The 72,089-nt window shown below is 42.7% G+C and overlaps 1 protein-coding gene across 1 annotated transcript; it reads right to left on the bottom strand.

Annotated features, from left to right (window-relative positions):
• Positions 1-30,330: 30,330 nt before the first annotated feature.
• On the bottom strand, positions 30,331-69,952 carry LOC139155158 (vomeronasal type-2 receptor 26-like). Its single transcript, XM_070730241.1, has 6 exons — positions 69,707-69,952; positions 68,764-69,040; positions 56,768-57,562; positions 41,670-41,882; positions 40,955-41,081; positions 30,331-31,241 (listed from the first exon to the last, which is right to left on the bottom strand). The coding sequence occupies exons 1-6, from the start codon at positions 69,934-69,936 to the stop codon at positions 30,331-30,333; spliced, it is 2,553 nt and encodes an 850-aa protein (XP_070586342.1). The 5' UTR covers positions 69,937-69,952.
• Positions 69,953-72,089: the final 2,137 nt, after the last annotated feature.

The following is a 72,089-nucleotide window of genomic DNA, read 5'->3' as shown; positions in this document are numbered from 1 at the left end:
GCCACAGGAGGGGAGTCGCTGGAGCTGCCCCCGGACTTTCCACCAAGCCCAATGCTGCCAGCCCACATGCCCGCCTCTCCCCGCGGCGGTGGCAGGCGAGCAGCGGGCGGGCAGCAGCGAGGAAGAAGATCTAGGTTTCCCCTTTGCGTGGACGGCGGGGAAGCCCCAAGGAAGGTTTCTTCAGCTCCTCGCAGCTGATCTGCTCGGCAGCGCGGCAGCAGCGAGGAGCCGAAGATCGGGGTTTCCCCGCCGCCCACGCAAAGGGGAAACCCCGATCTTCGGCTCCTCGCTGCTGCCGCGCTGCCGAGCAGATCAGCTACTGGGCGGCCGAAGAAACCTTCCTTGGGTCTTCCCCGCCGCCCACGCAAACTCCACCATCTGCACATGCACGGCCATGGAAGAAGGGCGCGCATGCGCAGATGGTGTTTTTACTTCCGCACCACTACATCGCGAAAAATCGATTATCGCGAGGGGTCTTGGAACGGAACCCTCACGATAATCGAGGGATCACTGTACAGTATTTTGGGGGGTATAAGGTGCTCTGGACTATCAAACACACCTACCTTTTGGGGGGGATGAAAACAAGGGGAAAAAATCTGCCTCTGCCTCCCAGAAATTTGCCTCCTTTCATCAAGCAGCCCGTTTCAGCTTCAGCACAGCGTGATTAGTATGAGCAGATAATTGTTGGTTGGATCGGCCTCATCAGCTGTTTCAGGCTGCAAGGATTGCCACAGTCTCTGCCTCTGCACCAGATGTGGGCTGCTGCCCGGATGAGGGGGAACACAGCGGGGTAGCGAAAATGGAATTCCACCCCAGAACACCCAATTTGCACTGAAAGATGTTGAAAGAAAATGCAGGGCATCCTGCATAAGCCATGCTCACAGTGTGGTAGTAAAAATTTTGTAGCCCTTCACTGCTCTGCACACACCATTTTCTGGGTGGTGGGGATCAGAATGGGTGGAAAATGGGGCATGTGGAGGCAGCAATGAGAATCTCTAAGCATGAAACAGCTGAGGGTCGTGTGGATGCTTGTGTTAATCAGGCTGTGCTGAAGCTGAAACTGAAACAGGCTGTTTACTGTTTGCTCCAAGGAGGCATATTGCTGGGAGGCAGAGGCCAAAGTGTGGGGGCCAGTGGGTGGGTGGGGCTACATTCGATGTGACAAATGGGCCCAAATGTTCACCCTCTTTTTGGATGGAGCAATATTGGGTTCTACCAGTATGGGAAATGACGGTGCACTGGTAGCGATAGTTGAGCTGCAAGCTCAGCATTGGGTGTCCTGCAGGTTTGTATGCATATCCCAGCAAGATTTTGCTTCTCGACTACAGAATGGGAACCTGCCCCTTGGGTGGGTGGAGTGCATCTTAAATTCCGAAAAACATGGTAAGGCAAGAAAGAGATGAAAGGAGCTGCTCTTAGCCTCGAGGAAAGACAAGAAGGAGGAGAGCTGAAGATCGGGAGGAGTCTGGGAGCCCCTTTTCCAACTGATACCATCTCTCGATTGAGGAGGGGAGGGTGCAGCCCTCTTCCAATCACTGACACACGTCCCACACCAGCCTAAGATCTGCTCACTGTTATTCCAGACTATCAGACATGGAAAAATGAACTTAGTTCCAAGAGAGGAGATTATAGCTGAATGAGAGAGAAAAATGTCATAAATATCATCTCCTCTTCGTGGATTCTCTGAATGCAAAGACGGAGCAGCCATCAGTCAGAGAAGATTTAACTGGGATTCCTGCAGAGAGGAGGGGTTGGGCTAGATGGTCTCAGGGTCTCCTCCAAATTTATAAAGGTAAAATTCCACAACACTGAGCACCAACTTCTGCATACAGGATTTTATTTTAAAAAAGAATACAGCATCTTCCAAGTAACTGTATTAAATATCAAAATGTCATGGTATCTAGTCTTTGGAACAGGGATGGGTTCCTACTGGTCTGGTCCAGTCAGGGCGCACCGGTACCAGTCCCTGGGGGGACCATCATTTTTTCCCCAATTTTTTTTGAGAATTTTTTGGGGGATTTATTTAATTTTTCTTCTTCTGAGCATGCACAGCAGCCAGGGCTTTTTTTTTAAAAAAAAAAATTAATTTTCCCCTTCTGAGCATGTGCAGAAGCTGAGTTCCGGCACTGTACATACAGCTGCCATCTATTTTTCGGCTTTTTTTTTTTTGCCACACTGTGCAGGAGGAAGCAAACTGGTAGTAAGCTAAGTCACAATCCACCCCTGCTTACAGAGTTCCCGACACCTCTTTTGGCACTTGGGGGCATGTAGGAAGGCTTGCTAGGCCCAAAAGGAGTTGCGGGGGGGGGGGGCGCTTGCCTCTGCTGGCCTAGAAGATGCTTTGGGAGATGCTGGCTTGCAGGGAGAGAGGGAGCTGGTTCAGACGGGCTACAAGAATGGTGGAAGGTCTTAAGCATAAAACCTATCAGGAAAGACTTAATGAACTCAATCTGTATAGTCTGTAGAACAGAAGAAAAAAGGGTGACATGGTCGAAACATTTAAATATGTTGAAGGATTTTAAATACGGTTCAGGAGGGAAGGGTTTTTAATAGGAAAATGAACACAAGAACAAGGGGACACAATCTGAAGTTAGTTGGGGGGAAGATCAAAAGCAATGTGAGAAAATATTATTTTACTGAAGGAGTAGTAGATCCTTGGAACAAACTTCCAGCAGACATGGTTGATAAATCCACAGTAACTGAATTTAAACATGCTTGGGATAAACATATATCCATCCTAAGATAAAATACAGGAAATAGTATAAGGGCTATATCCATATCGCATCTCAGACATTAACATCCTTGAAAATGTCCAAAGATACTTCACCAGAAGAGCCCTTCACTCCTCCACTCGAAATAGAATACCCTACGAGACTAGACTTTCAATCCTGGGCCTAGAAAGTTTAGAACTAAGACGCCTTAAACAAGATCTAAGTATTGCCCACAAGATCATATGCTGTAACATCCTGCCTGTTGGCGACTACTTCAGCTTCAACCACAACAACACGAGCACACAACAGATTTAAACTTAATATTAACCACTCCAAACTTGACTGTAAAAAATATGACTTCAGTAACCGAGTTGTCGAAGCGTGGAACTCATTACCGGACTCCATAGTGTCATCCCCAAACCCCCAACACTTTACCCTTAGATTATCTACGGTTGACCTATCCAGATTCCTAAGAGGTCAGTAAGGGGCGAGTAAAATTGCACTAGAGTGCCTTCCGTCCCCTGTCCTATTGCTCTCCTATATCTCCTATACCTTTCTTCTATTCCTATATCTCTTCTTCTATTCTTTCATTGATATGTTCTATTCCTATATCTTCTTTTCTATTATTTCTTAGATATATTTTACTGTGAGTATCTCCTCTATAGCCTTCATCATGTATTTTACTATGTGAATATAAATATATACCCACTAAAACCGTCAGCCTTCTATGTTTCTATGTTTGCAGTTGCAAAGTTTTCCAGGTTGCCTTCCCTGTCCCTCCCAGTCAGCACCTCCCGATAACAGTTGCAGGCATGGCAGGGAAGGTGGTGAGCAGTTTGGCAAGCTTTGCAGCCACATGGCTACAAAGGTTGTTGGGCTGCCTTCCCCTCTTCCTGCTGGCCAGCACCTCCTGCTGCGCCTTCAGAGCTTCTCAGGCTGGTACACGGTTCTACTGAGGTGGGAGGGAAACAAGAGAGAGCTGCTGCTGCCTGTGGTCCCCCCACACACCCATGCAGAGGCGGAGAAGCTCTGAACACGCAACAGATCTGCTTTTGTAACACATTCCCACCAGCCTCTTCCGTCACTTTTGCAGCTCTCTCTCCCCCTGTGCCCCCCTGTGCTTCCCGTTTGTCAATATCTTTCATATAATGAGCCCCTTTTGAAGAGAAAAGGGGGAGGGAGAGAAAGTAGCCCGGGGGTGGTGGTGCACGTTTGCGAGTGGAAGTGAAGGCTCTGCCTCTTGGGCTGCTTTTGCTGTAATGTATTTAATGTGGACCAGCGATCTCGGCCCTTCCATGTCTCTGTGTGCATAGGCACGGCTTCATTGGCGTCAAGGGAATTGAATCTGGGCTGTTTCGTGTAAGGATCCGCTTGAGGAAGAAGTGGGACCGTCTTGAAAGTGCCCTGAGATGTACAGAGTGCGTTCCCAGGTGACGGATTCGGGAGAGAAAGCTCTTGCACGAGGAGGACTGTAGGAGAGCCTTCCGGATTCTAAGATTGAGGCTGCCAGCCAAAGGCTTTTTTGTTTTGACGCCACATTTTTAGGGATTGCATTCAATTGCAGATTCAGATCAATGTTTCCTCTAATTTTTTTTCAGTGTGGGCAGAAAAGTATAGTGTCTGAGCGCCAGTCCCTTCGGGACTGGGCGACATAAATAGATAGATAGATAAATAAACAAACAAACAAACAAACAAATAAATATAAATAAATATATAAATATATATATAAATAAATAAATAAGGGGGGAAAGGGCTGGGTTTTTTTTTCTCTGTTATTATTTGGGTGCTTTTAACCATATGTTTTAAATCAAGAGTCACTTCTCTCTCTGTTTCTCTGTTTCCTCTCATCCTCTGCCTCAATCATTTTCTCATTTCTCTTTCCCCCCCTTTTTTTCTATCATTTCTCTCTCTCTCTTTTCCTTCGTCTCCTCTCTCTCTCTTGTTTTCTTTCTCTCTCCCCCTCTTGCTCTCTCTTTCTCACTTTCTCTCTCCCTCTCTTTCTATCTCGCTCTGTCTGTTGCTCTCTCTCTCTTTCTCTCTCTCATTTTATTTCTCTCCTTCTCTCTTGCTTTCTCTCTCTCTCTTTCACTCTTTCTCTCTTGTTTTCTTTCCCTCTTTCTCTCTTTTTCTCTCCCCCTTTCCTTGTCTCACTTTCTCTTTCTTTCTATCTCGCTCTGTCTGTTGCTCTCTCTTTCTCTCTCTCCCTTGTTCTCTCTTTCTCTCTCTTCCTTTCTTCCCTGCGGAGGTCAGCGAAGGTTTTTCTTATTTTGAATGTTCCGGGCGGGCTTTCCGGAAGCACTCGGTGAAAGCGAAGCAGCTGCGAGAGCACTTTCTCCGGGAACGCCTGCCTCTCCTGCAGCCCCTTTGCTGACAGCCTGGGACGACAGCGCTCACAGTGAAGTGGCTGCTGGGGGGCCGGGGGGAGAAAACCCTCTCACAGTTCCCTCGCTGGGAGCGCTTTCGCCGAGCGCCTGCCCCACCCTTCTCACAGCCCCGTCGCTGGGAGCGCGGATGAGGAGGAGAAGCTGCAGCCACCACTGCTGCTACAGCCACCATTGCGCAAGGAGCCGCGCCCCAAGACGGGAGGCAGAGGAGGAGAAAGCCGGAAAGAGGGGTGGATTGGGCAGGCGGGAGGCAACAGAGAGAGGCCAGGGGCATGCCGGGGGGCAGGGGGGGCTCCCTTTCCTTCTCCCACCGCCTATGTCTACTGCGGTGGGAGAAGGAAAGGGAGCCGCCCCCACCCCCGCCCGCCGTGGATGGGCCGGTGCCAAGCCTCTCAGTTGTGGCTCCCCCCCGTCCCCACGGGATGGCAAGGGGATGGGGAGTGCGCGCGCATGTGAGCCCAACATTCAAAATAAGAAACAACCTTCATCGGCCTCCGCACTTTCATTGCTTTCCGCCCCCAACTCCATCATTGCGCGCCCTTGGAAAAGGCTGTGTGTGTGTGTGGGTGTAGTTTTGGGGCATGCAGCCATGCGGCCCCTTACCTAAGAGGGAACATTGATTCACATGTAATATTTTGCCAGGGTTAGGCTACTTGATGTGTTGCTTTGGCAGTCCCCTCAATTTCTCAACTCTTTAAATACCCTATTGTAGTAGGAGAAGGAAAGGAATGGAAGGAAAGGAAAGGAAAGGAGGAAAGGAAAGAGAGGGAGGGAAGGAGAGGGGGAGGAAAGCAGGGAGGAAAGAAGAAAGGAGTGGGGAAAAGGGGTGAAAGGGTGGGAGGGAGGGAAAGACAAAAGAAATAATCAGAGAAAGAAAGGAAAAAGGAAGGAAGGAGGAGGATGGGAAGGAGGGAGGGAAAAGGAAGGAAGGAGGCAGGGAGGGAGGGATGCAGGGAAGAAAGCAGACAGGGAGGGATGGTGAGAGGGAGGGAGAAGGGAAGGGAGGAAGGGACGGAGGAGGAGGAAAGTTGGGTGGGAGGGAAAGAAAGAAAAAGGGAGGGGGGAGAGAAAAGAAAGAGAGGGAGGGAGGAGGAGGAAGGTTGGGTGAGTGGAATGCATAGAAAGAAAGAGGAGAGGGAGAGAGAAAGAAAAAGGAAGGAAGGAGATAAAGAAAGAAAGGAAGAAAGAAAAAAGGGAGGGAGGGTAGATAAGAAAGAAAAAGGAAGAGAGAGAGAAAGAGAAAAACTGCTATTATTTTTAATTGTTCCATTATTTATCACGTGTTAATATTTTATATACAATAATACCTCATCTTACGAACCTAATTGGTTCCCGGTGGTGGTTCGTAAGACGAAAAGTTCATAAGACAAAACATTGTTTCCCATAGGAAACAATGTAAGATCAATTAATCCGTGCAACAAAAAAAAAAAACACCACCGCCACCCGGCTGTCACCTTTTGAAACAACCGGGGGGCTTCTCAGCGTCCTCCTGAACCCGAACGCGAAACCTGAACTTCCGGGTTCAGTGTTCGGGAGGCCGCCGAGAAGCCCCCCGGCTGTTTCAAAAGGTGACAGCCGGGTGGCGGGGCTTCTCAGCGGCCTCCCGAACACTGAACCCGGAAGTTCAGGTTTGGCGTTCGGGTTCAGGAGGACGCTGAGAAGCCCCCCGGTTGTTTTAAAAGGTGGCAGTTGGGTGGCGGGGCTTCTCAGCGGCCTCCCGAACCCGAACTTTTTCCGAACCTCCGGGTTTGGCGTTCAGGAGGCCGCTGAGAAGCCCTACCGCCCGGCTGTCACCTTTTAAAACAGCCAGGGGGCTTTTCGGCGGCCTCCCGAACACCGAATCTGGAGGTTCGGGTTTGACGTTCGGGTTCAGGTGGATGCTGAGAAGCCCGCTGGCTGTTTTAAAAAGTGACAGCCGAGCGGCGGGGCTTCTCAGCAGCCTCCCGAACCCGAACTTTTGCTGAACCTCCGGGTTCGGCATTCGGGAGGCCGCTGAGAAGCCCCGCCGCCCGACTGTCACCTTTTAAAACAGCCGGGGGGCTTCTCGACGGCCTCCTGAATGCCGAACCCGGAAGTTCGGGTTTGGCGTTCGGGTTCAGGAGGATGCTGAGAAGCCCCCCGGCTGTTTTAAAAGGTGACAGCCGGGCGGCGGGGCTTCTCAGCGGCCTCCCGAACCTGAACGCCAAACCCGAACCTCCGGGTTCAGAGTTCGGGAGGCCACTGAGAATCCCTGCCGCCCGGCTGTCACCTTTTAAAACAGTCAGGGGGCTTCTCAGCGGCCTCCCGAACACCAAACCCGGAAGTTTGGGTTCAGGAGGACGTTGATAAGCCCCCCGGCTGTTTTAAAAGGTGAGAGCCGGGTGGTGGGGCTTCTCAGCGGCCTCCCGAACCCGAACTTTTGCCGAACATCCGGGTTCGGCATTCAGGAGGCTGCTGAGAAGCCCCGCCGCCCAGCTGTCGTCTTTTGAAACAGCTGGGGGGCTTCTCAGCATCCTCCTGAACCCGAACGCCAAACCTGAACTTCCGGGTTCGGCATTCGGGAGGCCGCCGAGAAGGCCCCCGGCTGTTTTAAAAGGTGACAGCTGGGGGGCTTCTGTCAGAAAATGTTTCCTTAGTTTTAGGTGGTTTCTCTCTTTCTTCAGTTTCCATCCATTGCTTCTTGTTTGGCCTTCTGGTGCTTTGGAAAATACATCCCCCCCTTCTTTCTGGCAGCCCCTTAAGAGCCTGTTGCCTCTCACACTCTGGGACAAAGCATGGGAGCCATTTCCTCCTTTCAGGGGTCCATGAAAAGACATCTCTAGTATGTAAAGTTGGAAAAAAGGTGAACAATATTTTTGCAGAACTGTAGATTCATTTGAGGCCGAGTGTGACAAGGAATGGCTGGGAGGGGAGGGGCCAGGCGAGGCACCCTTGATGTGAGTGACATTGAGTTGGCCACACTGCCAAGTCATATGACCACCAAGCCTCGCCTGCTTTATCACATGACCATGAAGCCACTCCCACACAGTCATGACTACCAAGCCACCCCCACAGTGACATGGCTGGCAAGCCACTCCCATGCAGTCACATGACCAAGCCACATCCACAAAATAAGCCATGCCCACAGTGGTACTAAAAACCACTATTCCCTGAGTAATTAAATTGCGCAGATCTGTTGAGGTGGTTCCCCTCCTTCTCCTCTGGATTCCTCCTCCAAAGGATCTCAGATTCGTCGATCCATATCGGGACCCCCTACCTGCCACGGTTGCAGCCTTGGAGACTCCGACCTCTTTTCTCCTTCCTTCCTTCTCCTCCTCAATCTGGAGGTATAGGCGGCATTCAAGGCCTGGGCCAGAGTCTTCATGAGCCTGTAAAGTTTATAGTGATTTCTGATCCCTCTTCTGTTCCTCTTCCTCTGGGCCTCCAGTGGGGCTTTCTGGGTGCATCTTCTGCGGCCTTTGACAGAAAAGATGTTCTTTGAAAGAGAACAGAGAAAATAAAGATCTTGAAACTTTTCTTCCACAAAGAAACGGGGTTCAAAGGCTTCATCTTTTGGGCTTACTTTGAGCAGATGACCAAACTGCAAAATACTGTGGACGTATTTGAGAAGTCTGCGCTTGTCTATTGTATACCCTGCAAAAGTTGTGAGGATCCAGACTTTCCCTTCAATGACTCCCGGCAAGCGCAGAAATGTTTCATGGAAAGGAAGAATTCTGTCCCAAAGGGAATCAAATTCCATGAAGTGAACATAGACATTAACTTGTCTCCACTTAGAGAGGGCATCCCTGAGGGAGGCTGTATGTTCAGTTGTTGAGAGTTGTTGTGATATAACCACACAAATTCCATTCCTGACAAGCACAGGAGGGAAAGTCCTCAAGAAATTCTCTCCCTTCTCTGTGTCTGAAGCAAAGAGGCCAATCAAACTCCATCTGAAATGGAGGAGCAGTTGGACAATGGCTGGGTACTGGAATCCTTCTTTGAGTTTCATCTGGTGGAAAAAGGGGAATTTGCTTTTATCACTCAGAGCCTCTGAAGCAGATAAACAACTGGTCTGAAAAAGCAATGAAGAGTGCTGTGTTATATGGGGTAAGATTAAATCCAAAATATTAGATTTTAATGAATCCAACCTGATTCTGATGAATGAATTGGAACAATTTGTAGGAAGACATTTGAAATATTAAATATAGAATATCAACTAGATTGTATTATAAAAATGAAAAATAATTAATTTTAAAAACTATAAACAATGTGGATAATATTACTATACCACTTCTACAATTTACCATAATTAGATTACAACATTGAAATGCTTACTGAAGTGTTATATTCCAATAAAGGGCCTATTATAATTTTTGAGGATTGGTGCATATTTTTCTGTTTCTGTATCCCAGATTTGTTTGGAGCAATCTTTTTAGCTTCTTCTCCAGTTATACAAGAAATCATTGTTTTTCACACAATGAGCTAAAATACAATATTTGTTCATAATAATGCTTTGCACACATGGTTACATAATGGTACAAAGGAAAGGTCATTTGAGTATAAAAGACACCTTGATATCACAATATGGCTGCACTTTGGTTCCCTTCTTTACACAAAATAAACCATCTTTACATTTTCCTCTCAGTCACCCCCAGTCCTTATCATTAGACTAAACATACCCAATTCCTGCAACTGTTTTTCATAGTTTTAGTCTGCAGACCTTTAATCATTTTAGTCTCTACATCTTTTTTTATAATATAGCCATCAAAATTGGATGCAGTATTCCAAGTGTGGTCTTGCCAAGGCATTATTAAGCAGTACTAATACTTCAAATGATCTTGATTTTATCTGTTAAGGCAGATATTTTTGGCTGGTGCCACACCTTGCTGGTCCATTTTTAAGTCCACTAAGAGTAAAAGATCCATCTCACAGTTACCGCTATTGAGGCAGATTTCACCTAATCTGTAACTGTACATTTGGTTTTTCTAGCCTAAGTGTAAAAACTTCCATTTCTCTGCACTGAATTTCATTTTGTTAGATAGGCCCAGGGTTCAAGTCTATCTAGATCCCTCTGGATCTTCAGCCTATCTTCTGGGGTGTTGGCTATTCCACCTGTAGTTCCATTTAGGACCACAGGCTGACTCCATCTGGCTGTCATGCTGCCTATCTCACATAGTTTTAGCTTACCAAGAAATAAGCTGTGGTTTACTTTGCAAAGACTTTCTGAAATCCAGGGGCTGTATACTGTGTACACTGCATTTCAGTTGTCCACTAATTTAGTAATTTTTGACAAAAAATGAAATAACATTTATTGAAGATCTGCTTTTTATTCTGCATTAGTCTTATTATTATTATTATTAGTGGTCGGGCGGTAGGAAAGGCAAGTAGGATGCTTGGCTGCATAGCTAGAGGTATAACAAGCAGGAAGAGGGAGATTGTGATCCCCTTACATAGAGCGCTGGTGAGACCACATTTGGAGTACTGTGTTCAGTTCTGGAGACCTCACCTACAAAAAGATATTGACAAAATTGAACGGGTCCAAAGACGGGCTACAAGAATGGTGGAAGATCTTAAGTATAAAACGTATCAGGAAAGACTTAATGAACTCAATCTGTATAGTCTGGAAGACAGAAGGAAAAGGAGGGACATGATCGAAACATTTAAATATGTTAAAGGATTAAATAAGGTTCAGGAGGGAAGTGTTTTTAATAGGAAAGTGAACACAAGAACAAGGGGACACAATCTGAAGTTAGTTGAGGGAAAGATCAAAAGCAACGTGAGAAAATATTATTTCACTGAAAGAGTAGTAGATCCTTGGAACAAACTTCCAGCAGACGTGGTTGGTAAATCCACAGTAACCGAATTTAAACATGCCTGGGATAAACATATATCCATTGTAAGATAAAATACAGGAAATAGTATAAGGGCAGACTAGATGGACCATGAGGTCTTTTTCTGCCGTCAGTCTTCTATGTTTCTATGTTTCTAAGTCATTCATATGTATACTGAATAACAAGCATAGATCCTTCTTGTGGCTCCATTGAGCCCAAACAAGGGCTTGGATCAGGGCCAACAGGCTGAGCTCCATTTTGAGGGCAATCCATTTTCTCCATCATATTTCTCTGTTTATTGAGTCAAATGCTGCACTAATATCTAGAAAGCCAGCAAACCTTGTTTTACCTCACTGACATAGATTAGATATTTGAAGACCAATTTGAGCCAATATATGATTAATAACTTATGGTTTATTTCTTATAAAATCTATATAGCTTTTAACTCTACCTATAGCTGAAATAAATCTCGAAAAGCGGATGCTGTTTAAACAATTTATTTCTGACATACTGTTAACAATACTAAACGCCAGAGAGCGTGTATACCGCGTCTCTATCTATATATACTAACCAGCCCCAGCAACAGGCAACTTTGACAGGGATACAATTTAATTGCCAAAACCAGTAACCAATATGCAAATCTTGAACTTTTGCAATCTCCCAGTAAGTCTGCTCATACTTAACAATAACATTCTGGTTCTTCTGCAATGAATGCATTTTTCTTGTGTTTAACAAAGAGGATCATGGCAGAAATTTTAGCCACAATTTGCTGTGAGCTGCCCTGAGTCCAAAGAGAAGGGCAGCATAGAAATCTAATAAATAAATAAACAACAAACAAACAAACAAACAAACAATATCTGCTAGTCCATTTGATCTATAATTGCTATTATTCCACATTTTAGTTAGATAAAATGCTACCATTGTCATCTTCAATCCAAGTGGATAGGGCGAGTCTTATTCATATGTAAAAATGAAGATGCCAATAGAGGCCCCAACAACCAGGGATATTTTTTGGTGAATTGAATAGTTTGCATAATGCCTTCTCCAGTGACAGTATTGCTTACATTTCAGGCCTTTTATAATTAATCTCAACATGAACGTAATGGGATACAATATTGAGATGTTTGCTAATATGGAGAAAAGCAGCTCTTGAATTCCATGGAGAAGACAGGATTGCATCTATTGCTCACCCACCACTCACTTTCCTAAATGGAGAAAAACACACACAAACCTGAGGGACTTTGTAGGTGCCTACTGATGTTGACAACTGGATGGAGATTTCTGTTCTAGCTGCATCAAGAAGAGCCAGGAGGTTCTCCTTCCTTCCACAGCCGTAGTTGGGAACATTGGCTTCTCCAGTGGAGAGAATGTCCAGCAAGGCATCTGAAGTGTGGAAAGTGCTCATATAGTTGTCATGGATATTGTAGCCAAGTGTGAGGTTGTGCAGGAACTGGGAATTCTTGTTGATCAGTTGAATGTTGAAAATGAATCGTAAACCATGTGAAAAACCATAAGTATCCCTATTGGAAGAAAAAAGTGCTATTATGTTCGATAGCAAATAACAAATACTTCTTTTAATATATAACCCTCCACAAGCCTATTGAGCCTTAAGCCAACATTGAACCAAAAGCAATGATCGGTTACACAAATATGGAAATCAGCCGAGGTACAGCAACTACAACTGATTCCACCACTACTTCAAATAAAATTCATTATTCAAGTGATAAATTAAGGATTGAACAGAGAGAAGAAAATAATCTGCAGCCCTTTCAGCTTTTTCTCAGCTGCCTTTTTGGATTTGAGTCTTTCACAAAATCAGACAAAAGAGACAAGCCATGGAAATCAAAATAATTCAGGAAATTAGACATATCCCCCAATATAGGAATAAATGGGGGGGGACAGAAAAGAAGGCAAATGTTAGAATGGAGGTAGTGCAACTCCATCACCCTGAATGACTTACGGATCACCGAAAGCAAACTGAAGAGAAGGAGCCAGGTTGAAAAGCAACTTTGAATGCAATATTTTCTTTCCAGTGAGCACTATACCAATCAGATGGTCTCCTGGGCTGTAAAAGTTCTGTGGTTGTTTTCCATCCTGGTGATCCAAACTCACTGGGCATTTCCTTCTCAGCTTCCCCGAGACTGGATGGGACAAAAGCAGCATCAGAAGGAGGACATCCATAATTCATGTTCCCAAAGAAGAATTAGAAAAATTCAAAGGATTGTCAGAAGGTGGAATATGATCCAGTTGCTTTCCTGATTAAAATACAGCTTCACCTGCAAAGGAGAGAGACGTACATACAAGAGCACAGACTCTGCCTGTCCCCAAACTCCATATTTCTCTGCCCAAAGTCTCCCCTGGAGGATTCAGCCAAAGAGCAGAGCTGAAACTTTGATCACAATTCTCCCTATCAGGAGAGATTCCTGCATAATTCAACTTTGGGGAATTCCTGGAAAGAAATGAAAGGGAAATAATCCCCATAATGACAGGCTCAGAGATGGAATTAAATTGGTCATCTAGAATTGAGAGGTTTGGGAGGTCCATGCCTGAAACTGACACTGGAGGCAACTGTGGCTGAAGAAACAAATAAATCTGAGATTTGTGGGCATGAAGACAAAATCCCAGGGGCCAGTTAATGCTAGAGCATCTCACAGATCTGAAATAGCTGCCTGCTGAGTTAAAGCCAACATGTATTTAACTTTATTTTGAAAGTTAAGACTCAAAGGTTCCACACAAAGGGGCTGATGCAACTTTAGTGAAAAACTAGTTACCAGAACTTTGCCGTTTTTTAAAAAACCCATTCTCTTTCTTTCACACACACACACACACACACACACACACACACACACAAAACGCCCCCCCCCAAACCCCCCCCAGAGAGCAGTTAGAAAAAAACTGGCTAGCTTCGCAACCTGAAGATGAGTGGACTTCAACTCCCAGAATTCCACACTCAGCCCTCTGGGACCTTCCTCTCCTGGGCCTTTCCATGCTGTAGCTTTCCTTCTCATTGCCTGCAGGGGGCAGTCTGTGCTCTGGCCTTTAAGTTCGGGTCATATGTGACCCGAAGCCAAGTTTGAGTCCCTGTAAAAATTTTTCCCTGCATATCTGAAACTTGAAATTTCATGACTTTTCATCATTTCAGGGGTTCTCTCTATGAGAATTTTTTTGGGGGGGGTGGGGGGCTTAGTTTTTGCTGGGCAAAAAAAGTTCCTAATGTTATGTTCGGGTCACATACGACCCGGACCGAAAACACTTCATTTGAAGTGCTTATGTTTGGTCAATTTGAAAACTTTTTTCACTTGGAAAGTAGTCTGAACATTTCTGCACACAATGATATGAAAATTGAAATGAAAAAATTAATCCTTATTGGTTTATTTTGCACATAAATGTGCCACCCCCCCGTTTTTGTGAATTTTTTTCAATTTATGGATAGTTTTGCTTGCAAAATCCATTCTATTTTACTGGAGTTGGTGTGGGATTGGTAGCTTGAACATTTCTGAATATAAGAAAAATATAAAGGAACTGAAAAAAATGATTCTTACTGGTTTTTTAACATCAGAAATAAGCCCCCCCCCCCCTCGGCTGCTTGCAATCATTTTCACTTTTTATTTTTTTATGCTCCAAATCCGAAAAATTCTTTAAAATCTTAGGCATTCATTTACTCAATTTAACAATGCTGGTCATCAAAAAATATTTTTGGGGTGGTGGCTAATTGTTTTCTGGGCAAAAAAAAATCATAACTTCAAATCTGTTTCTGTTCGTATATGACAGGACCAAAAATATTTTTTTTAGGTACTTGAATTTAATCTTTTTGAAAACTTTTTCAACTGGAAAACTAGTTTGAACATTTATGAACATAATGATATGAAAATTGAACTGGAAAAATTGAGACTTATATTTTTATTTTGATCAAAAGGCCCCTCCCCCCATCCTTTCTGAATTTCGTGTCAATTTATATTTTTTAAGGCTACAAATCCCTGAGGAATTTCCCCCCAAAAGGTTTGATATACTAAATTGAACATTTCTGAACATGAGAAAAATATAAATGAACTGAAAAAAATGGTTCTTATTGGTTTATTTTTGCCACAAAACGGCCACCCCCCCGGCCTTGCTGTGTGCCATTATTGTCACTGTTTATACATATTTGTCTATAAATATTTGGAATATCCTTTTGAAAATCAACCACATTGTAGCCAGATAACTAATTTTATGAAAGAAATCCATTTTACTAAAAAAAAGTATGTAAGTTTGAAATTAACAGCATAATTTTTATATAAATTGAAATAAATTTATATGCAAAATAAACCAATATGCATCAATTTTTCCAGTTCAATTTTCATATCATTATGTTCAGAAATGTTCAAGCTACAAATCCCACACCAACTTTAGCAAAATAGAATGCATTCTGCTAGCAAAACTATCCATAAAGTAAAGACTATTTCACGAAAACGGGGGGGGCACATTTATGTGCAAAATAAACCAATAAGGATTAATTTTTTCAGTTCAATTTTCATATCATTGTGTGCAGTAATGTTCAAGCTACCAATCCCACACCAACTTTAGTAAAATAGAATGGATTTTGCAAGCAAAACTATCCATAAATTGAAAAAAAATCACAAAAACGGGGGGGGGGGCACATTTATGTGCAAAATAAACCAATAAGGATTAATTTTTGAGTCTTTCACAAAATCAGACAAAAGAGACAAGCCATGGAAATCAAAATAATTCAGGAAATTAGACATATCCCCCAATATAGGAATAAATGGGGGGGGGACAGAAAAGAAGGCAAATGTTAGAATGGAGGTAGTGCAACTCCATCACCCTGAATGACTTACGGATCACCGAAAGCAAACTGAAGAGAAGGAGCCAGGTTGAAAAGCAACTTTGAATGCAATATTTTCTTTCCAGTGAGCACTATACCAATCAGATGGTCTCCTGGGCTGTAAAAGTTCTGTGGTTGTTTTCCATCCTGGTGATCCAAACTCACTGGGCATTTCCTTCTCAGCTTCCCCGAGACTGGATGGGACAAAAGCAGCATCAGAAGGAGGACATCCATAATTCATGTTCCCAAAGAAGAATTAGAAAAATTCAAAGGATTGTCAGAAGGTGGAATGTGATCCAGTTGCTTTCCTGATTAAAATACAGCTTCACCTGCAAAGGAGAGAGACGTACATACAAGAGCACAGACTCTGCCTGTCCCCAAACTCCATATTTCTCTGCCCAAAGTCTCCCCTGGAGGATTCAGCCAAAGAGCAGAGCTGAAACTTTGATCACAATTCTCCCTATCAGGAGAGATTCCTGCATAATTCAACTTTGGGGAATTCCTGGAAAGAAATGAAAGGGAAATAATCCCCATAATGACAGGCTCAGAGATGGAATTAAATTGGTCATCTAGAATTGAGAGGTTTGGGAGCTCCATGCCTGAAACTGACACTGGAGGCAACTGTGGCTGAAGAAACAAATAAATCTGAGATTTGTGGGCATGAAGACAAAATCCCAGGGGCCAGTTAATGCTAGAGCATCTCACAGATCTGAAATAGCTGCCTGCTGAGTTAAAGCCAACATGTATTTAACTTTATTTTGAAAGTTAAGACTCAAAGGTTCCACACAAAGGGGCTGATGCAACTTTAGTGAAAAACTAGTTACCAGAACTTTGCCGTTTTTTAAAAAACCCATTCTCTTTCTTTCACACACACACACACACACACACACAAAACGCCCCCCCCAAACCCCCCCCCCAGAGAGCAGTTAGAAAAAAACTGGCTAGCTTCGCAACCTGAAGATGAGTGGACTTCAACTCCCAGAATTCCACACTCAGCCCTCTGGGACCTTCCTCTCCTGGGCCTTTCCACACCAACTTTAGTAAAATAGAATGGATTTTGCAAGCAAAACTATCCATAAATTGAAAAAAAATCACAAAAACGGGGGGGGGGGGCGGCACATTTATGTGCAAAATAAACCAATAAGGATTAATTTTTTCATTTCAATTTTCATATCATTGTGTGCAGAAATGTTCAGACTACTTTCCAAGTGAAAAAAGTTTTCAAATTGACCAAACATAAGCACTTCAAATGAAGTGTTTTCGGTCCGGGTCGTATGTGACCCGAACATATCACTAGGAACTTTTTTCGAACAGAACACAAGGGTTAAGATATAACTGGTCTCTTCAGGCAGTGAGTTGGGCAACTAAAGCTTGGCAAAGACCCATTTGGAGTTTTTTTTAGGCCCATTCACAAGGCCTTTTGAACATGAATCACTTCTGATCTTTTATGCGTTTTCCCCTTTCAGCTCCCTTGGAGAGGAAAACCCGGATTCTCTGGATCTCTAATACCAGATTCCAGATCCAAGGGACCAGGTTTTAATCGACTCCACCCCCAGAGAAGGAAGGGGCAGAATCTGGGGCTCCCCAGCCTCTCCAGATGACTGACGGTTCCCCCTTCAGATGGAGCCGCTCTGGCTGAAGCGAATTCAGGAGTGGAAGCCCCTTCAGAGCATGGTCATCCATGGACAAGCCACGCCCTCAGGGGAAGGCAGCTGATTGGTGGTTATATGAATACTAAAAAAAGCTCTCCACAGCCATAGCTGAACCACTAAGCATAATCTTTGAAAAATCATTCAGGACCAGCTCACTGCCAAAGCTATGGTCACAAGCAACAGTCATTTCCATTTTGAAAAAAGGAGATCCCAGTCTACTTGAAAACTACAGACCAATCTCTCTATCAATCATAAACCAATCAACTACCCTCCACCAAGAAACTAACAATTTACTCTCTAACAAACAATTTGGTTTCTAGAAAAAATTATCTTGCAACCTGCAACCCCTTCACTGCAAAAACATGGACAGCACATCTTCAACTCAGTGGTTCATGGTAAACTACTGTACTGCTAAAACTGAATCCCTACAGCATCTCAGGATCCCTACATGTTTGGATAACTGCTTTCCTATTAAACAGACAACAAGTTGTCAAAATAGGGAACACCATATCTAATCTTGTTCCGGTTAACAGTGGCATACCCCAAAATAGTGTAATAGGACCAACACTCTTCATACTCTATATACTCTATTACAAGCAACTGTGTTCTCTTAGCCGATGATGTAAAACTTTTCAACACTACCAATAATGCAGCTAATCTCCAAAAAGACCTGGACTTTGCATCTGAATGGTCAAACATCTGGCAATTCCAAATCTGAACCAAGAAATGCTCTGTCCTACACATTGGCAAAAAGAATCCAAGCTGAATAAACAAGACCTTACAGACAACCCTCACTCCGTAAAAGACCTTGGAATACTCATATCAAATGACCTAAATGCCAAAGCCCACTGCAACAACATCACAAAAAAGGCTTCAAGAGTTGTTAACTTAATCCTATGTCGCGTCTTCTCCTGTAATCTCACACTACTAACCAAAGCATACAAAACTTTTGCCAGACCAATCCTTGAATACAGCTCATCTGTCTTGAACCTACACCGCATTTCAGACATAAGTACATTAGAAAGCGTCCAGAGATACTTTCTGAGAAGAGCCCTCCACTCCTCTACTCACAACCGAATACAATATGGAACCAGACTTGAAATCCTATGCTTAGAAACCTTAGAATTACATCGCCTTTGACACGACTTAAGCATGGCCCATAAAATCATCTGTTACAATGTCCTTCCTGTCAATGACTACTTCAACTTCAACCACAACAATACACAAGCAATAACAGATACAAACTCAAAGTAAACTACTCCAAACTGGAATGTACAAAATATGATTTCAGCTACCGAGTTGTTAATGCATGGAATTCACTAATGGACTCTGTTGTTTCATTACTTAACCCCCAAAACTTTACTCTTAGACTATGCATTGTTGACCTCACCCGATTCCTAAGAAGTCAGTAAGGGGTGTGCATAAATGCACCAGTATGCCTACCGTCCCTGCCCTACGTTTCCCTGTCATTAATATCAATATCTTGTACAGGTATATAAACAGTGTTATTTCTTTGTGTACTACCAATATGTACTTGACCAATAAATAAATAAATGGATGGATGGATGGATGGATGGATGGATGGATGGATAGATAGATCAATCAATCAAAATATTTTTTCAAATCTTTCACCTTACCCAGACTCCAAGCCCCCCTCCTCTGGATTTTACAAGATTTCCTCTAACAGGTAGTCCTCAACACCAGAGTTGACTGCAAAATTTATGTTGCTAAATGAGACAATTGTTAAGTGAATCACTGAAGTTGTTGTTAGTAACAGAGTTATTATTATTATTATTTATTAGATTTGTATGCCACCCCTCTCTGTAGAGTTGTTAAGTGAATCTGGCTTTCCCATCAACTTTGCTTCTCAGAAGATGATGATGATGATGATAATAATAATAATAATAATAATAATAATTTATTAGATTTGTATGCCACCTCTCTCTGAAGACTCGGAGCGGCTCAGAACAACAATACAATATAATACAAATCTAATATTAAAAAGAACAAGTTGAAAACCATTATTACTAAAAACAATCAATACTACACAATCACACCACACTCAAATGCTACAAGTCAGAAGGGGGGAGGATTAGCCCCCCCCACGCCTGGTGACATAAATGGATCTTCAATATCTTGTAGAAGGTGAGGAGGGTGGGGGAGTTTGAATCTCCGGGGGGGCATTTATTCCAGAGGGCCGGGGCCGCCACAGAGAAGGCTCTTCCCATGGATCCTGCGAGATGACATTGATCCCAAAAGGGGATCATGTGACCCCAGGACACTACGACTGTCCCAAAGAGGAACAAATTGCCCAATTTTGATCATGTGACCATAGGGATGCTGCAGTGGCCGTAAGTGTGAAAAATGGTCATAGGTCACTTTTTTCAGTGGCCTTGTATGTTTGAATGGTCACCAAATGAACCGTCATAAGTTGAGGACCACCTGTACTGTCTCTCTGTCTTGTCTGTCTGAGGCCTTCATTGCCACAGAGGAAGAAGCGGACAAGAGGAGAGATGCCAGGCAAGGCTTCCCCATGAGACCCTCGGGGACTGCTGACCCTCCTTAGGACGGGATCCAGCAGGAGTCCGAAAGTGCCAAAGGCTCAACTTCTGCTCCCAGTGGCCCACTCAGGTTGGATCCTGCGATCAGAAATCATTTAGAGTTGGAAAATAGGACAACTAAAAGGAGAATAATGTGGCTGTAGAAGTATTCAGGCATAGCTCAAGTGATTTCTCACTTTTACTGTTTCTAAAATACCCAATAAATGGTTGAAGGATTGTTTCGCGTAAGGAGAACCTGCTGATGGTTATAGCAGAAAGAGAAAAACTGAAATTTTTATATACAGAGACACATAAAACATACAAAATTATGCTTAATACTTTTTAATTTAAGAAAAAGGTTCATATTTCAAGTTAAGAAAAAGGAAAGAGGCAAATTTCTCTCTTTCTTATTTATTTATTTATTTTATTTATTTATTTATTAGATTTGTATGCCGCCCCTCTCCGTAGACTCAGGGCGGCTCACAACACAATAAAACAGTTCATGACAAATCTAATAAGTTACAATTTAAAGTATTTTTTTAAAAACCCATTATTAAGCACACATACATACAAACATACCATACATAAATTGTATATGCCTGGGGGAGATGTCTCAGTTCCCCCATGCCTGACGACAAAGATGGGTTTTAAGGAGCTTACGAAAGGCAAGGAGGGTAGGGGCAGTTCTAATCTCTGTGGGGAGCTGGTTCCAGAGAGTCGGGGCCGCCACAGGGAAGGCTCTTCCCCTGGGGCCCGCCAACCGACATTGTTTAGTTGACGGGACCCGGAGAAGGCCCACTCTGTGGGACCTTCATAATGTACAGGAAGACCATGGAAATTCCATGGCTGTTGTCAGGAAAAGAGGAGCTCCAACTGAAGAACAAGCAGCTTACAGTGAACAAGATCCAACTCATTGCAGAAAATGAGGAGCTCTGCAAAGATTTGGAGGCGAAACTGAGCAGTGACCAAAGTTTAGATAGCAACCCTGACTTTCACTTCCCCCATTTTCTTTTTTTATTCCACAGACTTTGCCTGAGACCTCCCGGGATCTTTCTCTTGGCTTGCAAAAACCCCTCCCTACTGAAAGGTCCAGAGCTGCCAAAGGGGCACCCCTGGCATCTCTCTACACCTGGATCAAAGATTGGGACACCATAGCCCCTGTCATAGAAGGTGTCCTGGGCTGCCCTGGGTCATCCAAGGGGCTAGTCCTCAGTGCTGAGCGCTGAAGGCACCACTAGAAAGAGCCCAGAAGCAGGGCAGGAAATTCCCCCCAGCCACTGAAAAGGAAGAGGAAATTCTCAAATGGAAGTAGGATAAAATTAAAAAGAAGAGATGTATATAATACTATAAACATTAGCAGTTAGAATAGTAAAGACTCAACCCTGGATAATAAAACAATGGAATAGTAAAGACTCAACCCTGGATAATAAAACAATGGAGAAGTGGATTAATAAGGCCCCTTTGAAGGCTACACCAGAATCCATTGGGGCCTATGCCAACTTTAGCTATTCCTCTCACTGCCTGTAGGAGACAATCTGCGGTCCGGTCTTTAAATCATAACTGGTTTCTGCTGCAGGGAGTGAGTGGGACAGCTAAAGCTTGCAAAGACCCCACAGTGTCCTCCATTTTGTTGCCTATGCGCCTTTTGGGAGAGGATTCTTTTGCCCTCCATAAACAGGGAAGCAGTTAGAATAAGGGGCAAATGGAAGACACTTCAATGGTGATCCTTCTAAAATGTTATCCCTCCAACTGCCCAATGCAGGGGTTACTAGAGCCTGTTTCCCAAACTTAGGAACCTGAAGATGAGTGGACTTCAACTCCCAGAACTCCACAGTCAGCACTCAGGGTCCTTCCTCCCCTGGGCCTTTCCATGCTTTAGCTGTCCTCATTGCCTGCAGGGGGCAGTCTGTGCTCTGGCCTTTAAACCCTAAGTAGCCTCCTCAGGCAGTGAGGAAGACAGCTAAAGCTGGCAAAGCCCCACATGGTTTCTTTAGGCCCATTCCTACAAGGCCTTTTGAACATGAATCATTTCTTATCTTTTATGCGTGTTTTTATCTCCCCTGGAAACTTGTGAAAGTTGAGAGAGGGGCTGGCTCGAGGTCACCCACCTGGCTTTCGTGGCTGAGATGGGACTCGTAAGTACTTGGGGGGGAGGGTCCATCAATTGGTTACCACCTTTTCCTGTTATTAGAAACATCAAAGAAATGCAAAGGTGGCCACAATGAATGAGAGATGATGCTGACTCCTTTGGAGGTTTTTGAGTGATGATATGCCTTGAGTTGGACTCAGAATCAAATGGGAAGTCAGGATAGTTTGAAGTGAGATCAGTACGTGCAAAAGGAAAATGATCTCATGATAAAATGTGTGCTTTTAATAGGCAATGCGTGTTTATAGGTTTGTTAGTCAAATTTTGTTTATTTTATTCTAATTCAAATATTTAATAAAGATTATTTAAAAGAAAAAGAAAATAAAAAATATTTCCTAGGTTTTAGTTGTACAGATAGCTGCTCAATTGCCTCAATCCACTGCAGCCAGGGCTGATGCCATGGCAGTTGCAATTTAGAACACGACTCAATGTTCCAATTCCATGGGAGCAGACTTTCAGTTGCCTTGCGATGATTTGAAACATGGCGTGTAGGCAGATGCTGATTGCCACCTGAATTTGCTTTCTTGGCCAGAGATAGGGGGACAACTGCTGTTTTCCAGCTCTACCCAATTGCTAATAGCTCATAATCTTTCCCTAATAAATCCCCCTTGGGGGCATGTTTGTTTGTTAGGGATTGCTAGTGCTGGATTTTGTCTGCATTTTACACAAATATTTGAATGGAGGTGAAGTACTTAGAGGTGGCGTATGTCTAATGTAAAGGCATAATTTACTGCAAAATCAGTGAGTCTTCTTATCTCAAGTAGGTTATACCTTGTTTTACTCCTCAAGTAAGTCTTCCATTTTAGTTAACTGAAACTTAATTAACAATAGCTAGTAAAAAATGGTGTCGGTTAACTGTTGCTTAACATTGTTAAATCTATGCCTGACTTCTCAAATTATCTCAGTGCTGGTGTTTTCCACCTGATGCGTAGATATTAGGGCTTTCAGGATATGTAAAGCTTGCCTACTGTTAAATGAAGAATTATCTATCCAAATTGTGTACTGTACTGTTCTGGTTTCTGGTAGAAGTTTAATAATTACAAATAACTCTCATTAAATGCATCATTTCATGAATAAAGCAATTCCATTTATTTCTCTGCTCTCTTGTACTTCAACACATTTCCGACATCATTCGGTCCGTTATCTCTCTTCTAGCCGCATTCTTCACATTCCTTTTCCTGCTTAACTTAGACAAGATTTATTTCCTAACTAGATAGCTATAAAAAACAGTCACACTTACTAAATACAATACAAAATACTTTGGCTTACTTTAGCGTGGCGAGAAAAACCCCTCCATATTTCTTTTCGGCAACGTTGAAACTCCACCCTTCTTCTCCACTGGCCCCCTGATGTGCCAATTACCTCACTACAATATTTAACCCATTCCTCTCCTTAATATCTTCTTCCAGACCTTTGCTCTCTACGTTTCTGAATTCTTCTGAATTTAGGATTAACCCAGTGTGCATCTGATTCTCCCTCGTTAGATCCTGAACTCATAGCCCCATCCTGTGGCTGGCCTCCCACCTGTTCTACTACCTGTAAACCCCCCCCCCCACTACTTCATAAACACTATCTGAATTTGAGTCCTCAATATCTTCATCATCCTCCAACTGATCAAGAGTATGTACAACATTGTACTAATTGTGTACCATGACATACACAAATCCTTGTCAAAAAGTAGATCCAAATTGTTACCATGGCATCAACTTGTGGAAAATGATGGATTTGGACTGAGTGGAGACTGGGTGAGTGGTACAGTGGCTTAGAGGTGGAGCTCTCGCCTCCACAATCAGGAGGCTGTGAGTTTGATCCTAGGTAGAGGCAGATATTTCTCCCTCTGAGCACGAGGAGAATATGTCTGCTGAATATAACTCCACATTGGCGACAGGAAATGCATCCGGCCAGTAAACCCTCATCTCAGCCATATACTGCTTAAACCGTTGTCTGGATTCAAAGACTTCCTCCCTAGCCTGGGAGGCCCTAAAGAAGATCTCCCTGCTAAAAATGTCCCATTCATGCAAATAATGATTAGCCTGCTGAGAAGAGATTTACCTCTTTGAAATCTTACCTGTGCTCTGAATTGGAGGTTGAGGGTTTTTCACTGCTTCACAATAATCAAATCTATTCCCTGAGTGCCTTTTCCTTATGTATTGTTTAAAAAGTTTTTTCTTTCTCTCATTCTTCCTGTAGAATTCATCCTTGAGATGCAATGACCCTTGGTGGCCCATTTCTTGGGATTTGGCAGAATATGATGAAGCCTGCATGCTGCTTCATGCAGACACAGTAAGTTGTGTGTGTGTGTGTGTGTGTTCTGTGTTTACTATTTAATTAATTGTGTGTGTGTGTATGTGTGTCTGTATGTGTGCAAGTGATTGGGTGGGTGGGTAAGAAAATTAATAAATTAAGACTTGCAACAATTTCAGTAGTGGGTTCTAAAACCCTTTGCTACCACTTCTGCACAGAAGCATCCCAGGCTTTTAAAAAAGTCCCTATACAGAGTTTAAATCTGTGTTTATTCTTTAATTTAATCTATGTTTCTTGTAATGTTGAATTCCAAAAGCAAAAGGAAGGAATTAAATGAAGAATCTGCCGGTTGTTATACCTCCTACACCTGCTTAAAAGGAGTCAGAGATTTCAGTAATAGCATTATAAAGGGTTGAATGTATGGGTTCAGCTGTACATTCGTTTAGGGTCCAATTTATATGTGGTAGGCTTAGGTCACCAAGAAATATAAGAGGATGTGGGTAGGAGACTGCCCAAGTTAGTAATGAGGTTAGCTTGTTTGCATGTGAGATGCCATAATCAGGGGCTCTATAACATAGAAGGAAGCGAACTGTGGTATCTAAGGTCAATTCACAGGTGATAGTTTCAGGAAGTTGAAGTTCATGTTTAACTTGCTCTTTTTTTAGGTTCAGAGATTTCTTATAGAAGGTTTATTTATTTATTTATTTACTTATTTACTTATTAATTAATTAATTAATTAATTTATTTATTTATTTATTTATTTATTTATTTATATTTCCTTCCTTCCTTCCTTTGGGTTCGGGTTTGGGTAGGGTAAAGGTTAGTGTTAGTGTTAGTCTAAGTGCTATTGCTGTAACTGATCATTTTTGTAATCTCCATGCAAATAGGAGAAGGATGGTAGATGAAGTGCGGTGAAGAGGTCAGTTACTTATTTTGGAAGGTCATTTGGACAAGATCATAAAGACAAAAGAGAGAGCAGATGAAAGATCTGGACCTGCTGCTATCCATGGCTCCAAAGCAGGAAGACTCAGGTATTATCTTGGACCTCCTGGAGAAAATCTGGGAATTTCCAGAATCATGACTTGGAAAACACAGTCTGAGGGATTGAAGAGAGAATTCCTGCCCCTCCCTCAGCCACCTTTAGGCTGATCTTAACCTCTTCATTATCTGGGGGTTGCAAATTCCCAGGCCTTACCTGCCAACCTGATCTGGAGCTGAGTATAAGAGGATTTTAAAATTTGCAATCCCAGGTCACCTGGACATGGAAGCTTCTTTGAGGAGAAACTTGCCCTGAAATTCATGTATTTTTTGTGTTTTTTTCATGCTCTTGTAATGAATATTATTTGCAAGGGGATGTTGCATAACTCATAGATGCCATGAGCTACTTATTTTGAATCACTTTACCAGCAACAACAACCAGGATTCCTCCTTGACCTTAGCAATTTTAGGCAGGTTCATTATACATATTTTTCTTTGCTTTTATTGGGGCAGAGGACATCTAAGTTTACAACAATGAAATCAATGCTACTGATATATAGTATAGCACAGTGATGGTGAGCCTATGGCATGGGTGGCACAGGTGGCATGCAGAGCCATATCTGAGGGCACGCAAGCCATTGCACTAGCTCAGCTCCAGCATGCATGTACACACAGGCCAGCTGATTTCCGGCTCTGGGAGGGCATATTTGGCTTCCAGAAGGCCTCTGGGAGGATGTGGGAGAGCGTTTTTGCCCTCTCCAGGCTCCAGGAACCCTGTGAAGCCTGATGATGGTGAAAAACAGGCCTATCGGGCCCACTGGAAGTGGGGAAACAGGCTGTTTTTGGCCTCCAGGGGGCCTCTGAGGGCCAGGGGAGGCAATTTTCACCCTCCCCAGGCATTGAATTATGGGTGTGGACAATAGCGCAGGCGTGATTGTGTGTGTGCACATGCTTTCAGCACCCGAGGGAACAATGGTTTGCCATCACGGCTATAGCATCTCCAAACTGCAGTCTAACTCTACAATTAATCTGATGTTTTTCTTGAGGCCGGCTTCCCCTGCTACTGGGGTGCTCCGCATCCCGCTCTGTGTCTCCGGAGGGCACACACACTTGCCTGATTAGAGATTTTGCTTCTGTACATTCATAGGGAGCAAAATCTCACGAGGATATGTGTGCACTCACAAAATATCATTGGTTTGCCGATATCGCAAGATAGAATCTCGCTCACGTGAAGTAATTATTCCTCTCTAAAGCACTTTGGTACGACCACACTTGGAATACTGTGTTCAGTTCTGGGGGGCCCAATTTAAAAGGGACATTGATAAACTAGAGCAAGTTCAGAGGAGAGTTACAAGGATGGTGAGTGGTCTGGAAACCATGTCCTATGAGGAGCAGTTAAAGGATCTGGGGATGTTTAGTCTCCAAAGAAGAAGAGCTGGGGTGGCGCAGCAGGTAGAGTGCTGTACTGCAGGCCACTGAAACTGACTGTAGATCTGCAGGTCAGTGGTTCAATCTCATCACCGGCTCAAGGTTGACTCAGCCTTCCATCCTTCCGAGGTGGGTAAAATGAGGACCCAAATTGTGGGGGCAATAGGCTGCTGGCTCTGTTCAAAAGCGCTATTGCTAACATGTTGTAAGCCGCCCTGAGTCTAAGGAAAAGGGCAGCATAAAAATTGAATGAATAAAAATAAATAAATGAGACTGAGAGGAGACTTGATAACTGCCTACAAATATCTGAAGTGCCGTCACAGAGCAGAGGGATCACCATTGTTCTCATTAGCACTTGGAAGGACTAGAAACAATGGAATGAAACTGCAAGGGAGTAGAATTAGATTAGATATAAGAAAAATCTTTCTAACAGTAAGGGTGATAAACCAGTGGAACAGTTTGCCACAGGAGGTGGTGGCCTCGCCTTCACTGGAGGTCTTCAAACAGAGACTGGACAGTCATCTTTCTGGGATGGTTTAATGAATCCTGCATTGAGCAGACGTTGGACCAGATGACCCTAGAGGTCCCTTCCAACTCTATGATTATATGATTCAGATATATTCTTAAAATATGATGTTCAGAGTAGCCCAGTTTTTTGCAGTTCTGCTGGTGTTATTGCAGGAAGCTGCAATTTCTTGATGTGTTTTGTGAAATTCCAAGTGGTACCAAATTCCACTCTGACAATAGGTATCACGTTACATGTTTTATCCATAGCTGTGTAGTTTCGATGGCCAGGTCGCAAAATTTTGTAATTTTTTCCAGTTCTTTTTCTTCGACTCTGGCATCTCCTGCTACAGCGATATCAATAATCTGTACGCTTTGCTCCTTGACAACCGTGATATCTGGTGTATTGTGTCCCAAAGGACAATAAGTCTGTATTCGAAAGTCCCACAAGATCTTCACCATCTCATTTTCAGTAACTTTTTCCACTTTGTGCTTGCATGGCTTTTTAGATATAGGTATGTCATGCTTTTTACATAATGACCAGTGGACTAATTTAGCAACTCAACCATGTCTAGCTTTGCAACCAGTTTGCATGATATTGCTGCACTCACATATTAAGTGTGAAACAGTTTCAACATTGTCATTGCAAACTGGGCAGTTTGGATTGTCAGTGGATTTCTGTATCTTTTCCTTCAATGCAAATTCTTGAACAGCAAATATTAAACCTTCTGTTTCTTTCTTGATGGTTCCCATCTTAAGCCATTCCCATGTAACGTTGTCATCACATTTTCCTTCAATGTTTTTCAAGTGTTGTCCATGCAAAGCTTTGATTTTCCATCTATTTAATCTGGCAACCAGCTGTTTTTCCTTATATTCTGCCTAAGTTTCTGTTGTTTTTATAATGTTCTCTGTTTTCACAGCTTGCAGTAATTTTTCTCTATTTTGGTTCACATAATCATTCAAACTTCATTTTTCTCCTTCTACAGTTTGATGGATTTACAATAGTCCTCTGCTCCCTATTTTTCTTGCCAGGTATAACTTGTTGATGTCACTTCGTGGGTGTAAAGTGTGGTACATATTCAAAGTTTGCGCATTTTCCATTCTGTTTTCCAGTTCAGCCAAAGTCCACTTTCACGTCTCACTTAGGCATGAAAGTCATCTGGTTCAGAGTTCTAATCCTCCCTTAGCATATCAACATCCTGGATGACTTGGGCCAATCACCAGGAGACTCCTGAGTTTCAGTCCCGCCTTACTACTTTTTGATTGTGAGCATTAAACTTGCAAAAAATGTCTCAGATTAATGTGGGATACCAGAATTGGGAATTCGTAGAATCAGTGCTGGTCTCCTACGGGTACGGTCAAGTACACAGAACGAGTAGAAAAATTTTGATTTTTTTTTCTTTTCCCTCTTCTGGGCTCTGTTTTTCCTATTGCAGTAAATGAGGTTCACTATGTATAATTTCAGAAGAGCTGTGCATGTGTGTGTACATGCATATACAGTTTATATAGTAGATAATGTAGATTTTTGTGTGCCTGTGTGCAATATGTATGTACACATATAGCATATATACATAGAATTAAACAGTATATTTTGGATGTTCAGTAATAGTAAATAGATAGGGAAATTGTGTCTCTTTGAGACAAGGAGGCCAGGCACCCTAACCCAAATTCTTGATGTAAGTGACATCACATTGACCAATTTTAAGTCAGTCACATGACCTTTAAGCTACCCCCTGGTCACATGGCTGGCAAGCCACACTCAGAAAAGAAAGGTGAGTGTGTTAATAAAAATTTTTGCAGCCCTTCACAGCCTGGAATATAAGATGGCTGAGTGTCCAATCTTGTGTGGTGAGATGGAGGAAAGTGAAATCGAGGGGAAATGCCTGTTCCATGTTAGGCAAAGTGATAAATCTCCACCTTCTGCTTATTTGTGTGGTCACTGTGCATCTGGGACTGACTTTCATCTGATCCATCAGAGCTTTTCTTATTTCCTTAAGATGGAAATTGCAAAGGAATTTCATTTACTATTAGGAGCCATTTTGAGACCTAAACATTGATTCCCAATTGATCAGCAATCTGTGTGGTTGGAGAGCAGAACAGTTTCCATGGGAGCCTCTTCCAGAAATCTATATGTTCTTACCAGTGGTGAGATTCAACCAGATCACACCACTTCAGGAGAACTGGTTATTAACTTTCTGAGCAGGTTGACAAACTGGTTATCAGAAGAAATCATTAGGGGAGAGAATAGGTTGTTAATGCACTTGAATCCCACCACTGGTTCCCACCCTTATTCACTGCCTTTTTTGGACGTGGATGAATATTATGCTGCATTGAACTTTTGTAACCTGCCTTTAGAGAGGATCCCTTCAACCTCCTCCTGGGAAGAGTCTCAAGATCTTCTCCAGCCGTTCACACACAAGACAAGCTTGGAAGACGAGCAGAGAAAATGCTTTACGCAGAAATAGTACAGTGGAAAATTAAAGGGCCTGAAAGCTGCTATTTCTCTGCTTGAAAGAAAAAAACACAGTGGAAATTTCATTAGAAACTTTATTTTTTTAATTTACTTTATTTTTTTATTTTGGTGCGAAGTACAGAAACAAAAAATAATAATCCCAAATTGAAACCCCAAACAGCTGTTCTGCTGAACACTTTCTGCAAAGGAGGTTTTATCAGGAAATCAAGAAATAATTATATAAAAATAAAAAAATCTTTTTAAAAAGAAAGAATTATATAGGAGGGATCAAGATTTCTCTTCCAAGTCAAGAACCGATCAAACATGACATTTCACATTATTCTGGCATTCTCACAGAGAGGATCAGGGAACCAGGCTGGTACTTGGTCCCAACAACTCATTCTCTCTCACAAACACTTTTAGCTGCTGTCAATAGGAAAGAGTGTTCTCAGTATTTTCTCTAAGCTTTCACTGAACAGCTGAATTCCTCTGAATTTTATAAAGATCTCTTTAGCAAGATTTATTGAAAGAGAACAGAGTTGCAAGAATTCTCATCCTTCAACAATTTCCCATTTTGAAACATATAGATGTGGTTTTCTTGGACTTTTGCATACTATCTAAATGGAAATCAAATAACAGTCACGTTAACATTTTCCCCAATATCACAGTGATGTTATATATCATGTTTTTACATTTGTTCTGGCTGTGAGATGCTCCTTTGTGTTCAGGTCTGGCCTCAGAAGGATAATGTAGCACTTGGGGATGAAGATGCAGCCCAGCAGCCCAGCACTGGAGGCCAGGATGGAGAAGACCTGAACAGCCACCATGTATTTCCCTTTGGTGCTCAGGTAGGTGGGCACAAAAGTCACCCAGACACTGCAGAAGACCAGCATGCTGAAGGTGATCAGCTTGGCTTCGTTGAAGGCCCCAGGCAGATTCCTCGCTAGGAAAGCCACCGTGAAGCAGATGGCAGCCAGGAAGCCCATGTAGCTGAGGGTGACATAGAACATGACAACAGCCCCTTCGTTGCATCGCAGGATGATCTCTCCATGCTGGGAGTGGAGGTCAGAGTCAGGGAAGGGGGGAGAAACTCCCAGCCAGATGGAGCAGATGACAATTTGGACAGCAGAAGAAGAGAGGATGATGGAGTTGGCCAAGCTCTTCCCCAACCATCTCTTCACTCGGTTTCCTGGTTTTGTGGCCAGAAAAGCCAACACCACCATGAGGGTTTTGGCCAAGAGAGAAGAAATGGCAACTGAGAAGATGATGCTGAAAACTGTCTGTCGAAGAAGGCAGGTGGCTTTCCTTGGTTGACCAATGAAGAGAGAAGAAGACAAGAAGCAAAGCAGGAGGGAGACCAGGAAGATGTAGGAGAGGTCCCGGTTGTTGGCTTTGACAATGGGGGTTTCTCGATATTTAATGAAGATGATTAAAACAAGGTCTGTGATTAAGAACAACAGTAGTGCAAAAGAGACCAGAATGATGCCCAGATATTCTTCATAAGACAGAAAGGTTATAACTTTGCGGATACACTGGACTCTGTGCTCATTAGGATATTTATCATCTGGACACTTGGTGCATTTTTCAGTATCTAAAAAATAAAAAGCAATATTTCTTTTATATCTTTTTTACATTACAAGAAAAATCTTTTTTTGGACAGTGCCTAATTCCAGGAATATTTTCCAAAAACTATTTCTGAACTTTTTCATTGCAAAGAGCTAAGAAGGGTATTTTAAAAAATGTAGCTAGGAGGACTTCCGGGGCGGGGCTTGGTCGATGCGGAGCTGGTGAGTGAACCGCTACTCTCCCAGCACGACTTTTATTGCCTTTAAATATAAAATCAGATACCCAACTTGGAGGGAAGGGTGTCGTAAGAGGTGGTTATGCTGTGCCCGATGTGAGAATCGCTAGCTCACACCGGCACAAGCTTTTTTAAAACCGCCAGGACCGGGCAAAAAAGAAGCCAGCATTTGCTGGCCCTAAGACATGGCTGCCCCGTAAACATCGAGGAGGAAGTGAGAAGAGATCGGTGAGCCTCAGCAATTACCCTAAAATAACATACTCTTAATTCGGAAACTTCTGGTGTAACTGAACAATCGTGGGAAAGACGATAAAAGGATAGAAGAGCTCAAAGTCGAAACAAGCGGCGATTAAAAGGGTTGAGTGACAGGAGAAGCAAGAGACAGCGTGCGGTGACAGGAGATTCGGATGTGTGACAGGAGAGCTGGGTCGGAGGGACGGAGACGGAACGGAGACGGATATAACCGGGGTGATACGATCTTAAAGTTTGAAGCCTAAATTTTCACGAATATTTGGAAATACCAGGTGGAATAGGAGTAGCGAAAGCAGGGATTTAAAAAACCTCCGGCGTGAGCTTTCACCACGGACGTCACACCTACGTGATTAAACCTCCCCCACTTCCAGAAACATAGAGCTACGAAGCAGAAAGCAGAAACAGCAAGATAACATCCTGGAGATCTACACCCCTCCATTTTGCTTAGCCGGTCTTTTTCCCCCCCCCGATCTATTTGATTTATCTGGTTTGCGTTTGCCCTTGGACCTTTTAAGGACTTAAAATCCCATAAAACACAAGAAGGTATAATCTTAAAGAGACAAGAACTTGACTTAACAGATAGTAATTTGACTGGATTGGTTTTCAATGTCACTATAGCAGACCTTCCCATAGGAAACTAGGAACTTATGTGAAGTTAAATTACGAGACACTAAACTATAATCTCCTAAATTGTGAACATTAAGTCTGAGACTGATAGACTTACTCATTTTTGGAACAATCTGGACTAAAATAAATATTAGAATCAAGGAACATCTATTGGTTAATATATAAGATTAAAGGAAAATAAAAGACAGAAACTGGACTGGAAAACAATTAGATGAAATCAAAGTAATTGCTGTTATTAACTAATAATATCTCCGATCAACTGTAATTAAAAGTAAACTGTAATTAAATGCAATCAACTAACGAATTAATTAAGTGATTAATGGATGTAAGAACTTGCTAAAGCTATAATATATCATTATTATTTAAACCTCTACCTCTACTCTACCTCTACTCTACTCTTAAAAATTGTTTATCTAGAATACCTACAAGAATTTACTTAACTATTATTCAACTATTTAACTATTGATTTCCTAACCATTAACTAATTAATTGTATACTATATATTGTATATTGAATATTGATTAAGTATTAAGTATTAAATGTTACAGCATTAAGTATTAGATATTAAGATATTAGATATTAAGGATTAAATATCAAGATATAAGTTAGAATATCAAATATAAGTTAGAAAAGGATAAGCTAAGATAGATTAAATATTGTTTAAGTATTGAAACACCGATAATAATTGAAAGCATTAACTCTACCTCTTTTCTCTTTTGAAAAATAAGTTGTATAAATTGATTGGATCGACTGTTACATACTGAACTAACTGTTAAAGAATAATTCGATTGATTGATTAGATATTGAATAGATTGATTAGATATTGAATTAAGCATTAGAAAGCTAAAACTTATTACAAATGGCAACTCAACAAACATTAACTAAATCGTTGAGAAGGGGTAATTTAACCTTACTATCACCAGCTGTGCAGAAATCCTCATCGACTTCCGATATTGTTACAGAAGAGATTAAAGATCAGACACCCTCACTTCAAAGTTTACAAAATTCCCTAGACAAAATTCAAGAATTTATGATAAAACAACAGGAATCCTCTAACCAAACCCAAGAAACTATAATTAAAAACCATCAGGAGACACAAAAAAAATTTGAGGAAGTAAATGAAAATTTTGCCAAATTTAATAATATAATAGAAAGTGTTAAAGAAGCAGTAAACAGACAGGAAATTAAAATACAGCAAGTGGAAGAGACAACCGAAGCAAATAAGTTAAGATTAACTAAAAACGAAGAAGACCTCAGGAGGGTAAATAAAGATTTAGAAGGGGCCATTGCCCAATTAGAGTTTGAGAAATCCTCATTTTATGTTAGGCTACAAAATGTACCAGAAGAAAAAGGGGAGAACCTGTTTGCGACCGTAGTTGAACTCTTCGCTGAAGAGTTAAAAATAAATGAAAACGAACTAATTAACCACGTAGACGAGGTATATCGAGTGCAAACTAATTACGCACATCGCCATCAACTCCCCAGAGAAGTCCACCTTAGATTCACCCAAAAAACCCTGAGAGATGAGATATATAGGAATACCAGAGGGGTCTTATCGTATAAAGGAAAAGACATTATTGTACTGAAACAAATACCCAAAAGAATTAGGGAACGAAGGAGGGATTACCATTACTTTACAAACAAATTAATAAAAAACGAGATACAATTTAGATGGTTAGTGCCAGAGGGGGTAATGGTAACTTGGAAGGGGAAGAAAATAAATATAGAAACACTAGAACAAGCAGACAAATTTATTCTAGAACATCTGAAGAAAGAAGGGGAAAGCAGCACGGAACTGGAGACAACAAGCCAAGAGGAGGGAGAGATAGAGGAAAAGAGAACAGACAAGATAAGCAAGGGGAAAGGGGAGAAAACAGAAAACTACAGAGAGCTTAGAAGCAGTAAAAGGGCAAGATAGTTGACGAAGAATGAATAAAGAAATTAAATTATTTTCGGTGAATATAAATGGAATGAACTTTCCTCAAAAAAGAGGACAAACATTTACAAAACTAATAAAACAAAATTTAGATGTAATATGCCTTCAGGAAGTCCATGTAAAGAAAAAGGATAAGAAAGTATTGGAATACCCGAAATTGGGGAAACTATTTACATCACTTGCAAATGAAAAAAAAAGAGGAATTGCACTATATGTTAAAAGCAGGTTAAATCCAAAAGTAATTGACAGTGATGAAGAGGGTAGAATACTTATAATAGAAATCAAAATTAATTAAAAAAAAACAAATTTAATTGTGATTTATGCTCCCAATAAAGACCAAAATTTTTTTATAAAAAGTTGTACCAAAAAATAATAAAAATTGAAAAAGGAAACATCTGTATGATTGGGGACTTTAATATAATAATAGATTACGACAAAGACTATAAAGGTAAAGAAAAGAGTAAAAAGAAAAAAACAATACCAGAAAAACTCAAAGATATTATAGAGGAATTTAAATTAAAAGATACATGGAGGGAAAGACACAGGGACGAATGTAAATATACTTATTATTCACATCCACACGACTCATGGTCCAGATTGGACATGATATGGACAAACATAGAATTACAACAAGAGATAATATCAGCAGAAATAGAACCCAACTTTTGGGCAGACCACAATCCAGTAAGTATAACAATTAGAGGAAACCAAACTAAAAAAAATAGATGGACAATGAATACAAAAATTATACAAGAAAACAAATACAAAGAATTTTCAAATAAAGAATTAGATATCTTTCTAGAAAAAAATTGGAATGAAGACACAACCATACAGAATATATGGGACACAACCAAAGCATACATAAGGGGGATAACCATTGCATACACTAGTAAAAAAAATAAAGATAAAAATAGGGAGATGAGAGAAAATCAAAAAGAACTAGAACAAATAGAAGCCGAATGGATAAAAGATCCAAAAAAACCTGAACTAAAAGAAAAAAGAGATGTAATTAAACACAAGATAAACTTGATAGCACAGGAAGAAATAGCCCAAAAAATCAAAAGTGTAAAACAAAACTACTTCGAACATGCAAACAAACCGGGAAGGTGGCTTGCCTATAAAATTAAAAAACAGAAAGAGAAGAAATATATCCAACAACTAGAAGATGAAAAGGGAAAAAAACAAATTGACATAGAAGAAAAAAAAAAGATAATACAAAACTACTTTCAACAGCTATATAGGAAAGATGATATAAAAGAGGAAGAAATAGATCAATATTTGAACGAGATCGAACTACCCCAAATATCGGAGACTAACATAGATAGAATGGACAAAACCATAACTATGACAGAATTAGATCTAGCAATTAAAAAACAAAACAATAACAAAACTCCAGGAGTAGACGGAATACCAGCCAAATATTACAAAGAAATATACGAACCAGTCAAAAAATTATTACTACAGATGCTGAATGAGGTGTTAGATAAAGGAGCAATGCCTGAATCCTGGAAGGAAGGGTTAATAACACTAATACCAAAAGATCTGGAACAAAGATATTTAATAAAACAATACAGACCAATTGCATTACTAAACTCAGACTACAAAATCTTCACAACAATATTAGCAGAAAGGTTTAAAGGGATAATTAACAAAATCATACATCCGGACCAGAACGGCTTTTTACCAAACAGAAATATAAAAAATAACTTGAGAAACATTATAAATATTTTAGAATACTATGAGGCAAACCCAGGAAAGAATTTGGCATTAATATTTTTAGACGCGGAAAAAGCATTTGACAATTTGAATTGGAACTTCTTTATTAAACAACTGACCAAAATGAAATTTAAAGAAAAATTTATAAAAGCAATCAAGACGATATACTCTGTACAATCGGCAAAAGTTATAATAAACGACCAATTAACGCAAAATATAAAAATAGAAAAGGGAGTACGGCAAGGATGTCCCCTTTCCCCATTAATATTTATTTTGGCCATAAAAATCTTATTAAATCAGATAAGGTTAAAGGATTAAATTTGAAAGGACAAGAATACAAAATCCAGGCATTTGCCGATGATCTAGTATTTAATATAGAAGATCCAATTGAATCAGGGGAAGTTTTATTAAAGGAGATCACTGAATTCGGAAAAGTAGCAGGACTAAAAATTAATAAACAAAAAACTAAAATACTGACAAACAATTTAACAAATACAGAGAAGAAAATATTAGAAGACAGATTAGGCCTACAAATAGTAAAAACAGTTAAGTATTTGGGAATAAAATTAACAGCAAAAGCAATTACAATAAAGGAAGATAATTATACGGTTTTAATAAAAGAAATAAAAAGGAAATTAGAAAAATGGAACAAATTGCCTATCTCGCTCATAGGTAGAATCTCAACAATAAAAATGTCCATCTTACCTAAGATTCTATATCTATTTAGGACAATTCCAATTATATTAAGAAAAGACTTTTTTCAAAAATTAAACAGAATGATTACAAAATTTGTCTGGGCCGGAAAAAAAACCTAGAATTAGAATACAATATCTACAAGATAATATCAAACAAGGAGGATTTGCACTACCAGATTTCGAATTATATTACAATGCAGCAATTATGGATTGGTTGAAAGATTGGTTTAAATTGGAAAATAAAAGACTATTAATACTGGAAGGACACGATATGAGAACAGGGTGGCATGCTATTCTATGGGAAAATAAAGAACAAATACATAGTTATTTCAAACAACATATAATAAGAAATTCGTTATACACAACTTGGAAAAAAATCAAAAAAATGTACTACCACCAAATTCCCAAATGGTACTCGAGCTTAGAGGCGACGGTATACCCAAACTCAAGAGAACTAAACAAAATGTTAAACTATTATCAAACATTAGAAAAAAACGGGGAATTAAAAACTAGGGAACAACTAGAAGAAATTGGAATCAAAATCGATTGGTGGGCGTATAACGTAATTAAATCAAAATATCAAGAAGGGAAAAGGAAGGAAATACAAATAAAAGAGGTAGAATTAGATAAGATAATTTTAGGCCAAGAAAAGAAAATGATTTCCAAAATATATAGATATATGCTACACTACAAAATGGAGGAACACATCGTTAAAAATAATATACATAGTTGGGGCAAAAATTTTGGTTATAGTATAAATTTAGATAAATGGGAATCAATTTGGACTAAAAACTATAAATTAACAAAATCAACAGCTTATAAGGAAAACATATACAAAATGTATTATAGGTGGCACCTTGCACCGGCAACATTGGCTAAAATGTATAAAGGAACAAACCCAAAATGTTGGAGGTGTAAAAAAATGGGGACCTACTACCACATTTGGTGGACCTGCCCAAAAATGAAAAAAATTCTGGAATAAAATGCAGAATTGGATAGAAGAGATTTTACAAATGAAGATAAATAAAAAACCTGAAGCCTTTCTCCTGGGAATTATAGATCAAAAAATTGAAAAAAACAAACATTACTTATTAATTCATATATTGACAGCAATCAGAATAACGATAGCTCAAAATTGGAAGCAACCCGAACCACCAGACGACGATTTGATAATTAAAAATTTTTTAGATTGTGCTGAATTTGACGCATTAACAATTAAATTAAAAAACAAAGAGGATTCCGAACACGATAAAACCTGGATACATCTTTATAATTGGTTTAAGAAAAGAAATAAAACTCAAAAGAAAAAATCAAATTAACAATACTTTATATCCTTTTTATTACATAGAAAAAAAATACAAAAGACATATATACAAAAAACCTTTTTATAAAGAAAGATCTGTATGATATTGAAGAAATTAAATATGAATGAAAGAAGGCGGATAAGAAAGAATTAAATGATCTAAAGAACAGTGACAACCTACAAGAGAAAATGGTATACACTGAGGATACAACATACTTCACCAGAAAATAATTTAAAATTAAAAATCATTCAAAACTTACCTCCTGAAGGGAATATAAGTACAAATATTATAAAATATGCTAAATGAATAGTTATTGTTATTAATGTACTTAAATAAGCAATTAGATTTTTTTAAAGAATATTTTCTTTTTGTTTGTTTGTTTGTTTGTTTGTCACGTTTGTTTGTCCGTTTATTTGTTACGCGTTGATTTAGCCTTGTATTAATATAAAACATATATTGTATGTAAATGTGTATATATTTGTAATAAAAAAATTTAAAATTCTTAAAAAAAAGAAACAAAAAAAATGTAGCTAGGTATATAAAGTTGAGGGGAGTCGTAGGATGTTAATTATTTTCTGTGTAGTGTGTAGAATCTTCATAGGAACCTACATTATTAGAGGTTAATAATGAATTATATCATCTTTTAGCCAAACATCCTGAGTCCTGCCCCATGGCAGTTAATATAAGGGACTTGGAGAATGCCTAGAGTATCCTATAACATCTGGAAGCAATATGCAATTAAGGAAAAACTTCGTAAGAGTGAGAACAATTAACCAGTGGAAGCTGGCCTCCAGAGGTTTTGTGTCCTTCAATATTGGAGGTTTCTAAGAAGATTTTGGACAGTCACTTGTCTGAAATGATATAGATCCATGATGGCAAACTACGGCATGGGTGTCAGAGGTGGCACACAGATTATTACTACAGATGCTGAATGAGGTGTTAGATAAAGGAGCAATGCCTGAATCCTGGAAGGAAGGGTTAATAACACTAATACCAAAAGATCCGGAACAAAGATATTTAATAAAACAATACAGACCAATTGCATTACTAAACTCAGACTACAAAATCTTCACAACAATATTAGCAGAAAGGTTTAAAGGGATAATTAACAAAATCATACATCCGGACCAGAACGGCTTTTTACCAAACAGAAATATAAAAAATAACTTGAGAAACATTATAAATATTTTAGAATACTATGAGGCAAACCCAGGAAAGAATTTGGCATTAATATTTTTAGACGCGGAAAAAGCATTTGACAATTTGAATTGGAACTTCTTTATTAAACAACTGACCAAAATGAAATTTAAAGAAAAATTTATAAAAGCAATCAAGACGATATACTCTGTACAATCGGCAAAAGTTATAATAAACGACCAATTAACGCAAAATATAAAAATAGAAAAGGGAGTACGGCAAGGATGTCCCCTTTCCCCATTAATATTTATTTTGGCCATAAAAATCTTATTAAATCAGATAAGGTTAAATAAAAATGTTAAAGGATTAAATTTGAAAGGACAAGAATACAAAATCCAGGCATTTGCCGATGATCTAGTATTTAATATAGAAGATCCAATTGAATCAGGGGAAGTTTTATTAAAGGAGATCACTGAATTCGGAAAAGTAGCAGGACTAAAAATTAATAAACAAAAAACTAAAATACTGACAAACAATTTAACAAATACAGAGAAGAAAATATTAGAAGACAGATTAGGCCTACAAATAGTAAAAACAGTTAAGTATTTGGGAATAAAATTAACAGCAAAAGCAATTACAATAAAGGAAGATAATTATACGGTTTTAATAAAAGAAATAAAAAGGAAATTAGAAAAATGGAACAAATTGCCTATCTCGCTCATAGGTAGAATCTCAACAATAAAAATGTCCATCTTACCTAAGATTCTATATCTATTTAGGACAATTCCAATTATATTAAGAAAAGACTTTTTTCAAAAATTAAACAGAATGATTACAAAATTTGTCTGGGCCGGAAAAAAACCTAGAATTAGAATACAATATCTACAAGATAATATCAAACAAGGAGGATTTGCACTACCAGATTTCGAATTATATTACAATGCAGCAATTATGGATTGGTTGAAAGATTGGTTTAAATTGGAAAATAAAAGACTATTAATACTGGAAGGACACGATATGAGAACAGGGTGGCATGCTATTCTATGGGAAAATAAAGAACAAATACATAGTTATTTCAAACAACATATAATAAGAAATTCGTTATACACAACTTGGAAAAAAATCAAAAAAATGTACTACCACCAAATTCCCAAATGGTACTCGAGCTTAGAGGCGACGGTATACCCAAACTCAAGAGAACTAAACAAAATGTTAAACTATTATCAAACATTAGAAAAAAACGGGGAATTAAAAACTAGGGAACAACTAGAAGAAATTGGAATCAAAATCGATTGGTGGGCGTATAACGTAATTAAATCAAAATATCAAGAAGGGAAAAGGAAGGAAATACAAATAAAAGAGGTAGAATTAGATAAGATAATTTTAGGCCAAGAAAAGAAAATGATTTCCAAAATATATAGATATATGCTACACTACAAAATGGAGGAACACATCGTTAAAAATAATATACATAGTTGGGGCAAAAATTTTGGTTATAGTATAAATTTAGATAAATGGGAATCAATTTGGACTAAAAACTATAAATTAACAAAATCAACAGCTTATAAGGAAAACATATACAAAATGTATTATAGGTGGCACCTTGCACTGGCAACATTGGCTAAAATGTATAAAGGAACAAACCCAAAATGTTGGAGGTGTAAAAAAATGAGGACCTACTACCACATTTGGTGGACCTGCCCTTTTAGATAAGAAATTCTGCAGGTTAAAAAAAAACAGGTTTGCTCCAATCTGCCTTTTAACTTGTACTTTCATGAAAATGTTCTGGATGGACCCAGTTCCACCAAGCCTCTCATTTTCCTCAGGGTCACCCACCTTCCTGAGTGGAGAAGGTCCCCTCCGGACAAGGAACGCAGTCGTAGCAGCAAACTGGCTCTCCATCTCGAGCCCTCTTGACAAATCCAGGATGACAACTTTCCACACATTTGGACTCAGGCAGGGACTGAACAGAAAGAAGAGAATGTGTTAGGAAATACGCTAGGACTATCTATCTATAGAAAAAGTAGGTAAAAATGGCAGGAGACAATTAGCCTCTGGTATTCACTGAAGTAAACATGAAATCTCTGACTTCTTCTACACATATGCAGGAGGTTTAACAAGTGGCAGATTCTTCATTTAATTCCCCCCTTTTGCCTTTGGAATTTAATGTTACAATAAAGTACTTTTCTATTTAATAAAGTCTGAGGGGATGGAATTGTAGAAGAAAGATTTAATTATGAGGATATATTCATATTAAAAGTGAGAATAAAGTTTACAGTAAAAGGTTTAGGAAACTTTTACTTCATTCAGGTTTTTTTAATGTAGAATAAAACTGTGATGAGGAAAGAAACCTCTGACCAGTAAAATCTCAAACTTTTTCCATAAAACATGGCAAAAATTCTCCATTTAGTTGCTATTTATTGAAGAACTTCCATTAAATGACACCAACTGGCATGGAAGGCCAACCACCCTGGAGACTCTAGGCTTTCCCCACTTGAAATGGGACCTCAGGCTTTGGGAAACAGAGAAAAGACAGCAAAATGTCTCCCACCTTATTGAGCAACTTTATCCGTGAAAGAGCATCTTGTTCGATAGAAAGTCTCTGCCTTTTAAAATACGCTAGAGTCTCTTTCTTGGGATCGTCCTTGGGGAGCACCAAGTAGTAGCCAATGGCCAGATCTGCTTTTATCTTTCCATTTTGGTCCAAGTACAGTTTAGCTTCTGAAATATTCCAATATTCATTCTTCTCCAGAAAGGGATGAAACTAGAATGGGAAAATCCATGAATTTGAAATAGAGAAATAATTGTTGCTTATCCTACACTGAATCTTTCTTCTAGAATTGTCTAATCTCCAAATATGGTTGAATAATACTGAGGAATCTTCAAAAATGAATGAAAAAGTTTGAGAAAAATTTATCAATCGTATATTGAGCAAATATAGAGAAAATATAATTGATACAATTGGTCAATTATAAGGAACATTCTAGAGCAGATGAGAAATAAAATGAATGGATAGGGGGGAGATGACTCATAAACTCTTTAGAAACCACAGGTAGATTCCCAGAAAGCATGGGGGTTTATCAAGAAGAAAGGTGTCAGGCTAATCATCTCCCTGGTCATCCTAATGGAAAACAGCTCCAGATGTCCTAATTCTACTTGATGGTAATGCGACATTAACCAAATTTTGCAAATCTGAAAGAAGAACCGTTGAACTTACCTGAACGGTCTCGCTGCACTGCGAAGAGAGTCCAACGTGGGTATTACTTCAGCCTTATAGGCAGGGACTGAGTTAGAAATTAGCATGATTATTATGTCAAGCCCACCACTGCCCCCTTCCAGTCAGTGATAAAAATGAAGGAATAGTAAAGGAACGAAATTTTATTTAACAACTAATAACCTTCAAGAAACTGCGCACCTGGGCTAAAAAGCTGGGCGGGTTTGGACTCTCTTCGCAGTGCAGCGAGAAGACCGTTCAGGTAAGTTCAACGGTTCTTCTCCACTGCACTGCTCAGAGAGTCCAACGTGGGATATACCCAAGCCACACTTTAGGGAGGGATAGGCTGGACCTGGGGCGCTGGAACACAAACTCCCTGTAGCACTCTTCTGCCGAAGGCTGCCTCCGTCGAAGCAAAAGAGTCCAAACAGTAATGTCTGATGAAGGTGGTAGGGGCAGCCCAGGTTGCTGCCCTACAAATGTCCTCAATTGGTGCCTGCATAGTCCAAGCAGCTGTGGTAGCCGCGCTCCTGGTGGAGTGAGCTGTAATCCTACCCAGTAAGGATGTTGCTGTGGTCCTATATGCTTCGATGATGCAGGTTCTGATCCATCTGCTAATCGTCAGCTGATATTTTCCCTCCCATCGAGGATGGAAGGAAAGACACGAAGAGGGCCTCCGACTTTCTAAAGGTGCTTGTGCGGCGGATATAAATTTTAACAGCCCTTTGAACGTCCACCTTATGCCACCGCAGCTCCGATGGGTGAGAGCCATGGGTGCAGAAATCCGGTAAAACAATGTCCTGAGCCCTATGAAACCTGGTGTTAACCTTGGTTAGGAAGCAGGGGTCCAGTCGCAGAGTCACTCTATCTGGATGGAAGACACATAGGTCCGGTCGAACCGATAGAGCTGCTAGCTCCGAGACCCTACAAGCGTAAGTGATGGCTACTAAAAAGGCCACCTTTATCGATAGAAAACGAAGCGACACCTCCCTCAATGGTTCAAAGGGGGGACCTGTTAATGCCCTCAGAACCAAAGGTAAGTCCCAGGATGGAAAATGGTGCACGACTGGAGGGGACAGATTTGCCGCCCCTCGTAGGAAGTCCTTCACCCAAGGGTGATGAGAAATGGGGCAAAAGGGGTCTGGCCTAAGAATTGTTGCTATGGCCGCCACTTGCCGGCGGAGGGTGTTGGGTGCTAGCCCTTGTTCCAGTCCCTTCTGGAGGAATTCTAGAAGGTGCAGCACTGAAGATGATGAGGGAGAGATTCCTTGAGCCCTGCAAAAGGTGCAGTATGCTGACCAGGTATCCTGGTAGATACGCGTCGTTGATGGTCGCCATGCTGCTTGAATGGTGTTAATGACGCTCTCTGGAACCTGTTTTTCCCTCATGCGGTTCCCCTCAATCTCCACACGGCAAGCTTCCACCACTGGAGGTCTGGATGCACTATCGAGCCCTGTGTCAGAGCCAGCTGTTGAAGCGGGATTCTCCACGGTGGAAGGATTGACAACCCCATCAGGTCGGCAAATCAAGGGCGTCTGGGCCAGAATGGGGCTCCAAGAAGAATTTCCGCCTCCTCGGAAATTATCTTGGCAATCACCTTGTGCAACAGGCAGATTGGGGGGAAGGCGTACAGAAGCCCCTTGGGCCATGGCGATAGCAGTGCGTTGACCTGCTCGGCCTCCGGTGTCGGGAATGGAGAGAAGAACCTGGGCAACTGGTGGTTGTGTCGTGTGGCAAATAGGTCCACTACTGGTACGCCATACCTTTGCACAATCAGTTGGAATACCTCCGGGTTCAGTGTCCATTCCCCGGGGTCGATTGTTGTGCGACTCAACCAGTCTGCCTGGGTATTCTCCACCCCGGAGATGTGCTCTGCTCGAATCGATGCCAGATGTCTTTCTGCCCAGGACATTAACTTGTGGGCCTCCTGCATCAGTTGGCCTGAGCGTGTGCCTCCTTGGTGGTTCACATGTGCTCTTGTCACCACGTTGTCCATTAATATCAGGACATATTGGCCTTCCACCATGTCCGTGAATGACTGCAGTGCCTTGAACACCGCTCGTAACTCCAACCTGTTGATATTGGAGTCCGCCAGGTCTTCCGGAGACCATCTGCCCTGGGCCACCTGGCCCCTTGAGTGAGCTCCCCATCCGGAGAGGCTTGCGTCGGTGATCATCACCTCCTAGTGAGACAAGAAGGGGGAGCCCCTGGCTATGGCGGGTGAAGTCCACCACGGGAGGGAGAGGCGAACTGTCGTGGTCAGGTGCACTTGCCTTTTTGAATTGCTGAGATGAGCCTTTTGGAAGGGAGGAGGAACCATTGTAGAGGGCGTGCATGTAACCGGGCCCACGGAACGATATTGATACAGGAAATGAACATCCCTAGTAGTTGTGACAGTTGTGCTAGGGAAGTTCTGTTGCGACGGGAGATGGAACGAACCAGTGTTATTATCCTTTGCTTCCTCTCTGATGAGAGAAAGACCATGCCCATCGTAGAATCTATTATGGTGCCTAGGTGGAGCAGGCACATGGTTGGCTGCAAATGACTCTTGTCCCGATTGATGGTAAAACCTGCCTTTTCCAGAGCATCTATTGTCCGGGCCAGGTCTTGTGTGGCTTGTTGAGGACTCCTGGAAAGGATGATAACGTCGTCCAAGTATGCTAGAAGACGTATGGATTGTGCTCTGAGGCTTGCTGTTAGAGTGTCCAAAAGTTTGGTGAATGTCCTCGGGGCTGAAGAGAAACCGAAGGGCATGGCCTTGTACTGGTAGTGCTGGTTGAGAAGATAGAAGCGGAGAAATTGCCGATGTTGTGGATGGACCGGGACGTGGAGGTACGCCTCTTTGAGGTCGATGGAAGTCATCCAGTCCCGCTGGCGAATGGATGCTAGTATGGTGTGTAGTGAATGCATCTTGAAGCATTGGTACCTGATGTATAGGTTCAGCTGTTTCAGGTTTAAAATCAGACGGCAGCCGCCGGAAGACTTGGGGACCACGAATACAATGGAATAGAACCCTAGTGTCCTTTGGTGTGATTGGACAGGTTCTATTGCTCCTATGTCCAGGAGATGCTGGACTTCCTGCAGAATGAGGGATCGCTTTTGTGGTTGATTCAATGAGGTTTCTATAAATCTGTTGGGAGGCCGGTGTAGAAATTTTAGTTGTAGGCCTTGAGCTATGGTGTTTAAGGCCCATACGTCTGTGGATATGGATTCCCAAAATTCGGTGAAGCACTGCAGGCGTCCACCGATGGGGTTGTCCTGGGAGGAGTCACTTTTGCTTGCGATATCCTCCCCTATTGCCTCCTCGAAAGGATCTGCGGGATTGCTGGAACTGCTGGTTTCTGTTCCCATAACCTCCTCGATCAGTTCGGTAAGTGGGTGTGTAGGTCCCCTGTCCGTAAGCCCTTGCGACCGGGGATGAAGTCGAGGGGGGGTCCGAACGAAAGGCACGAGAGGAAAATCTTGCTGCCGCCAAGGTGGCGTCCGCGGAAAATTTGGTGGTGGCAATAAGTTTGTTAACATCTTGGCGTAGTCTGGCATCCTCCGGGCCTAGTCTGGTAAGCATGTCTTTCAACCATAGGATGGAGGCCCTGTTAAAGAAAGATGCGGCCGATGCCGCTTCTAGGGCCCAGGCGGATAGCTGATGAATTCTCCTGATCATGTTTTCCGCCCTCCTATCATCCGGCTTCAGCCCATCTGCCATGTCTGATGGCACGACTGCATTGGACATCAAGGATGTCACCGGGGTATCCACCGAGGGATACTGGAGCAAATCCTCCACCTCTGGATCAAATGTATAAAACTTCCTGTCCCAGGCTGAGGGTCCTAGGGCTGCAGTTGGCTGTTGCCAAGGTTTTTTAATATTCTCTGCAAAAATGGGTACTGCAGGAATGTGTTCAGATTCCTTCTGGGGCTCATTGATGAGCCTGGCTGCCGGCATGATGCCCACATCCTGGGCTGCTGGTTTTGCTGAGTTGTCAGGAGTCAAAGTGGTCTTGGCCTTATTCAATAAAACTCTGAAGAGAGACTGCTTGAATAGGCCTGCTAGTGGAGGCTGCTCAGGCAAGGTGGCCTCATCTCCGGATAGCTCATCCTCCTGGTCCATGGACATCTCTCCAAGGCCCTGATCCTCCTGGAAGGAGTCATGCACAGATGTGGCAACCTCAGGTACAGTCCAAGTATCCTGTCTGCTAGGTCTAGGAAGAGGGGAAGGTCGCTGCTAGGTGCCCACTGCAATGCCCTGAGAGTAGGCCGAGGCAATCATATCCTGCAAGGATGGAGACATTGCCTGCCAGTTGTCCATGGGGCCTCTAAGACCTGCTGCAGTTGGTGTAAATGTGGCTGCTGCAGCTTGAGTGGGTTAAGACCGTGGCTGTACCGCTGGTCTAGACCATTCTGCCCTCTGAAACCCTTCTGCAGGTGGAGCACTCAAAGGGTGATCAGGTGATAAGCCTCCCGCACTAGTGAGATGAAAGCCCTCTAACGCAGCCTCCAAGACCGAGGGACTCTGTTGGCGTGGAGGGAGAGTGCTTGAGGGGCTGGGCCCCTGTCTGGTCTTGGTTATTTCCAATTGGGCTTCCAGGGCTTTAATTCTCTTCTCAGCCTCCTTTAGGGCTGAGGAGTGGAATGATTTCCCTTTAGATTTAGTGCCCTGTGTCTTGTCCTTCCCTTTATTTGTTGAGGGAACTGCAGGCTCACTAGGGGCGTTTTGAGGTAACTGCGACATAATTGTAATAATTACTCACAGATAGTAAAATGAAGAGGCTCTTGCAGGATGCTAGTAAATTGCGAAATGACTAGCAAAATTGCGATGCCTAAAGAGTGCGTCATCGCCCCCCGGTGGCTGATTGGCCTATGACTCAAGAGGCCTCACCTTCGACCTCGTTGTCATGGCAACAGTTCTTAGTAACAATATGGCGGCCCTGGGGAAGCTTGATGCAGCTGAGTCATTGCCTCCCGACCTGAGCTCCTCCCAAAATGGCGGCCGTGACATCAGGTGGGAGGAGAAACTGTCCCTTAACAAGGTGAAGGAGAGCCTATGGTCCCCTTAGGTCGCCATCTTGCTGGTTAATTTTCGGGTGGCGCCACAGCCCCCTCTCAGCATTCTATCTCTCCTGAAGCCGGTCGCTCCGACGGCGGCGCCTCCTGGCCGCCGAACAGCTGATGGGGCTCACAAGCTCCTCTTATAATAATTTTGAGGCTTCCCTGCCGCCGCGCTTGAAACGCGGTCTTTTCAGCGGCCAAACAGCTGATGGGGCTCGCAAGCTCCTTTTACAGTAATCTCGAGGCTTCCCTGCCGCCGCGCTTGAAACGCGGCGGCAGGGAAACAGCTGATTTAGGCGAGGGGAAAACTGGAGGCAGCCGGGACTCCTCACACTCAGTATAAAAACCGATCCGGAGGTACTGCCTCGCGCTGGGCACCCAAAAGGAAACTGGAGAAAAGGTTATTTTTTAAAAGAAATAGAAGCATGAATTTATTAAACAATCTATCTCTTAAACTAGAGAGAACAAAACTCATAGTCCCTACACTATGACTGAGTTTTTAAAACTGACTGGAAGGGGGCAGTGGTGGGTGGGACATAATAATTATGCTAATTTCTAACTCAGTCCCTGCCTATAAGGCTGAAGTAATACCCACGTTGGACTCTCTGAGCAGTGCACTGGAGAACAAATCTCCCACCAACTCTTTTCTCAGCCTGAAAAGTTAGCCAGGATCCTTTCTGAGTTTCTTTCCCTCCCATTATGCAGCTGCAGGATTCTCCCCTCTGATCTGATCCTTCCCTAGGCAGCCTCTCTTCTCCTCATCCCTAAAGTCATTCACAGATACCATTACACTTCCTAAATTCACCCACGTTTCTAGGCTTCCTAGATTCGCCCACGTTTCCACAACACTGCTTGGCGTGCACTGGCTGCCGATAGGTTTCTGGTCACAATTCAAAGTGTTGGTAATGACCCATAAAGCCCATCATGGCATTGGACCAGAATACCTCCGAAACCGCCTTCTACTGCACGAATCCCAGCGGCCGATAAGGTCCCACAGAGTTGGCCTTCTCCGGGTCCCATCGACCAAACAATGTCGTTTGGCAGGCCCCAGGGGAAGAGCCTTCTCTGTGGCGGCCCCGGCCCTCAGGAACCAACTCCCTCTGGAGATTAGAACAACCCCCACCCTTCTTGTCTTTCGCAAGTTACTCAAGACCCACCTATATTGCCAGACATGGGGGAAACTAAGACATCTCCCCCAGGCTCTCTTATATTCTATGTTTGGTATGTATGTGTTGTATGGTTTATTTTAACAGTTGAGGTTTTTGCTATACAGTGATCCCTCGATGTTCGCGATCTCAATCTTCGCGAAACGCTATATCGCGATGTTTCCCACGATGACGTCACTCTCTTCCTTCCTCTTGCTCTCGAGCGGCAAACGACGGGTGGGCGGGTGAACGGGGCGAGCGGCGAGCGGCGGGGCGAACGGGGCCAGCGGCAGGCGATCGGCGATCGGCGGGCGAACGGGGGCGAGCGAGCGGTGAGCGAGCGGCGAGCGGCGCGATCGGTGGGCGAACGGGGCGAGTGGCGAGCGAACGGGGCGATCGGCGGGCGATCGGCGAGCGGCGGGCGAACGGGGCGAGCGGCGGGCGAACGGGGCGAGCGAGCGGTGAGCGAGCGGCGAGCGGCGCGATCGGTGGGCGAACGGGGCGAGCGGCGAGCGAACGGGGCGAGCGGCGGGCGATCGGCGATCAGCGGGCGAACGGGGGCGAGCGGCGGGCGAACGGGGCGAGCGAGCGGCGAGCGAACGGGGCCAGCGGCGAGCGAACGGGGCCAGCGGCGGGCGATCGGCGATCGGCGGGTGAACGGGGCCAGCGGCGGGCGAACGGGGCGATCGGCGGGCGAACGGGGCGAGCGAGCGGCGGGCGAACGGGGCCAGCGGTGAGCGAACGGGGCCAGCGGCGGGCGATCGGCGATCGGCGGGCGAACGGGGCCAGCGGCGGGCGAACAAGGCGATCGGCGGGCGAACGGGGCGAGCGAGCGGCGAGCGAACGGCGAGCGGCGCGAGCGGCGGGCGAACGGGGCGAGCGGCGAGCGAACGGGGCCAGCGGCGAGCGAACGGGGTCAGCGGCGAGCGAACGGGGCCAGCGGCGAGCGAACGGGGCCAGCGGCGGGCCAGTGGCGAGTGAACGGGGCGAGCGGCGGGCGAATGGGGCGAGCGGCGAACGATCGGCGGGCGAACGGGACGAGCGGCGGGCGAATGGGGCGATTGGCGGGTGAACGGGGCGATCGGCGGGCGAGCGGCGGGCAAACGGGGCGAGCGGCGGGCGAGCGGGGCGAGCGGCGGGCGAACGGGGCGAGGGGCGGGCGAACGGGGCGAGCGGCGGGGCGAGCGGCAGGCGAACGGGGCGAGCGGCGGGCGAACGGGGCGAGCGGTGGGCGAGCGGCGGGCGAACGGGGCGAGCGGCGGGCGAACGGGGCGAGCGGCGGGCGAACGGGGGCGAGCGGCGGGCGAGCAGCGAACGGGGCGAGCGGCGGGCGAGCGGGGCAATCGGCGGGCGATCGGCGGGTGAACGGGGTGAGCGGCGGGCGAGCGGTGAGCGGCGGGCGAGCGGGGGCGAGCGGCGGGCGAGCGGGGCGAGCGGCGGGCGAACGGGGCGAGCGGCGGGCGAACGGGGCGAGCGGCGGGCGAACGGGGCGAGCGGCGGGCGAACGGGGCGAGCGGCGGGCGAACGGGGCGAGCGGCGGGCGAACGGGGCGAGCGGCGGGCGAACGGGGCGAGCGGCGGGCGAACGGGGCGAGCGGCGGGCGAACGGGGCGAGCGGCGGGCGAACGGGGCGAGCGGCGGGCGAGCGAGGCGAGCGGCGGGCGAGCGGGGCGAGCGGCGGGCGAACGGGGGCGAGCGGCGGGCGAACGGGGCGAGCGGCGGTTTTTTGCTGTAATTCTTATTATTAGATTTGTTCCATTGTCTATACTGTTTTTTATTGTTGTTGTGATCCGCCCCGAGTCTTCGGAGAGGGGCGGCATACAAATCTAATGAAATAAATAAAATAAAAAAATAAAAAAATACCATATTTTTGGATTATAAAACACACTTCCTCTCCCCCCAAAAAGAGGGTGGAAACGTTAGTGCATCATATACACTGAATGCAGCCATTTTTGGCCTCCCTAAGGCCAGCTCCATCTGAAAACGGGTGAGTAGATGGTTTGGGAGGTGTGAAAATGATCCCGGGGGCTGAGGGAAGGCAAAACCTTTTTTTCTTATTTACCTCTTTGAAATCTTGGTGTATCTTATGCACAGCTGCATCTTACAGTCAACACTGGAAGTTCTAAAGATGTTGGATAACCATGTGTCTGAAGTGGTGTAGGGTTTCTTGCCTAGGCAGAGGTTCGGACTAGAAGACCTCCAAGATCCCTTCCAACTCTGTTATTCTATGTTCTAATACAGGGATCCTCAAACTATGTCCTGTGGGGTGGATATGGCCCACCAATGCAAAGTATCCCGTGCACGAAGTGGTGGAATTAAGCTCCGCCCCTTGCCCCACCCCTCACCATTGGCCTTATCTTCCCGCCAGCATCTACTCCAGTGGTGCTTCTGTCACTAGTTGAGCTGCCCTTCTGATGACACAGCTGCTGCCGGTGAGTGAGTAGGGGAGGGGCTGCTTTTAAAAATAGCCCTTTCAAAGTGGGTGGGTGGGGGACATGTCTCCATGTCTCCTAGCTTTTTCCAAATCAGCTGAAGTTGGCTAACACTCATTCAAGTGCAACCACAGTGTAAGGCCTGAAGGAGAATTCACCCATTACTTTGGTTCTTGCCATATATAAAGTACATCCACCCAATTGGTTGCTGGACCATTTTTGTAGCTTTCCTGTGTGTGGATACATATGCACAAGTGTGGCAAGAAGCAAATCAGTTTGAATTCTCTTTCCGGCTTAAAATCCCAAAGAACTAAAAAGAAGGAGGCTGGTCTCCCTTCCCTCCCCTGGCCCCCTCCCCTGCTGGCAGGCACTCACAGCTCTGCAAAGCCAGAAGCCTTTGGCTGGAACCGAAGGGAAGGACCCACGTGGGCCCCTAGAGAGGAGAAGGGAGGGGCCTTGATTGACAGCTTCTCTCAGCCTCTCACGACTTCTGTGCTCTGTGATCAGAAGTTATTTTGAAGGAAATCCTGTTTCTTTCATTCTTTTTTTAATGGCCTTTTTTAAAGAGCCTGAAGCTGCTGTTGTAATGAAGTTAGGCAAGTGGCAAGAAAGTTTGTGCTCTTTTTCCCTTTGGGGGGTAGGTATTATTATTATTATTATTATTATTATTATTATTATTATTATTATTATTATTATTATAATAATAATAATAATTTATTACATTTGTATGCCGCCCCTCTCCGAAGACCTATGAAGTAAATAGATTCCTCGGGGTGAGCAAGTACAGCTCAGGAAGGAGAAAGAGAAAAAAAATTGGACTGTTACATTGGCCTCACCCACCCAGTCACATGACCACCCACCTGGTCCCGCCCCCCCCCCCCCCCAGCCATCTGAAGGACCGTGAATCGCCCACCTATGTTTGAGGACCCCCGTTATAGTATTCAACTGGGGGACAATATACAATATATGTATGTGGATTTGTCTGTTTTTAAATATGCATTTTTAAAAATATGTTTGATCTACTTTTGTTTTGTCTTTGTAATAGTTCAATTTTTTGAAGCTTGTTTTTTTACCTTTTTAAATAAGAGAAAATTTCATGAGTGGAATATCAAGTTTGCAGAAAGAATATGCATGATTTCCACAGAGAGAAGGGTGCAGGAGTAAAAAGCAGTAGAAAAATCATCTAGGTTTTTTTTTTAGTACATAGGACTTGACTAACAATAGAGTCTCATATAAGAACATTAATGGTGGACTGGAAGAAAGATGAGGGACACCAAACTTGATATGCATGTTTGTGAAAATGACCTCAAAATCGTAGTTAACTGGAAACAGAATATGAGTCAGCAGGGAGATGTTCTTGGAAAGGAGGCAAATGCAGCCATAAGAATGCAGCTGCGAGAGCAATCATGGGCTTCCCTAAATATGCCCATGTCACACCAACACTCCGCAGTCTGCATTGGTTGCCAATCAGTTTCCGGTCACAATTCAAAGTGTTGGTTATGACCTATAAAGCCCTTCATGGCACCGGGCCAGATTATCTCCGGGACTGCCTTCTGCTGCATGAATCTCAGTGACCAGTTAGGTCCCACAGAGTGGGCCTTCTCTGGGTCCCGTCAACTAAACAATGACATTTGGCGGGACCCAGGGGAAGAGCCTTGTCTGTCGCGGCCCCGGCCCTCTGGAACCAACTCCCCCCGGAGATTAGAATAGCCCCCACCCTTCTTGCCTTTCGTAAGCTCCTTAAAACCCACCTCTGCCATCAGGCATGGGGGGACTGCTGTTTTTATCACTGTTGTTAGCCGCCCCGAGTCCACGAAGAAGGGTGGCATACAAATCCAATCAATCAATCAATCAATAATCCCAGGAAGTGAATGTTTTGGCTTGGGGAGACATCAACTCAAGGACCTGGTCCCCTTGCAGGCACCAAGCTTGAAGGAGAATTTGCAAAAAATATACATCAAGTTCAGGGAAGGACAAATACAGTATTTCGGAGTCTGCGGAGAGGGGCAGCAAACAAACCAAATAATAATAATAATAATAATAATAATAATTATTATTATTATTATTATTATTATTATTATTAGTAGTAGTAGTAGTAGTAGTAGTAGTAGTAGTAGTATAAGATGCTCCGGATTATCAGATGCACCTACCTTTTTTGGGGAGGAATACAAGGGGAAAAAATCTGCCTCCCAGCAATTTGCCTCCTTGCAGCAAGCAGCCCGTTTCAGCTTCAGCACAGCCTGATTAGCACAAGCAGAGAATTGTGGGTTGGATCGGCTTCATCAGCTGTTTCAGGCTGCAAGGATTGCCATAGGCTATTGCCTCCTCTGCACGCTCCATTTTCTGAGTGGTGGGGATCAGAAGGGGTGGAAAATGGGGCAGATGGAGGCAGCAATGTGAATATCTAAGCCTGAAACAGCTGAGCGTCGTGTGGATGCTTGTTTTAATCAGGCTGTGCTGAAACTGAAACAGGCTGTTTACCGTTTGCTGCAAGGAGGCAAATTGCTGGGAGGCAGAGGCCAAAGGGTGTGGGGCAGTAGGTGGGTGGGTCTACATTGGGTGTGTAAGATGAACCCAAATTTTCCCCCTCTTTTTGGGGTGGAGCAATATTGGGTTGCTACCAGTATGGAAAAGGGTGGCGCATTGGTAGCATAAGTTGAGCTGCACGTGTGTATCCCAGCGACATTTTGCTTGTGTGCGTGCAGAATGGGAATTCGCCCCGGGTGGGGGAGAGTGCACCTTATACTCTGAAAAAATCAACTGTGGCAAGGGGGACGTTTGCCCAGGTTCGCCTGGTGCACCAGTTGCGGCCCTATCTAGACCGGGACTCACTGCTCACAGTCACTCATGCCCTCATCACCTCGAGGTTCGACTACTGCAATGCTCTCTACATGGGGCTACCTTTGAAAAGGGTTCGGAAACTTCAGATCGTGCAGAATGCAGCTGCGAGAGCAGTCATGGGCTTCCCCAGGTATGCCCATGTTACACCAACACTCCGCAGTCTGCATTGGTTGCCGATCAATTTCCGGTCACAATTCAAAGTGTTGGTTATGACCTATAAAGCCCTTCATGGCATCGGACCAGAATATCTCCGGGACCGCCTTCTGCCGCACGAATCCCAACGACCGATTAGGTCCCACAGAGTTGGGCTTCTCTGGGTCCCGTCAACTAAACAATGTTGTTTGGAGGGTCCCAGGGGAAGAGCCTTCTCTGTGGCAGCCCTGACTCTCTGGAACCAACTCCCCCCGGGAGATTAGAACTGCCCCCACCCTCCTTGCTTTCCGTAAACTCCTTAAAACCCACCTTTGCTGTCAGGCATGGGGGAATTGAGATATCTCCCTCCTGGCCTATACAATTTATGTATGGTATGTTTGTATGTATGTCTGATTAATAATGGAGTTTTTAAAATGTTTTTAAATTATTAGATTTGTTATGAATTGTTTTATTGCTGTTGTGAGCTGCCTCGAGTCTACGGAGAGGGGTGGCATACAAATCTAATGAATGAATGAATGAATGAATGAATGAATGAATGAATGAATGAATGAATGAATAAGGTAAGGCAAGGAAGAGATCAAAGGAGCCGCTCGTAGCCTTGAGGAAAGAGAAGAAGGAGGAGAGCTGAAGATCGGGAGGAGTCTGGGAGCCCCTTTCCCAACGGACACCATCTCTCGGTTGAGGAGGGGAGGATGCAGCCGTCTTCCAATCACTGACACACGTCACACACCAGCCTAAGATCTGCTCACTGTTACTCCAGGGTGTCACACATGGAAAAATGAACTCAGTTACATGAGAGGAGACTTTAGCTGAATGAGAGAGAAAAATATCCTAAAAGGATGAGCTCTTTTAGAGCTGAGCCAGGAAAGCAGAGAAGTTCAGTCTCCCCTTCATGGATTATCTGAATGCAAAGACGGAGCAGCCGTGAGTCAGAGAAGCTTTAACTGGGATTGCTGCAGAGAGGAGGGGTTGGGCTAGATGGTCTCAGGGCCTCCTCCAAATTCATAAAGGTCAAATTCCACAATGCCAATCACAAACCTATACAGCATTTTCAAATTAACAGTGTTTAATACCGAAATGCCATGGTATCTCCTCTTTGGAACAGGGGCGGGTTCCTACCAGTCCAGTCCAGTCCAGTCCAGGCACAACGGTAGCAGCCTGCTGGTGACATCACTGGCCTCGTACTGGTCCCGAGGTACAAAATTTTTTTGAATGTTTTTTTTATTTTGGGATTTCTTTATTTTGCACAGAAGTCAGGTTTTCAGCATTGCACATGTGTCACCACTTTGTTTTTGGTGGCTTAAAAAAAAATTTTAAATGTTTTTCATTCTGCTTGTTGACCCACTCATGATGGTCACTGGCCTGGTACTGGTCCTTGGGGGCTGGCATTTTTCCCCATTTTTTTTCCTGAAATTTTTTGATTTTGGGGGGATTTCTTTATTTTATTTCTTTTTCTGAGCATGTGCAGAAGGAGGGAAGGAAAGAAAGGAGGAGAGAGAGAGATAAGAAAGAACGAAAGAAAGAAAGGGGAAGGAGGGAGGGAGTGGAGGGCGGAAGGACTGAGGAGGAAGTTTGGGTGGGTGACAGTGAGGGAGGGAAAGAAAGAAATAAAGAGGGGGGAGAGAAAGAGGAAGGAAAGAACGGAGGGAGAGAAAGAGATGGAGGGAGAGAGGGGGAAGGAGGCAGGGAGGGAGGGAAGGAGGAAGGAAGGAGAAGTTGAGTCGGTGGGTGGAAGAAATGGAGAGAAAGAAAGAAAGATGGGGGAATGAGAAAGAAAGAAAGGGGGAGGGAGGGGGAGGGAGGGAGGGGAGGGACTGAGGAGGAAGTTTGGGTGGGTGGCAGTGAGGGAGGGAAAAAAGAAAGAGGGGGAGAGAAAGAGGAAGGAAGGAACAGAGGGAGAGAAAGAGAGGGAGGGAGGAAGGGGGGAAGGAGGGAGGGAATGAGGAAGGAAGGAGAAGTTGAGTGTGTGGGTGGAAGGAATGGAGAGAAAGAAAGAGAGGGGGAGAGAAAAAGAAAGAGATGGAGGGAGGGAGTAAGGAAGGAGGAAAAGAAAGAAAAAAGAGAGGAGAGAGGGAGGGAGGAAGAACTGATGAGGTTTGGGTGTTTGGGTTGGTGGGAGCATGGGAGGGAAAGAAAGAAAGAGAGGGGGAGAGAAAGAGAGAGAGAGGGAGGAAGAGGAGGAAGGAAGGACTGAGGAGGAAGTTTGGGTGGGTGGGTGGGTGGGAAAGAAGGAGGGAAAGAAAGAAAGAGTGGGAGGGAAAGAGAAAGAAAGAAAGAAAGAAAGGGGAGGGAGTGGAGGGAGTGGAGGAAGGAAGGAAGGAGAAGTTGAGTGGGTGGGTGGAAGGAATGGAGTGAAAGAAAGAGAGGGGGAGAGAAAGAGAAAGAAAGAAAGAGGGAGGAAGGAAGCAAGGAAGGAAAGAGGGAGAAGGAAGATTGAGTGGGAGGGAGGAAAAAAGAAAGAAATAGAAAGGAGGGAGGGAGGAAGAACTGAGGAGGTTTGGGTGGTTGGGTTGGTGGGAGCGTGGGAGGGAAAGAGAGTGAGGGAGAGAGAGGAGGAAAGAAGGACTGAGGAGGAAGTTTGGGTGGGTGACAGTGAGAAAAGGAAAGAAAGAGAGAAAAGAAAAAGCCACAGCCACAGAATGGTAGTAAAATACTTGGGAAACACACACAAACACACACACACAAACACACACAGAACTTTGGAACCATTATCCCCTGAGTAATTCAATGGGGCAGATCTGTTGAGGTGGTTCCCCTCCTTCTCCTCAGGATTCCTCCTCCAAAGGATCTGAGATTCATGGATCCCTATCAGGACCCCCTACCTGCCACGGCTGCAGCCTTGGAGACCCCAACCTCTTTTCTCCCTCCGTCCTTCTCCTCCTCGATCTGGGGGAATAGGCGGCATTCAAGACATGGGCCAGAGTCTTCGTGAGGCAGTAAAAGTCATAGGGATTTGTGATCCATCTTCTGTCCCTTTTCTCCTGGGTCTCCAGTGGGGCTTTCTGGGTGCATCTCTTGCGGCCTTTGACAGAAAAGACATTCTTTGAAAGAGAACAGAGAAAATAAAGATCTTGAAAGTTTCCTTCCACAAAGAAATGGGGTTCAAAGGCTTCATCTTCTGGCCTTCTTTTGGGCAGATAACCAAAGTTCACAATACTGTGGATGTATTTGAGAAGTCTGTGCTTCTCCATTGGATACTCTGCAAAATTTGTGATGATCCAGACTTTCTCTTCAATGAGTCCCGGCAAGCGCATAAATGTTAAATGGAAAGGAAGAATTCTACCCAAAGGAAAATCAAATTCCATGAAGTGAACATAGACATTGACTTGTCTCCACTTAGAGAGGGCATCCCTGAGATAGGCTGTATATCCTGTTGTTGAGAATTGTTGTGATAGAACCACACAAATTCCATTCCTGACAAGCACAGGAGGGAAAGTCCTCATGAAATCCTCTCCCTTCTCTGTGTCTGAAGCAAAGAGGCCAATCAGGGTCCATCTGAAATGGAGGAGCAGTTGGACAATGGCTGGGTAGTGGATCCCTTCTTTCTGTTCCGTCTGGTGGAAAAAGGGGAATTTGCTTTTATCACTCAGAGCCTCTGAAGCAATTCCATGTCTGATCTGAAAAAGCAATGAAAATGCTGTGTCATATTTGGGGTCAGATCAAATCCAAAATATTACATTTTAATAAATCCAGCCTGCTTCTCATGAATGTATTGGAACAATTTGTAGTTAGACATTGTTGGAAATATTAAAGACAGAATATTAGCAAGATTGGATAATAAAAATGAAAAAGAATAAATTTTAAAAACTATAAACATTGTGAATAATATTACTGTACCACCTTCACAATTTACCACAATTAGATTATCACATTGAAATGCTGACTGAAGTATTATATTCCAATAAAGAGCCTATTATAATTTTTGAGGATTGGTGCATCTTTTTCTGTTTCTGTATCCTAGATTTTTTCTGGAGGACTTTTTTTAGCTTCTTCTCCAGTTATAGAAGAAACAGGGAGACCTCAGTTCCTAATACGATTTGTCAGTTGTATAATCCAAGATTTCTCTTTCATTGAACTTTTGTCTGTTTTCAGAGCCTGTCAGTTTTCGTAGACTAGAATTTATGCCGATATCCATATTTTCTGAATTTAGACATAGCAGAAATTGTATAAATTCCCAATACAATTGTGAGGGCAGCAGCTGGAGTCCTTTTACTCACCCCAAGACCTCAGAGGCCGTGATGGGGTTGGTTCTGCTAGTGATTTCTCTCTGAGGGTTTAGGACCTTTTGCCTCCACCAGTTGGACGAAGCTCTTTCTTCCGTCGCAGCTGATCGGCCGCTGCCTTCTCTCCCTCTCCCAAAGGCCCCTAGCTCTTGGCCCCAGCCCTTTCGTCACACAAATCCACCTTCGGTCACAGCCTTTTGGCCACATGGGACACTTCACCACCATCCAATCAGAACGGTTCTTGCAAAATGCTACTTTTGGAAGGAAAGAATGGAACAGTTTGCTCTTTCATACACACACACACCAGTTGAATGATAGAGAGGGAACCGACCTCAGTGGCCATCTAGGCTGACCCCCCTTCTCATTCAGGAGACTTACAGAATGACAGAGAGGGAAGAGACCTCAGTGGCCATCTAGGCTGACCCCCCTTCTCATTCAGGAGACTTACAGAATGATAGAGAGGGAAGGGGCCTCAGTGGCCATCTAGTCTGACACCCAGCTCAAGCAGGAGAATGAAACACAATGATAGAGAGGGAGGAGACATCAGAGACCATCTAGTCCAACCCTCTTCGCAAGCAGAAGAATTGGTCTTCCGGTCAAATTCTTGGGCTGCTAAATTGGCTGGTGGAACTCCTTGCCTCACAACAAGCTAATCCTTTAAAAGCTAATTTGGGAACCCAATCAGAGCAGTCCTCTCAAAAGAGGGGTGGGAGAGAGTGCTAGGTAGCATTGCCTTAGCAAAGGATAGATGTGAAGTTACTGGTTAATGTCTGGGGCCCCTTTATGACCTGCTCCTTATGGTAATCTTTGGAATTTTTACAATGCGTGGAGCAGTTATGACAAAAGAAAGAGTCAAGAGAGGCAAAAACCCGGAGGCTCCAGAAGTGGGGGTAGGGGCCATCCCCGCCTTCCACCCATACACATTTAACAAGAGTTGGAAGGGACCTTGGTGGTCATCCAATCCCACCCCGTTCTTCCACCCATACACATTTAACAAGAGTTGGAAGGGACCTTGGTGGTCATCCAGTCCCACCCTGTCCTTCCACCCATACACATTTGTCATATTCTGACCTGCTAAATTGGCCAGGGGAACACACTGCTACATGGTCCTCTCTCAAACTCCCTTTGCATTTCTCTCTCTCTCGCGCTCTCTCTCTCCAGGGTCCCTTCCAACACTTTTTAATTTGTTTGGGAATCTGTAGATGTCACCGACTTGAGAAGGGGGTTGGACTAGAGGACCTCTGTGGTCCCTTCCATCTCACCAATTCTGTAGAAATCTGCTTGAGAAGGGGGTTGGACTAGATGATCTCTATGATTCTAGATGACCTCCTTAAAGTCCCATCCAATTCTGTAATTGTCACCTGTTTGAGAAGGGGGTTGGACTAGATGCCCTCTAGTTTGTTTGTCATAACTGCTTGTTCCCTTTGCATCTGCCTCGAGGCATCGTAAAAATTCCACAGATAATCATGACGAGCAGGTCATAAAGGGCCCCCAGACAGCAACCAGCCTTCACTTCTGTCCTTTGCTAAGAGAATTCTACCTAGTTCTCTCTCCCACCCCTCTTTTGTGAGGACCAATCTGATTGGAATATGGAATCTGATAGATATGGAATTAAAATTACCAAGTACAGAATTTAATTATAAAAAAAGAGCATGTGGTAAGCTGTTCTCATATCTCCTTGAAATGCTAATTGTTTTAGAAAACTCCTGTTTCTTTGATGTGATATATGGTAAAGGGGTCATGAGGTCCATTGCCCCAACTAAATGTGACCAGGTATGCCAATTTCTGGAATGATAACTCCTATATTTTTGTCAATCTTTTGTTAATTCCTGTTTCTTTGAAGATGAGGAGCTTTTTGGTGATTTTATTTCCATATCTATTGATGGGATAACTATCGGAGTTTAGCTTTGTTGAAAACAAAAGTTAATTGCTGCTGATAATGTGTGTGTGTGTGTGTGTGTGTGTGTGTGTGAAAGAGCTCCCAAAGCCCCCACACACTTTGGGGACTCTCCACATGAATGCAGAAGAAGACATGGGATCGTCTAGATGCCCAGAGTATGAACAGACCTCTCTCTCTCTGCAAACAGGAAAGGATCATCAGCCTCCCCAAGTTTTTCCCACAAAGCCCCCTGCCCCCCCACTTTGGGGACCGATACCTCTTTTCACCCCTCCTTCATTCGTCTTGAGGGTTCCCAGAAGTGGGAGGGGGAGGGGGCTTTGGGAGTTCTTTCACACACACAAACAAACACCCACACCCACACATACCAATTCTACTCAGAACCCCTCCTCAAGCAGGAAACTGATACAGAGTCATAGAGATCGATGGCACCTCAGAGGCCATCTAGTCCAGCCCTCTTCACAAGCAGGAGAATTGGTCTCCCGGTCAAATTTCTGGGCTGCTAAATTGGCTGGTGGAACTCCCTGCCTCACAACAAGCTAATCCTTAAAAAGCTAATTTGGGAAGCCAAAGATTGGTCCTCACAAAAGAGGGGTGGGAGAAAGAGCTTGGTAGCATTCTCTTAGCAAAGGACAGAAGTGAAGGCTGGTTGCTGTCTGGGGCCCCTTTATGACCTGCTCGTTATGATTATCTGTGGAATTTTTGCGATGCCTCGAGGCAGATGCAAAAGGAACAAGCGGTTATGACAAAACAAACTAGAAGGCATCTAGTCCAACCCCCTTCTCAAGCAGGTGACCCTTACAGAATTGGATGGGACCTTAAGGAGGTCATCTAGAATCATAGAGATCATCTAGTCCAACCCCCTTCTCAAGCAGATTTCTACAGAATCAGAGAGAGGGAAGGGACCACAGAGGTCTTCTAGTCCAACCCCCTTCTCAAGTCGGTGACATCTACAAATTCCCAAACAAATTAACAAATTAACAAGTGTTGGAAGGGACCCTTGAGAGAGAGGGGGGGGACATGATCGAAACATTTAAATATGTTAAAGGGTTAAATAAGCTTCAGGAGGGAAGTATTTTTAATTGGAAAGTGAACACAAGAACAAGGGGACACAATCTGAAGTTATTTGGGGGAAAGATCAAAAGCAATGTGAGGAAATATTATTTCACTGAAAGAGTAGTAGATCCTTGGAACAAACTTCCAGCAGACGTGGTTGGTAAATCCACAGTAACTGAATTTAAACATGCCTGAGATAAACATATATCCATCCTAAGATAAAACACAGGAAATAGTATAAGGGCAGACTAGATGGACCATGAGGTCTTTTTCTGCCGTCAGTCTTCTATGTTTCTATGTTTCTATGTAGAGAAATGCAAAGGGAGATTGAGAGAGGACCATGTACCAGTGTGTTCCCTTGGCCAATTTAGCAGGTCAGACTTTGTCAAATGTGTAAGGGTGGAAGAACGGGGTGGGATTGGATGACCACCAAGGTCCCTTCCAACTCTTGTTAAATATGTATGGGTGGAAGGTGGAGATGGCCCCCTACCCCCACATCTGGGGCCTCCGAGTTTTTGCCTCTCTTGACACTTTCTTTTGTCATAAGTGCTCCACGCATTGTAAAAATTCCAAAGATTACTATGAGGAGCAGGTCATAAAGGGGCCCCAGACAGTAACCAGTAATTTCACATCTGTCCTTTGCTAAGAGAATGCTACCTAGCTCTCTCTCCCACCCCTGTTTTGAGAGGACTGCTCTGATTGGGTTCCCAAATTAGCTTTTAAAGGATTAGCTTATTGTGAGGCAGGGAGTTCCTCCAGCCAATTTAGCAGCCCATGAATTTGACTGGAAGACCAATTCTCCTGCTTGCGAAAGGGGTTGGACTAGATAGTCTCTGAGGTCTCTTCCCTCTCTATCATTCTGTTTCATTCTCCTGCTTGAGCTGGAGGTCAGACTAGATGGACTCTGAGGTCCCCTCCATTCTCCTGAATGAGAAGGGGGGTCAGACTAGATGGCCACTGAGGGCCCTTCCCTCTCTATCATTCTGTAAGTCTCCTGAATGAGAAAGGGGGACAGACCAGATGGCCACTGAGGTCGCTTCCACCTCTATCATTCAACTGGTGTGTGTGTGTATGAAAGAGCAAACTGGATAGAATAAAACATAATATTAACTTAATAATACAAGACGAAATAGTTACAAAATTAAAGAAGACTAACCAATATCAATTTGAAACTGCGAATAAAATAGGCAGATGGCTTGCTTACAAATTAAAAAAAGAGGAACAAGAACGATACATACTAGTCTTAGAGGACAAAAATGGAGAAATGCAACATATAATGGAAAAAAAAGAACATAGTAGTTGAATATTATGCTCACTTATATCAAAGGGAAGAAACAAATCAAGATCAATTAAACAAATACCTAGAAGAAGCAAAAGTACAAAAAATAATAGAATCAGATAAAATTACATTAGATGAAGAAATAACTTTATTAGAAGTTGAAAACGTGATAGCTAAACAAAAGAATAATAAAACCCCAGGTCCAGATGGGATACCGGCCGAATTTTATAAAGAATTAAAGGAATTATTAGCCGAAATTTTAGTAATAATATTTAATGAAGTTTTAGAAAAAGGATTGTTACCTGCATCTTGGACACAAGCCCTAATAAGTTTAATCCCGAAAGACCCGGGGGAAAAAGAACATATACAAAACTACAGACCAATATCACTTCTCAATGTTGATTACAAAATTTTTATGACAATAATGGCAGGGAGACTTAAACCAATTCTGAATAAAATAATAAAGGATGATCAAAATGGATTCCTACCAGGAAGATACATACGAAATAACACAAGAACGATATTGAACATTTTAGAATATTATGAGGCACATTCAGAGAGACAATTAGCGTTAATATTTTTAGATGCCCAAAAAGCTTTTGATGACCTGAGATGGGAATTTACTCTGGAATTAATTTAAAAAATGCAATTTGGTCCAAAAATGATAAAAATGATTCAAACTATATATAATATTCAGTCAGCCCAAATTATACTTAACGGTGAATTAACAAACGCCTTCCAAATTTCAAAAGGAGTCCGTCAAAGATGCCCCCTATCCCCGCTTCTATATATTTTAGCAGTGGATACATTGCTCAATCAAATAAGAACTAATATAAGAATTACAGGCCTGAAGGTTAAAAAACAGGAATTTAAGGTGCAGGCTTATGTGGATGACTTGGCATTTATTTTGGATGATCCAACAGACACTGGTGAATATTTATTGAAAGAAATACAACAATATGGAGAGGTAACAGGACTAAAAATTAACAAACAAAAAACTAAAATCATAACTAAAAATATGGATATCAAACAAGAGCAGGAGTTAGAAAGAATCTTAGGAATTCAAATTGTTAAAAAAGTAAAATATCTGGGTATAATATTAACTAAAAGATGCGGCATGATTCAAAAAGATAACTACGACTCACTTATTTAAAAAATGGAGCAACAACTAATTAAATGGAACAAAATTCATATTTCATTATCAGGGAGTATAGCTACAATTAAAATGTCCATTTTACCTAAATTTTAATATTTATTTCAGACTATTCCAGTGAAACTGAACAAATTTTTTTTTACTAAAATAAACACAACTATTTCCAAATTTATCTGGGAGGGGAAAAAACCAAGGGTAAGACTTAAATTTCTACAAGACAAAGTTACACAAGGGGGATTTGGCTTACCAAATTTTGAAAGCTATTACCAAGCAGCGGTCCTGCTGTGGCTAAAATACTGGATAAATCTCCAAAACCAAAGATTACTGGCATTAGAAGGGCATAATATTTTACAGGGATGGCACAGTTTTTTATGGAATGAAAAAGATAAGATTTCAGTATACTGTACTTCAAAAATCATATGATTAGAAATTCCCTAATAAATACATGGCTGAAAATTAAAAAAAGAGCACTATTCTAAAATCCCAAGGTGGTACTCCAGCCTGGAAGCTCTTACGCACCCTAATCTATTCCAAATGCAAAAATTGCTGACCTACAATCACATATTGGATGAGAAGGGAAGCATAAAAACTAGGTATCAATTAGAAAATCAAACAATATTGACTGGTGGTCTTACTCCCAAATTTGGACAAAATGGAACAAAGATAAAAAGAAAGAGGGAATACAAGAAAAAGATAGTTTAATTGACAAATTACTATTAGAACATGATAAAAAATTTATGACTAGAATGTATAATTATATAATGTGATACAAAATGGAAACCGAGATAGTAAAAGAAAATATGATTAGTTGGGCTCAAAATATAGGTTATAATATTTATATAGAGCAATGGGAGCAAATGTGGAAAAATTTGAAACTAACAAAATCAATATCATACAAGGAAAATTCACAAAAAATGTTCTATAGATGGCATCTAGCCCCAGCCAGATTGGCTAAGATCTATCCCAATCTGAAGCCAAACTGCTGGAGGTGTAACAACAAAACTGGATCCTTTTACCACGTATGGTGGACATGCCCACAGATAAAAAAGTTTTGGAAAAAAATCCAAACATGGATTCAAGAAATCACGGCAATCACATTAAAACTAAAACCAGAATTTTTTATTTTGGGCATAATAGATCTAGATTGTAAAAAAGAGGACTTTTATCTGATTCAACATATAATTACAGCCACGAGAATCACAATTGCGCACAATTGGAAAAAAGAGGACACACCAACCGAAAGAGAAACTATTAAAAAATATACGACTGTGCAGAAATGGACAGACTCACCCAAAAACTTAAAAACAAAGAGGATTCAAGATACTATGAGATTTGGAAAAAATTCTATGATTGGGTAACGAAAAGAAAAAAGGTAAAATGTAAACTAAATATAGGCTAAGGATTGAGAGTGATCAAATATAAAACTCTGAATATCTTTATCGGATTGTTATCAACATCTTTTTCAATCCAATCGGTCCTTAATTCAAGTGTAGACTAGAAAAATAGTGGAAAAAACCGTGGCAACCATATGCCGCACAATGTATAATCTAAGAAACTTAGAACTGTTAGAAACAGTTCACGGGTGGGTGCGGGCGAAGGAAGAGTCAGAAGGTAACAATTTATTTAGACAGAAGGTTTTAAATTTAATTTTTACTATTGATATATCTGATTTGCTATTGATACACATGTTGAAATGATAGAGTTCATTTAAACAGATTAATTATATGACATAAATATAATAAGGACATGGTGAATATATGTCGATATAATGAGGCAAATTACGATGTATCTGCTCTTCCTTCCGTGTATATTTTTGTAAATTCAATAAGAAATATTTTTTTAAAAAAAGAAAGAGCAAACTGTCCCATTCTTTCTTTCCCAAAGTAGCATTTTGCAAGAACCGTTCTGATTGGATGGTAGTGAAGTGTCCCATGTGGCCAAAAGGTTGTGGCTGAATGTGGATATTTGTGACGAAAGGGCTGGGGCCAAGAGCTAGAGGCCTTTGGGCGAGGGAGAGAAGGCAGCGGCCGATCAGCTGCAGCAGACGAAAGAGCTTCGTCCAATTGGCGGAGACAAAAAGTCCCATCCCCCTTTGTGAAGCCCCAAACATCAGAGGGGTGAAGAACATGGGGGAAACCTTGGCCTCTTATACATTGATAGTTGAGGGTAAGGAAGCTGGAGAGCTATGAGGGTTCTATTTAAGCTCCACTCTCACTCAGGCCCTTTCTCAGTCTGAGCTCCTTTGATGATGAGGGTCCCAGATTCAGTCTCAGAGAAAACAACCCCAGGTAAGGAAAGGTGCTACACGCTCCATTGGCTGACCAACTGTGGCTAACATGTCATTTCCCAAAGACCGTAATTTTTAAACTGGATTGATTAATTATCAGATAATTATTACGACAAAAGAATCCAAGTCTTCTTCACAGAGTATACAATCCAATGTGTAAGTATATAATATCATTTTGTTTGTGTAAATTAGTGAGTTCCAATAGGTATTTAGCATGCTCAACATGTGTACCTATAACAGAACTTAAAACACAATAAAAGAATTGGAAGGGACCTTGGAGGTCTTCTAGTCTAACCTCCTCCTCAATCAGGGGACCATATACACTTCCAGACAAGTAGCTGTGTGGTCTCTTTTTAAAAATCTCCAGTGTTGGAGCACGCACAACTTCTGGGGACAAGTTGTTCCACTGATTAATTGCTCTAAGTGTCAGGAAAGTTCTCCTTAGTTCTAGGTTGTTTCTCTCCGTGATTAGATTCAATCCACTGTTTCTGGTCTTGTTTTCCAGTTTTTGGAAAATAGGTACACATCCCCCCTATTCTTTGGGGGAGCCCCTGAAATATTGCACACTGTTATTAGGTCACTGTGAGAAAAGGAAAAATAATGACCCAGGAGTCAGGTGAACAGGAACAGATGTTTACTATCTCGCTAATCAAGGAGAGGCCGACTCAGGTAGAGAATCACCCCTGAAGAAGGCAATTGACATCTTCACATGTCCATTTTTATACCAAATCGACAATACATACGTGACTCCCAGTATAGCAAACACTCCCATAAGGCATGACGTGAGCAATGACATATGTTCTTGATGTGGTTTTTCCTCTTACTTAGGGACTAGCCCCAGTTTCATATCCTGTTTTTCACACAATAAGCTAAAAATACAATATGTGTTCATAATACTGCTTCACACGCATGGTTATATAATGGTACAGAGGGAAGGTCATTTGAGAATAAAAGACAACTTGATATCACAAAATGGCTCCACTTTGGTTCCCTTCTTTACACAAAAGAAACCATCTTTACATTTTCCTCTCAGTCACTCAAAGTCCTTATCATTCAACTAGACATATTCAATTCCTGCAACCATTCTTCATATGTTTTAGTCTCCAGACCCTTAATGTAAGATCCTTGCTGGAATGAGAGGCTGCGCTCTTGTGGTGAATAACGGTTCTTTTATTAACAAGTAGTAATGGTTACAGAACTAAACATAATACAACGTGGCCGTGCCTGGCAGCTATATATATGCCCGGCTGCCAGGCTCAGCCAACCAATCACATTAAGGTATTCTCCCACCCAAGAAATATGGGGCGGATACAAGGCTTAACTGTCCTCTGGACACAACACTTAATCATCTTAGTCTCTACATTTTTAAAATAATATTGTGATCAAAATTGGATGCAGTATTCCAAGTGTGGTCTTGCCAAGGCATTGTAAAGCGATACTATTACTTCACATGATTTTATCCATCTGTTGATGCAAATGTTCTTGGCGTTTTTGGCTGGTGCCAAACATTGTGGGTCCATTTTTAACTGATTGTCCACTAAGACTCCAAGATCCCTCTCACAGTTATTACAATTGTGGCAGATTTCACCCAATATGTAAGTGTACATTTGGTTTCTCCAGCCTAAGTCTAAAACCTTACATTTCTCTACATTGAATTTCATCTTGTTAGGGTTCAAGTCTATCTAGATCCTACCGGATCTTCACCTTATCTTCTGGGGTGCTGCCTATTCCTGCCACTGTAGTGTTGTCCTCAGATTTGATGATTTCCCCATTTCTCACCTCATCCAAATCATTCATGAATTTGTTGAAGAGTCCTGGGCCTAAAATGGAACCTGGGGGTCCCTCACTGCTGGTTTCCCTCCAGGCAGACGTAGTTCCATTGAGGACCACCGGCTGACTCCATCTGGGCATCAGGCTGCCTATCTCACATAGATTTTAGCTTACCGAGAAATAGGTTGTGGTTTACCTTGTCAAAGCCTTTCTGAAATCCAAGTGCTGTATACTATGTGCACTGCCTTTCACTGGTCCACTAGTTTAGTTTAGTAAATGAAATAACATTTATTTATGATCTGGTTTTTTTATCCAGCATTAGTCCTAGTAAGTCATTCATATCTATACTGAATAACAGGGGTTTAAATATGTATCTTTCCTTTCCCTGCTTGGTAAGCATAGGTCCTTCTTCTCGTGGCCCCATTGAGCCCAAACCTCCCTCTCCAACAAGGGCTTGGATCAGGGCCAACAGGCTGAGCTCCATTTGGAGGGCAATCCATTTTCTCCATCCTATTTATCTGTTCATTGAGTCAAATGCTGCACTAACATCTAGAAAGCCTGTAAACCTTGTTTTTCCTCACTGATATAGATTAGATATTCCATGACCAATTTGTGCCAATAGATGATCATTAACTTATGCATTGTTTCTTCTAAAATCTACATAGTTTTTAACTCTACTTAAAACCTTCTGTTTCTTCTGCAAGGAATGCATTTTTCTCACGTTTAACTAAGAGGATCATGGCATAAATTTTAGCCACAATATCTGCTAGTCCATTTGGTCTATAATTGCTAGAGTCCTTTTTATTCCCTATTCTAGTTACATAAAACGCAACTATTGCCAACTTCAATCCGAGTGGATAGGGCAGGTCTTGTCTTCTAAAATGAAGATGCCAATAGGGGCCCCAACAACTAGAGATATTTTGGGATCAATTAACTAGTTGGTAGAATGTCTTCTCCAGGGAAGGTATTGCTTGCATCTCAGGCCTTTTATGATTAATCTCGACATGGACATAATGGGGTAGAACATTGACATTTTTGTTAATATGGAGGAAATCACTTCCTGAATTCCATGCAGAAAACATGATTGCATCTATTGCTCATCTACCATCACCCACCACTTACTTTTACCAGATGGAGAAAAGCACAAACAAACCTGTGGGACTTTGTAGGTGCCTCCTATTGTTGACATCTGGATGGAGATTTCCCTGTCAGCCATATCAAGAAGAGCCAGAAGGTTGTCCTTCTTTCCACAGCCATAGTTGGGGACATTGGCTTCTCCAGTGGAGAGAATGTCCAGCAAGACATCTGAAGTGTGGAAAGTGCTGATATAGTTGTCATGGATATTGCAGCCAAGTGTGAGATTGTGCATGAACTGGGAATTCTTGTTCATCAGTTGAATGTTGAAAATGAATATTAAGGCATGTGCAAAACTATAATGATCCCTATTGTAAGAAAAAATGTTATTATAATCAACAGCAACATCAAATACTTCTTTTAATATATACTACTCAAAAAAATAAAGGGAACATTCAAAGAACCCATCCTAGATCTGAATGAATGAAATATTCTCATTGAACACTTTGTTCTGTACAAAGTTGAATGTGCTGACAACAGCATGTGAAAAGCAACACAATTAGTGCTGTTTCCTAAGTGGACAGTTTGATTTCACAGAAGTTTGATTGACTTGGAGTTATATTCTGTTGTTTTAAGTGTTCCCTTTATTTTTTTTTGAGCAATGTATAATCTTCCACATGCCTAGTGAACCAAAAGCAATGATCAGTTACACAAATATGGAAATCGACTGAGGTACGGCAACTACAATTGATTCCCCAATTACTTCAAATAAAATCCATTATTTAAATGATGAATTAAGGATTGAACAGAGAGAGGAAAATAATCTGCAGCCCTTTTAGCTTTTTCTCAGGCCCCTTTTTGAGTCTCATTCACAAAACCAGACAAAAACGAGAAGCCGTGGAAATCAAAATCATTCAGGAAATTAGACATATTCACAATATAGGAATAAATGAGGAAAAAAGATAAAATAAGGAGAGTGTTAGAACAGAGGGAGTGCAACTCCATCACCCTGAATGACTTACGGATCCTGGAAAACAAACTGAAGAGAAGGAGCCATGTTGAAAAGCAACTTTGTATGCAATGTTTCATCTGCAGTGATGACTACACCAATGAGATGGTCTCCTGGGCTGTAAAAGCTCTGTGGTTGTTTTCCATCCTGGTGCTCCAAACTCAGTGGGCATTTCCTTCTCAGCTTCCCAGAGACTGGATGGGACACAAGCAGCACCACAACCAGAAGCAGGAGGTCCATCATCCATGGGGTGACTCAATCAATCTCCTTTCTGTTCCTAAAGAAGAATTCAGAGGATTTTCAAAAGTAGGGATATGATCCAGTTGCTTTCCTGATTGAAACGCAGCTTCACCTGGAAAGGAGAGAGACGTACATGCAAGAGATTCTGCTTGTCTCCAAACTCCCTATTTCTCTACCCAAAGTCTCCCCTGGAGGATTCAGCCCAGGAGCAGAGCTGAAACGTTGATCGTAATAATTCTCCCTCTAAGGAGAGATCCCTGGATGATTCAACTTTGGGGGATTCTCTGGAGAGGAATGAAAGGGAAATAATCCCCCTATGGCACCTAATGGCAGGGGCAGAGATGGAATTAAATGGGTCATCTCAAATTGAGAAGTTTTGGAGCTCCGTGCTGGAAACTGACCCCGGAGGGAATACACGGCAACTGTGACTGAAGAAACAAATAAATCTGACATTTGTTGGCATGAAGACAAAATCCCAGGGGCCAGTTAATGCCATAGCATCTCACAGGTCTGAGATAGCTGCCTGCCGAGTTAAAGCCAACACGTATTTAACTTTATTTTGAAAGTTAAAGCTCAAAGGCCCCACACAAAAGGGCTGATGCAACTTTAGTGAAAATCTAGTTGCCAGAACTTTTCAGAGTTAAAAAAAACTTTTAATTTTGAAGAGTTAAAATAAACTTTTCTCTATGTCTCTATGTCTCTCTTTCTCTCTCTCTCTCACACACACACAGAGAAACCCAAAAAGAAGTTAGAAGAAAACTGGCTAGCTTAGCAAACTGAAGATGAGTGGACTTCAACCCCCAGAATTCCACTGTCAGCACTCAGCGACCTGCCTCACCTGGGCCTTTCCATGCTTTAGTTGTTCCTCTCGCTGCCTGTAGGGGGCAGTCTGGGCTATTGCCTTTAAATCCTAACTGGCCTCCTCAGGCAGTGAGTAGGACAACTAAAGCTGGCAAAGACACATCTGTTGTTTTTTTAGGCCCATTCTCACAAGGCCTTTTGAACATCTTTATTTGAAGAAACACCAATCCTTTAGCCAATGATTTATTTGTGGGGTTTTGTGTTCTCTGTCCAGGTGTCGTCCTCTTGTGGGTAGAATGGAAGGAAAAACCACCAGTGCACCTCTCTTTTTGACTGTGTTGCCCAAGTGGTCATAGTCTTTCATTATTGCATTCAAGTTCTTCCCTGTGTCATTTGTTCCACCATGGATCACCAGTAGGGGGCAGTAGTCAGTGGGCTTTATTATTTTAGCTTTTAACTCTACTTAAAACCTTCTGGTTCTTCGGCAAGGAATGCATTTTTCTCAAGTTTAACTAAGAGGATCATGGGATAAACTTTAGCCACAATATCTGCTAGTCCATTTGGTCTATACTTGCTAGTGTCCTTTTTATTCCACATTTCAGATACAGAAAATGCTGCTGTTGCCAACTTCAATCTGAGTGGACACGGCAGACTTTATTTCTATGTGAAAATGAAGATGTCAATAGAGGCCCCAACAACCAGGGATATTTTTTTGATCAGTTCAATAGTTGGTAGAATGTCTTCTCCATGGAAGGTATTGCTTGTATTTCAGGCCTTTTATGATTAATCTCAACATGAACATAATGGGGTAAAACATTGACAATTTTGCTAATATGGAGAAAACTAGTTCTTTAATTCAACCAAGTGGTCGTAGTCTTTCATTATTTCATTCAAGGCCTTCCCTGTGTCATTTGTTCTACCATGGATGAGCAGTAGGGGGCAGTAGTCAGTGGGCTTTATTATTTTGGTAATGTTTTGCGTTACGTCAGAGATTTTAGCTCCAGAGAGGCAGCACATCTCTCTGGTTTATTTTATTTATTCAATTTTTATGCCGCTCTTCTCTTTAGACTCAGGGCGGCTTACAATAGGTTAGCAACAGCACTTTTTAACAGAGCCAGCCTATTGCCCCCACAATCCGGGTCCTCATTTGACCCACCTCAGAAGGATGGAAGGCTGAGTCAACCTTGAGCCGGTGATGAGATTTGAACCATTGACCTACAGATCTACAGTCAGCTTCAGTGGCCTGCAGTACAGCTCTCTACCTGCTGCGCCACTCTGGCTCCTGGTTTGGTTGTCCGGTCTCCAGATGGTTCAGTTCCCCTGAGAATTGAGTCACCCATCAGCAGCTTTCTCCT

This window comes from Erythrolamprus reginae, assembly GCF_031021105.1.
Source record: "Erythrolamprus reginae isolate rEryReg1 chromosome 13 unlocalized genomic scaffold, rEryReg1.hap1 SUPER_13_unloc_2, whole genome shotgun sequence".
NCBI lineage: Eukaryota > Metazoa > Chordata > Lepidosauria > Squamata > Dipsadidae > Erythrolamprus > Erythrolamprus reginae.
Note: the sequence above shows the minus strand (reverse complement) of the source record. Positions and strands in the feature narration are given on the sequence as shown.

What these genes read in the sequence shown, in the direction of transcription:
- LOC139155158 (XM_070730241.1), bottom strand. Translation starts at nt 69,936, where the DNA reads ATGATGGACCTCCTGCTTCTGGTTGTGGTGCTGCTTGTGTCCCATCCA. An exon ending in GGATAAAGTTGCTCAATAAG is followed by an intron (nt 41,082 to 41,669) that starts GTGGGAGACATT and finishes CTTTCTGTTCAG; the next exon opens with TCCCTGCCTGAGTCCAAATG. An exon ending in GACCTTCTCCACTCAGGAAG is followed by an intron (nt 31,242 to 40,954) that starts GTGGGTGACCCT and finishes TTTATTTTTTAG; the next exon opens with ATACTGAAAAATGCACCAAG.